Below are 72,089 nucleotides of genomic sequence, written 5' to 3' on the forward strand. Positions count from 1 at the left end.
CCCTTCTGTTCGTTTCCCCCTGCTGGTCTTATTAGGTTCGTTCCCTTTTTCTATCCCTCTCTCTCCCCCTCCCTCTCTCTCCTCTCTCTATCGTTCCATTCCTGCTCCCAGCTGTTCCTCATTCTCCTACTCACTCATTTAGTCTTTTCACACCTGTCCCCTATCTTGTCCTCTGATTAGAGTCCCTATTTCTCCCCTTGTTTTCCGTTTCTGTCCTGTCGGATCCTTGTATGATGTTCGCTGTGCTGTGTCATTGTCTCGCCCTGTCGTGTCTTGTCTCCTTCAGATGCTGCGTGTAGCAGGTGCCTTAGTCTGCTACGGTCGGTGCCTTCCCGAGGCAACCTGCAGTCAATGGTTGAGTCTCCAGTCTGTCCTCGTCACTACGAGTGGAATTAAGTTTTTTCATGTTTTGTTTTCGTCTTGAGTTTTACTGGAATAAAGACTCTGTTTTCGCTAAGTCGCTTTTGGGTCCTCATTCACCTGCATAACAGTTTCAGTCATTTGGAGGTGTACCTGTGGATGTATGTCAAGGCTTACCTTCAAACTCAGTGCCTCTTTGCTTGACATCATGGGAAAATAAAAAAGAAATCAGCCAAGACCTCAGAAAAAAATTGAAGACCCCCACAAGTCTGGTTCATCCTTGGTACCATGTTCATCTGTACAAACAATAGTATGCAAGTATAAACACCATAGGACCACGCAGCTGTCATACCGCTCAGGAAGGAGACGCATTCTGTCTCCTAGACGTGAAAGTACTTTGGTGCAAAAAGTGCGAATCAATCCCAGAACAACAGCAAAGGACCTGCTGGAGGAAACAGGTACAAAAGTATCTATATCCACAGTAAAATGAGTCCTATATCAATATAACCTGAAGAAGCCACTGCTCCAAAACCACCATAAAAAAGCCAGACTACGGTTTGCAACTGCACATGTGTCACGACTTCCGCCGAAGTTGGTGCCTCTCCTTGTTCGGGCAGCGTTCGGCGCTCGTAGTAACCTGCTTTCTAGTTTCCACCAATCCCTGTTTCTGTTTTCTTTTTGTTATGACTTGTGTACACACCTGGTTCCCATTAAGTTATTATTATTTTCCTATTCAACCCTCTGGTTCCCATTATGTTTTGTGCTTGATTGTTCCTGGTTTGTGTTAGTCTTTTGTGTTAGGGTTTGTGATCCCTGCGTGGATTAATTTTTCCTGATTATTTTCCCGAATAAAGTTTGTTATTTTACTCAGTTCAGTGTCCTGCACCTGACTCCGTTCTCACCTCTGCACAACTAACACCTGACAACATGGGGACAAAGATAGTACTTTTTGGAGAAATGTCATCTGGTCTGATGGAACAAAAATAGAACTGTTTGGCCATAATGACCATCAATATATTTGGAGGAAAAAGGGGGATGCTTGCAAGCTGACTAACACCATCCCAACCATGAAGTATTGGGGTGGCAGCATCATGCTGTGTGGGTGTTTTGCTGCATGATGGACTGGTGCACTTCACAAAATAGATGGCTTCATGAGAAGGAAAATTATGTGTATATATAAAAGCAACATCTCAAGACATCAGTCAAGAAGTTAAAGCTTCCTGCTGTCCATTTGGGTATTCCAAATGGACAATGACCCCAAGCCTACTTCCAAAGTTGTGGCAAAATGGCTTAAGGACATCATAGTCAAGGTATTGGAGTGGCCATCACAAAACCCTGACCTCAATCCTATCGAAAATGTGTGGGTAGAACTGAAAAAGCATGTGCGAGCAAGGAGGCCTACAAACCTGACTCAGTTACACAAGCTCTGTCAGGAGGAATGGGCCAAAATTCACCCAACTTATTGTGGGAAGCTTGTGGAAGGCCACCCGAAATGCCGAAATGTTTGACCCCAGTTAAACAATGTAAAGGCAATGCTTCCAAATACTAATTGAGTATGTAAATTTCTGACCCACTGAGAATGTGATTAAAGAAATAAAAGCTGAAATAAAACATTGTCTCTACTATTATTCTGACATTTCACATTCGTAAAATAAAGTGGTAATCCTAACTGACCTAGAACAGGGAATTTTTACGAGGATTAAATGTAAGGAATTATGAAAAACTGAGTTTAACTGTATTTGGCTAAGGTGTATATATACCTCCGACTTCAACTGTATATGTACAGCAATAGTTAAATAGAATAGGCCTTGAATAGAATACAATATATACATATGAAGTGAATTAAACAGTATGTAAAAGTTATTAAAGTGACCAGTGTTCCATGACTATGTACACAGGGCAGCAGTCTCAAAGGTGCATGTTAGAGTAACCGGGTGGTAGCCGGCTAGTGACAGTGACTAAAGTTCAGGGCAGGGTACTGGTTAACGGTGAATATTTAACAGTCTGATGGCCTTGAGATAGAGGCTCTTTTTCAGTCTCTCGGTCCCGGTGTTGATACACCTGTACTGACCTCGCCGTCTGGATAGTACGAGGGTGAAAAGGCCGTGGCTTGGGTGGCTGAGGTCCTTGATGATTTTCTTGGCCTTCCTGTGACATCGGGTGCTGTAGATGTCCTGGAGGGCAGGCAGTGTGCCATCAGTAATGCATTGGGCAGACTGCACTCCGGTCTGGAGAGCCCTGCAGTTGTGTTCGGTGCAGTTTCCGTACCAGGCGGTGATATAGCCCGACAGGATGCTCCGAATGGTGCATCAGTAGAATTTAGTGAGGGTCTTAGGGGCCAAGACAAATTTCTTCAGTCTCCTGAGATTCAAGAGTGGCTGTTGCATCTTCTTCACCACAATGTTTGTTTGGGTAGACCATTTCAGCTTGTCAGTGATGTGTATGCCGAGGAACTTGAAGCTTTTCACTTTTTACACTGCAGCCCTGTTGATGTGGAAGGGGGCTTGCTCTCTCTGCTTTCTCCTGAAGTACAAAATCAGCTCCTTCATTTTGTAGTTGTTGTGGGAGAGGTTATTTTCCCTGCACCACTCCACCAGGGCCCTCACCTCCTCCCTGTAGGCTGTCTCATCGTTGTAGGCCTACCACTGTTGTGTTGTCTGAAGACTTGATTATTGAGTTGGATATGTGCATACAGGGACTACAGGAGGGGGCTGAGCACGCACCCTTGTGAGGCCTCTGTGTTGAGGATCAGCATAGTGGAGGTGTTGTTGCCTACCTTCACCACCTAGGGGCGGCTGGTCCGGAAGGACCACCCAGTTGCACAGTTCGGGGTTCAGACCCAGTGTCCCGAGCTTAATGATGAGGGTACTATGGTGTTGAAGGCTGAGCTGTAGTCAATGAAGAGCATTCTTACATAGGTATTCCTCTTGTCCAGATGGGATAGGGCAGTGTACAGTGCGATGGCGATTGCGTAATCCGTGGAGGTGATATGATCTTTAACTCAATGCACTTCATGATGAGAGAAGTGACTGCTACAGGTGATAGTCATTTATTTTAATTTAATGGTGGACAACAGACTGGGATAAGGAGAGATTGAATATGGCTGTAAACGCTCTATTCAGCTGGTCTGCGTATGCTCTGAAGACACGGCCGTCTGGACCAGCAACCTTGCGAGGGTTAACACGTCTTAAATGTCTTACCACAACCCTACAGATTATCTCTCAACCCCAACAGAGGAAGAGAGATCTAGGGGTCTAAAGATGTGGGGGTTTTATGACCCCTCATGCCCCTGGTAAATCTTAGGCCATAGACAAATTCCTTTTGTCCTGTTACTATGGAGAACCAGCCTCAGAACATTAAACATGAAATAAAGGGACTTTGGAACAATTGTTTCCGTCAGCCACAATGGTGGTCATGATGGAATATGAAAATGTATGTAATTTTTATTTTGTTATTAAAGGTTAATAGATGACGTTATTACGAAAACATTGTAGGTCAACAGTTTACCTAGTATATGTTTGATGTTTATACATTGTACGTTGTATGGAAAATGTCCAAATCAAAGACGATGTTTTGGTAAAGATGAAATGTGAAGTTAGTTGGATATAAGTCAAATCTAGACCTTGCCTCTTAACTAGGTACGCCCAGAGAATTGCCCTAAAGGCGGTTACGCCCACTTCTGACACGATGGTATAAAACCTGTGAGTGAAGAATTTACAGATAAGACTACGTGACCCAAGCTGCAGCCGAGGTCTAAAACGAACTCAAAACAAGTTTGAAGACAAAGAAATATTTTTCTACCCAAACTACGAATGAGTAGCTGTGTCTAAGCGGGTGAATTCAAGTCGAAACACCTAGCCTCCATCTCCCATCGAATCTTGGTAACTACACTGTTTCATTCCTATGCTGTGAGCTCTGAGCTACAGAGCTGTCTGTCCTCAGAAGACCCCTTCCAGAACAAGGGCGAGGGAACAGACTCCTAAGCCAAATGGACACTGACATCGTGAGGACGACCAGAGAGGTGTGCCAGAGAAGTGCGTCATTGAGCAGCCTGAACGGTCCACGTGTAGAATCCACAGAGACCTTCCCCACGTAATTACATCATTATATTCTGACCCATAAGAGTGGCAGTTTGGGGCAAGGCTAGGGTTAGAATAATCATAGCTGACAAATTCACCCAAATGTATATTTCTCTCGTGTACTTTCTCTTTTTCTCTCTTTTTTAATCCCCATTTTGGGTAACACGCGCCATAGTGTGTTGGCCCATTATACTAAGTTCTAATCAATAGCCTAGAATGTGTTTTGTCTATCTTTTATCATCATTTTAGCTTTCTAGTAAATAAATACTCAACTAAGATTGGTGTGGTACGAACTCATTGGTGAGACCCGGGTCCGTGCAGATTCCCGGATTATACGACGTTCAGAACGAGATTGTAGAGGTAACTGATTAATTAGCGGCTGTTGTAAAATCGATATTATGATATCCTTTGAGTTAATTTGGGAAATAGAAACTCAATAAAAACGTATTTTCCCATGGTGCCCCAGGTTAATGAGTTAATAATTGCTTGATTCATTTAATCACTTATAAACTTTTAATCATTCGATGAGCAACAGTCGTCACATTAACTAATACAGCGTTATGACAGTAGCGATTACAGCTATGAGTCTATCTGGGTAAATCTCTAAGAGCTTTATATACCTGGATTGCAATGTCAACTGCAATGCATTTCAATTAACAGGTGTGCCTTCTATAAAATGAATTTGTGGAATATCTTTCCTTCTTAATGTGTTTGAGCCAATCAGTTGTGTTGTGACAAGGTAGGGGTGGTATAGAGAAGATAACCCTATTTGGTAAAAGACCAAGACAATATTATGGCAAGAACAGCTCAAATAAGCAAAGGGAAATGACAGTCCATCATTACTTTTGGGGTGGCAGGGTAGCCTAGTGGTTAGAGCGTTGGACTAGTAACCGCAAGGTTGCAAGTTCAAACCCCCAAGCTGACAAGGTACAAATCTGTCGTTCTGCCCCTGAACAGGCAGTGTTCCTAAGCTGTCATTGAAAATAAGAATATGTTCTTAACTGACTTGCCTAGTTAAATAAAGGTGGGGAAAAAAACATGATGGTCAGTCAATGCAGAAAATTTCAAGTGCAGTCGCAAAAACCTTCAAGCGCTATGATGAAATTGGCTCTCATGAGGACCGCCACAGGAATGGAAGGCCCAGAGTTACCTCTGCTGCAGAGGATACGTTCATTAAAGTTACCAGCCCCAGAAATTGAAGCCCAAATAAATGTTAGACATTTGACCGGTGGAAATTTGTCATTTGGTCTGGAGTCCAATTTGGAGATGTTTGGTTCCAACCTGTGTCTTTGTGAGATGTGGTGTGGGTGAACAGATGATCTCCATATTTTCCATCAATGGATGCCGATTTAACTTGTATGACTGCTAGGATTGTGAATAAATCCCTTATGAGCATGTGCATAACTATAGATAAATCCAACAGGAGAATTTGAGGGATGAAAGTTGGACACATTGATCTCAAAATCTCTGTGCAAGAAACACTTGAACAAACTTCAAAAGAATGTTTGGCTATTTTCTGGCAATTTTGCCTTCATTATGTGTCAGATGTTAAGACTTTGATTTATTTAGATTTTAAGGCATACTTAACCAGCATGGCTACCACAGCACTCTGCAGCGATACGCCATCCTATCTGGTTTGGGCGTATCATATGTTTTTCAACAGGACAATGACCAAACACACCTCCAGGCTATGTAAGGGCTATATTACCAAGGAGAGTGATGCTGCATCAGATGACCTGGCCTCCACAATCCTCCGACCTCAACCAAATTGAGATGGTTGGGATGAGTAAGACCGCAGAGTGAAAGTAAAGCAGCCAACAAGTGCTCAGCATATGTGGGAACTCTTTCAAGACTGTTGGAAAAGCAATCCAAGTGAAGCTGGCGGAGAGAATGCCAAGTGTGTGCAAAGTTGTCATCAGGGCAAAGGGTGACTATTTGAAGAATCCAAATATAAAATATGTTTAGAATTGTTTAACACTTTTTTTTTGTTACTACATGATTTCATATGTGTTATTTCATAGATTTGATGTCTTCACTATTATTATGCAATGTTGAACATTATAAAAAATAAAGAAGAACCCTTGAATGAGTTAGGTGTTCTAAAATGTTTAACCGGTAGTGTACTTCCACTTTAACATTATGGAGTATTTTGTGTAGGTCAGTGACACAAAATTCAGGCTGTATAACACAAACAAATGTGGAAAACATCAAGGGGTATGAATACGCTGAAGGCGCTGTACAAGTTTCCCTGGGACTTTAAAACCTGTATTTGACATGTGCATAAATCAACCAGTTCTGAGTTATCTCATCAGGCCATAGTATAAAAGTATTGAAGCGTTCTAGTTTTTAGGTAGCATAGTTTAGCTTTGGCAAGCAGCACCTTAGAGAGCAGTTGCAGTATTTTTGTTACAGCATTTTATCCAGGCTTGAAGGGACATCATGCGAGTAGGTTGATTTCATCCCTCCTATGACACAGGAAACTGTTTTGACGGTTACCAGTGCAGCAGGGCTCAAACTGAAACATCCTCCCTGGTTTATTTCTGAGTCCTCTGGCTGGGAGGCAGCAGAATGTATACAACTGTGTGTGTATGTCACAGGAGGCTGCTGAGGGGACGACTCTTAATAATGGCTGGAATGGAGTGAATGGAATGGTATCAACCACATGGAAACCATGTGTTTGATGGGTTTAATACTATTCCTTTGATCCCGTTTCAACCATTGCTATCAACCCCTCCTCCGCAATTAAGGTGCCACCGTCCACCTATTGTGTATGTGTATGTAGCTATGTGTGTTTGAGTGTGTGTGTGGGCGCACGTGCATGCGTTTGTTTGTGTGTGAGTGTGTGTGTGTATATGCCTATTTACAGTACGCAAGTGTACATAATGTATGTGTGTGTGTTTATATTGTGTGTGTGAGATAGGCCGTCCTCTTGGGCCCAGAGCTGGGAGAGCCTGCCTTTCCTAATACGTCCATGAAGAGTAGCCAGGGCCGGGGAGTGGGGAGCAGGGAGGGAGTGGCGTGCATGCAGCAGCGCTAAGATCAGGGCTATTCTGGTGCCGCCGTCCTGCCCAGCGCTGAAAGGAAAGGATTAATGAGGCAGGGCCGCTCATCACTCGTAATTAGAAACAACACTAAAAACTATTTCTGGGCCTATTCCTATGGAGGGAACTTGACCCGCGCTGTGTTAATCAAACCCCCCTATTCCCCCTAGCCATGCAGCAGTGGATTCCTGCAGGGTTGGAGTAAAAATAGGCCCATAAGTCCTGCAGCTATGTGACACAGGGTTCATTGGACGAGTGCAAATAATTCACAACTCTGTTTCGGTGCAGCGGCGACGTGACTATTCGCATTTCAGTAGGCTGGGATAACTGGGAATAGTGCCACTCTTTATGGACTGTGTGGTAGTGTTACACTGTGGTGAAACTGTTGTTGTTATTGTTGTTGCTGTGTTATAATGTATATAACAATAAAATATTTACCCAAAATGTGTGTGCTTACAGTCAATGCAACCAGGAAATGGATTCAAAAGGAAGAGAACTCATAAACATTTTTACAAACGCAAAAACACACGCAACCCCAGATAAAACTTTTAGCCTCGGTTTATTTTAAACCTTTACAAGTAGGGAAGGGATTACAAAATTACAGTGCTTAAACCACAACTGTTTAAGAATAGAGAGGAGGAGAGATTCATAGTCATAGATCCGTCATAGGGGGTAATATTAAGCAGGTCATGCAAAAAGGTGTTGTCCGGGAGAAGGCCTCCATTATAATAGCACCCTTTGTGAAAAAATAAAATCCAGCTGTCCATCCATAGGTCAGTGCAAAAATAGTAATGGTTATAAATTTATGCATAGAAAAGTTGTGAATATAGAGTATATGCTTTAACTGCGGAACTATAGTAACACACTCACTGTTAAAGTACATACACTTGTATAGTGACCCCCCTGTTCTCCCCAGAGTCTCCGAGCCCAAAGCAGAAACTCAAACAGGTCTAGCCATAAACAGTCCAAAATCAAATATGACAGTTTTAAATGGTTCTACAGAGGTGTCTTTCCAAATAAAAGCCATATACCGGAATCCCTTTCAGGGAGCTGTCACTCAAAACCGCCTTGGCGAGAGACACAAAAGTTGCCTCCCAAATGGCACCCTACTCTCTATTTAATGCACTACTTTCGACAAGTTTAATCATAAGAAGTGCACTATGGAGGGCATGGGTAGGCAAATATATTCAGCCGCGGGCTGATTTTCGTCAGAGGGGGGCTGGAACATAATTTGAATAATTTGTAAACTGCAAATTGACCACAGCTAAACCCAAAAAGAGATTGCATTTGAAAATAACAATAATTTAATATATTGATTACATTGCGATATGATTTTTCTATTTGTGGGAATACATGTCCTAAAGAAACTAAAATCCCCAAAATCGCTGATATTGGGTGCCATTTGGAACGAGGCATAAAAGCTCGACATCCACAGTGAGAGAGAATCATTGGAAAGACAGTAGAGAGTTATGAGCGTCTCTCATGAAATGACCGGGGACACTCAACACACATGCTTTGTTTTCCAACCATAGAAGAAGAATGTACAACAGTAACATTTATCAATCAAATAACACAGTAATTACAAATGAAAAGAAAATATGTGCCGATAGGGAACAGGTTTAGGAACCAGTGGAAGAGAAATGGGGGTTTATATTTTTTTACTTAATTGGTTCAGATGTGTACTTCTTTTGCAGATGGTTATCATTTCATATACTGTAAATGTACAAGCTACAAACATATGGTAAACGTGTGAAGACCAGTCACATCCACGTACAGTGTTTGTATAGCACCAATATACACCAATGTACTGTAAATGATAATAGCAACTGAAGACAGGAAGAATAGGTGAGAATTCAAAAAATATAATTTATTACCCCAATACATAGATATTTTGTGGATAGATAAATGCTTTGTACTCTCTTTAGTTGTGCAATCTCCTAAAGAACACCTCAATTTGCTTAATTAGTCTCCCTAAACTCTCAAATGTTTTCTTGAGTGGACTATACGATGAATAATCATGAGGTTTTGGGTGCAGCAGTAGCAACAGTATGTATATAACCTATATGCAAAGTAACTTCAGTTCAAACCCCAAGGACACTGCCACACAAATATTATGATTGCGCGTGCTAAGCATATTTAAGTATACTTTTCCTCATTTATTCAGACACTAGTATATGACTCCATGTTTTGTCTTTGTTTCTGGGTCGTATTCATCAAGCACTAAATCAGGGGTGTCCCAAAAAAATTGCCCCGGGCGGTCTTCAACGAGATCCGGAGTGCCGCACTGAAAATGTGTTTTATTTCCACGGCGTAAAAATTTGCATCTAAATTTGCATCTATCCAAAATTTGAATCTATCCATATTTTTTCCAATTTTCAATACTACCTGACTATCTAGCTTTAATTTAGGTGAATATTAGCGAGCTGGATACAGTCAAGAACCTATATACATGTAGGTCCATTCTAATTTCCACAGTTTTGATTTGGTTTTAGTCATTTTAAAGTATATTGAGTTATCCCGCCCAATTTTGGACCCCCTTGCGGGCCGGACCCACTTATCCAATGAAAACTCAAATTTCCATTTTCTGTTGTGAAAATCTTTAAGCATTGCATGCCCTATTGAATTACGACCCTATTTTGTGTTTCGTTGTATAGTCTACCATTGTTTGAGTTGTCGTGCTAACCCTAATGCTAACGCTAGTTAGGGCCAAAACTGAGCATCAACATAATTAGCAGCTAAGTGGCTGCACATCACCTTATTTGAAACAGCATGCATTATGCAAGGTAACATTTCAGTGACTCGTCTTTGATGAGATTCAAAAGCTCAGTGCGGAGTCACACACACACAGCCACCATAACAGACTTGTTTTGCTTCAGCACAGCCTGTGTGGAAGAGGCCTAGACTATAAGTTGGTCAGGATCTCAATTCTCCTTTCAAATATCAGATTCAGCACCAGATCATAGTCATTTTAAAATACACATTATCTAAATAGCCCAAAGTGCCTTAAAAACCAAAGCAGCACAGAGTCCATTAGTGAAATTTGGTTTTAAAACAAATTCTGTGACAGGCTCTTTGGAGTGAAACTGTGTGCAAACTGCCTTAATATCCTTTTGAATGTATCACAGAGTTGACTGCTGCTGCTGAAGGTTTGGCCGTGTAGTCGACCCCAGCCTGCTCGGCTGCTTCTGTCTGCATGCGATGATGGCCTGTACTGTACAGTGCCGCAAAAATATCCAGTGGAGAAATGATAGGTGTTTGTTAAGGCATAGATAGAGGCACAAGTACTGAAGTGGCAGAACAAGAGCTCCCCGTTAGCTTAGCTTAGAGGCAGGACTGGGAGGTTTCAAAATATTAGAAAGGGGTTACAGTACCTTCCTTCTACGACAGGTCTGACTCTTAACAATGACCCTTGATACAATGTCTTGTTTGTTGCCAGAGGCCCAATTCAAGTTCATCTCAGAACTGTGTTACTTTGTAATGTAGTAAATCATACTCTATAAGGGCAACTATACCAAAATATATCTGGAGAGGTTAGACACTACATTAAAAGAGGGACAGGTTAGAAAGCGAGGGTAAATTATTTAAAAAGAAACACAGAATAGTCCTCAAATCTACTTTACAACTGAAGTAATACTTAAAACAGAATTACCACCATTTTGTTTGAGGAGCAATATATCTGCTTTCAGTAAACTTGGGGTACAAAGCACTTTATGGCAGTAAATGTATTACTAAAAACAAATGGTATGGTTGATGGTGATGGGCAATGGAAAAACACAGTTGGAAAACAAAAAACACAGACAACGTGAATGTTTTCATGTATAGTATTTTTGAAGAGTAAACAGAAAACAACAAAAAAATACAACTATTTTGTCAATCTAATTTGTGTCAAACATAACAGCTCAATTGTATGTGCCAAAAAATACGGAATTGAGAACAACAATAAAAAATTTAAAATGGTACTTAATGTCAAATCAGCGGCGGGCTGGAAATGTTTAATCGTCATTGAATACCCATATATACACATAATATCAAGCTCTCAGGCGCAGACCACTCAGAAATTATTGCACAGTAAGCCACGTTGGGCTTGTCATGGTCACTCCCATAAACTCCTGTATAAAAATAGAACAAGAACATCAACACACCAAACAAGTCTTCATCTTTTGCCTTCAACATTAACCATGAGCCACAGCACAGTGTGAGCCTGAAGAGTTCAGTTTCTATAACTACTAAATTGCTCAGTCCCCACAGAACATGGTGTTTTTTTCTTTCAAAATAGTTCATCTATTTTCTTTTCCTTCCATGTTTTTGCTCCTCCGTTGTCATGCACAGACAGCTTTCCACTGACCGTTTTCTCTCCCCAACACTGCTGTTCCTCCGGGAAGTCGGCCAGTTCAGAACAGCTGGGATTTTTGACGTGTCTCATCTCAAGAACGTTGGCACTCCTGTGACAGTCCCAAAAGAGCATGATTAGGAGATTCTGAAATAAAGATTTCTCTCTCAGAATCAGAGTAGCCTGTTGGATGTCCTCCTAAAGCAGGAATGGCAGGTGTCCTCCTTAAACCATGGTCTCCACCCCAATGAGCTTTGGCGTGAGGATGCGCGGCGTGACACCGTTGTTCAAGTCCTCCTCGAACTCAAGCAGCTGGCCCATGAAGTTAAGGTTGGGTGAAATGATGGGCCGCCGAGTCTTGACGAACTTGTAGGCGTCTGTCATGGTCATCCAGGTGTGCTTCATCAGGTAGGCGATGACAATGGTGGCCGAGCGAGACACACCCGCCTGGCAGTGGATCAAGAGGCCCGTCCCTGCTTGCCGTGCTTCCTCTGAAGAAAGGAAAGAGAGGAGCATTTTAGGAGAGTTTTAGGAGCGTTTTAGTGCTAAGGCATATGAAACATTGTACAAAATAGACTTCAACAGAAACAGATAATCATTTTAGTCTCTTTAGAATAGAACTCATCATAGCAACATAAAACATGCAGTAGTACAAAATAGACTTCGACAACATCACATTAATGTTTTAGTTATGTAACTAATGTGTCATATTTTACCCTGCAGTCCGCTCACTCAAAACCTACACTGTGCATACGTTATACTGACTGTAGAGCTAACAAATCCATAATTTCAAAAGTCCAACAACCTACACAGCCTCTGATCGATAAAAACAAGCCATTTGAATATGTATAAACCAAGCTAAATCACTGACTAACTCCAATCATAATGTGGCCTGAAAATAAATAATACAACTGAATCGATTCAATGAGATCCCACCACTGCCACCAACTGCAACCCTTGCCATGTTCTGCCCTATTCACTGAGTCTACAATGCGTTATGCTCTTTCCATGACATAGACTGACCAGGTGAATCCAGGTGAAAGCTATGATCCCTTATTGATGTCACTTGTTAAATCCACTTCAATCAGTGTAGATGAAGGGGAGGAGACGGGTTAAAGAAGGATTTTTAAGCCTTGAGAAAACTGAGACATGGATTGTGAGCGTGAATGGGCAAGACAAAATATTGAAGTGCCTTTGAACGGGGTATGGTAGTAGGTGCCAGGTTTGAGTGTGTCAAGAACTGCAACCTTGCTGGGTTTTTCACGCTCAACAGTTTCCCGTGTGAATCAACAATTGTCCACCACCCAAAGGACATCCATCCAACTTGACACAACTGTGGGAAGCATTGGAGTGAACATGGGCCAGCCTTCCTCTGGAACGCTTTCGACACCTTGAAGAGTCCATGCCTCAAAGAATTGAGGCTGTTCTGAGGGCAAAAGGGGGTACAACTAAATATTAGGAACGTGTTCCTAAATGAGTTGTACACTCAGTGTACACTTCTACTGTGCACCCACCCAAATAAGAAATACTACAGTTTACTATAGAATACTACAGTAAACTATAGCATACTTTAGAATACTATACATTTGTATCCCTCAATTATGTGTAGTACTTAGTATAGCATTTTGTAGTATAGTATAGAATACTACAGTATTATCCACACAAAAAAACACTGTAGTAAATACAACAGAAATGTCTGCAAAAACGTAATATATGTTTTACTATAGTAAATGCTACAGTATTGAATTTGCATATACCTTGCCCATTCCCCTCCCCCATATCCCAATTTGTGCTACCTGTAAGTGAAAAACCTACATGTCAAATATAGACCATATACTGTGTTCCCTACAGGTCATAGAAAAGAGCAGGAGCACTAAACTCTCTGTTCAGAACCCAGTCCTTCCTGCCTGCCTCCCTGCCTGCCTGCCTGCCTCCCTGCCTGCCTGCCTGCCTGCCTGCCTGCCTGCCTGCCTGCCTGCCTGCCTGCCTGCCTGCCTGCCTGCCTGCCTGCCTGCCTCCCTGCCTGCCTGCCTGTCTGTCTGTCTGTCTGTCTGTCTGTCTGTCTGTCTGTCTGTCTGTCTGTCTGTCTGTCTGTCTGTCTGTCTGTCTGTCTGTCTGTCTGTCTTTAGTAAATACAGTAATGTCCCCAAAAACACTACAGTAAATCCTAAAGTATAAAGACATTACAGTATACTTCAGTCCGCAAAAACACAACAATAATGACTATAGTATATACTAAAAAAATACCACAGTATTTATACTATAGCAAACTATAAATACTACAGTATACTACAGTAAAGTCAGCAAAAACAGTACAGTGAATACTATAGTATTCCTACCATTGTACACAATATAGTACTTTTTCATGTAGGCCTAAACTTGGAAAAATTTCGTACCGATGAATTCAAATGCCTCCTCAAAGTACTGGCGCAGGTTCTGCTTGTTGCTGTCAGTTGCGGGCAACCGCTTGTAGCTGAAGAGACCCGTATCGTAATGGTAGAGCGGCAGGTGGGTGGTAACGTTAAGGACGAAGCTGATGTTGTAGCGCTTCAGCGTGTGGGCGTCCTGCGCGTTGTGCTCATTGCCCAAGTAGAGGAAGGGCAGAATTGGAGTCAGGTCGGCATTCTCGATGTCCGGCGTGGAGGGCAGGGACATGGAGTGAGGGAGCACCCCCGTGTGGCCGGAGGCCCCACTGACGCCCATGCTGGCGTCCAGGCTCTCGTGGAGGTGGAGGGAGTGGTCACACAGGCTCTGGTGGTTCTGTCTAAAGGAGCAGAGGCCCCCTGGGTAAACAACAGACAACAACAGGATGAGTTAGCGAAACATAAATACACTTAAATGTGACAATAAACTTAACGCCTGCAGGTATAATCCTTTATGTCAATGGCAGGTTACTACTGTCTGACAGGAACACGTCTGCTACGTGTCTATTGGAGGGAAATATTACTGTATTAAACTGTCAAAAACAATCCATGTCCATATTGTTAGCAGTTGATGTTATTATTCAATAACACAGACTCCAAAGCAAATCAGGAGGAGAAAAATAGGTTTATTTGAGAAGGACAAATCATAGATGTTATGCTGGGAGGTAGATGTTCAGTCTCCTCAGCTTTTCTCCGCAGAACAAAGGAACAGGACGCCATTTATAACCCCCCACCCTAGCCTGGGGTTGACCAATCAGAAGTCCTTGCAGTACAACTGGGCCAATGGCCGAATAACAATTATCCTGCTCCCGACTCAATGCACAGAACGTAGCACACGTAGCTCTGAGTTCAGGAGTGACATTCCACAGATTCTAAACAGCTGTTGAACTGAAAACCAACTCCTATTTACATTGACAATTCCCTATTGACCATTAGTATATTTCATTTTTAGTACTCTCATCCTCTCATCCTATGTGTTGTGTATTTATCTTAAAAATATTCTTAGAGTCCAATTGATGTATCTACCTATTATTCGGTTGTTCTTCCTTCTTTCTGGCCCATCTCTCCTCGTTCTACTTTGAAAAGTGGAGTTTTTCATATCAATCTGATAGGGTGGCAAAATAGGTGACCAAATTATCATAACGTACACTTCTATAGCCTGAAGTCGAACACTGGGACACTCCAATCCCCCAACTAACCAACTAACCCAACCATTCAAACCATATAATGTGTTTGAATTGGATATCACAACAGTTTGAAGAGAAGGCTTTGCACTTCATTTGTTTCTGTCTCTCAATCACCTACGGCCCTGGAGGTAATGTCCTATTTCCTTGATCATTTAGAGAGTGAGAGAAACATAAAGCATGGCCCCAAGGCAATCCACACAGCATTCCCTTTTTTACCTCTGAAAAATAGCTGTCATCACTCTCCTCAGAGCCAAAGATGATGGCCAAATAAGGATAATAAATGTTGAACATTTCTCTTTCTGGACATCTGCACTCCTTCAAATAACACTGTGTAACGTTGACACAACGTTGACACAACGTTACCACACATAGGGCATGACGCCATCGGCATGGGGGGGGGGGTTGCATGGGGGCCTGACATAGAGTATCAGTGTCAGTTAACAAAATCTAACATCATGCTAAGTGAGATCATGGTATGGCCTCACCGGCTTCGCCATAGAAATGGGGCAGGTAAGGATCTCCTATCAACTTTCAACTAGGGAGGATGTTGTCTATCATAAGAGGGTCATAAAATGAGTCTAACTGATAGGGCCACACTAAACAAACATATTAAACTGCTATGTTTCTAAAGTAACGCTTTTTCATCACTCTCTCACACAAGTATTCCAAGATGGCGTAGCAGTCAGACGTCTTTGTCCTCGTCTTGTTGTGTCCTGTGTATATATCTTTATATATTCTTTTCTTCACATATTTTTTTTATTAACCTCAACTTCAACATACTCTCCTGCAATCCGTCTCACCCAATGTGGTACGAATCTGCTATTTTCTTTACTTTTGAACCGGAACCCCCAACAGAAGCTAGCCAGCTAACTAGTTACTAGCTAGTAGTCAGCTAGACACTGCTAGCGGTCATCAGCTAACCTATAGCCCGGACAACTCTTGCCAGTATGCACAGCGCGACTCAGACCACAGCAAATCTGATTTATTTTTCTCCATATCTACGGATTCCTACAGCAAGCTCTGAACCTTTTCACCTGGATCATCGCTCCTAGCTAGCTGCTATCCGAGTGGCCACTCCTGGCTAACGTCTCTGTCCCGAAGCAAGAACCAATTAGCCTGGAGCTAGCCTTTGCTAGGCCCATCTCCCGGCTAGCCAAAGAGGTCCTTCAGCCACTCCTTGGGCTACAATACCTATTTTGCCAATTGGCCTGGACCCCGGTTACTGCCGACACGGAGCCACGCCCATCCATCACGACTGGACTACCGATGTAATCTGCCCGAGGTGTTTTTTCCATTGGCTCCTACGTCACGACGTCCTCTGAATGCCCATCTGCTAGCCTGCTAGCCACGGCCCACTAGCTGTCTAGAGCATATCGGACTGTTAGCTCAAAAGGCCCATAGGACAAATTCTTTGGCCACTATACCTATTTTGCCAATTGGCATGGTCCCTTTTACCACACGGAGCTCTGCTGATCCATCACGACTGGTCTGCCAACGTAACAGCACGAGGGGGCTACAACAGACTTCTTCCATTGCGACATCCCTCTAAGGCCCTACTGCTAGCTAGCTGCTATCCCCGGCCCGCTAGCTGTCTGAACCGCCGTGTCTTCAGCCCGCTGAGCTACTCACTGGACCCCTATGATCACTTGGCTACACATGCGTTTCCCTAATGTCAATATGCTTTGTCCATCGCTGTTTTGGTTAGTGATTATTGCCTTGTTTCACCGTAGAGCCTCTAGCCCTGCTCAATATGCCTTAGTTAACCCTTTAGTTTAGAGGTCGACCGATTATGATTTTTCAACACCGATACCGATGCAGATTATTGGAGGACCAAAAAAGCCGATACCGATTAATCAGACGATAAAAAAATGTATTTGTAAGTAATAATGACAATTACAACAATACTGAAGGAACACTTATTTTAACTTAATATAAAACATCAATAAATTCAATTTAGCCTCAAATAAATAATGAAACATGTTCAATTTGGTTTAAATAATGCAAAAACAAAGTGTTGGAGAAGAAAGTAAAAGTGCAATATGTGCTATGTAAGAAAGCTAACGTTTAAGTTCCTTGCTCAGAACATGAGAACATATGAAAGCTGGTGGTTCCTTTTAACATGAGTCTTCAATATTCCCAGGTAAGAAGTTTTAGGTTGTAGTCCCTCTATACCATTTGTATTTCATTAACCTTTGACTATTGGATGTTCTTATAGGCACTTTAGTATTGCCAGTGTAACAGTATAGCTTCCGTCCCTCTCCTCGCTCCTCCCTGGGCTCGAACCAGGAACACAACGACAACAGCCACCCTCGAAGCAGCTCAGAGCAAGTGACGTTTGAAACGCTATTAGCGCGCACCCCGCTAACTAGCTAGCCATTTCACATTGGCTACACCAGCCTAATCTCGGGAATTGATAGGCTTGAAGTCATAAACAGCGCAATGCTTGACGCACAACGATGAGCTGCTGGCAAAACGCACGAAAGTGCTGTTTGAATTCATGTTTGCAAGCCTGACACCACTCAGTCAGATACTTAGAAACTTGTATGCTTGTATGATTATATGCAACGCAGGACACGCTAGATAATATCTAGTAATATCATCAACCATGTGTAGTTAACTAGTGATTATGATTGATTGATTGTTTTTTATAAGATAAGATTAATGCTAGCTAGCAGCTTACCTTGGCTTACTGTATTCGCGTAACAGGCAGTCTCCTTGTGGAGTGCAACGAGAGAGAAATGAAATGCTATAGATGGAAGGAATGCAGTTTGGAAACCTACCAAAAAACAATTAGTCAACAACAAATTTAATCCCTTTTAGACAATTTCCTGGGTAAAACGTTCCACTGTAATAGTGAAGGTGTAAACCTGGCAGTAGAAAATCTTAACAGTATATTTGACCTCTCAGCTTCCCTATCAAATCTAAAAATCTCAAATAGAAAACCGAAGAAAATTAACAATAATGACAAATGGTTTGATGAAGAATGCAAAAATCTAAGAAAGAAATTGAGAAACCTGTCCAACCAAAAACATAGACCCGGAAAACCTGAGTCTACGCCTTCACTATGGTGAATCACTAAAACAATACAGAAATACACTACGGAAAAAGAAAGAACAGCATGTCAGAAATCAGCTCAATGCAATTGAAGAATCCATAGACTTTAACCACTTCTGGGAAAATTGGAAAACACTAAACAAACAACACGAAGAATTATCTATCCAAAATGGAGATGTATGGGTAAACCACTTCTCCAATCTTTTTGGTTCTATAACAAAGAACAAAGAGCAAAAACATATACATGATCAAATACAGATCTTAGAATCAACTATTAAAGACTACCAGAACCCACTGGATTCTCCAATTACATTGAATGAGTTACAAGACAAAATAAAAACCCTTCAACCCAAAAAGGCCTGTGGTGTCGATGGTATCCTCAATGAAATGATCAAATATACAGACAACAAATTCCAATTGGCTATACTAAAACTCTTTAACATCATACTTAGCTCTGGCATCTTCCCCAATATTTGGAACCAAGGACTGATCACCCCAATCCACAAACGTGGAGACAAATTTGACCCCAATAACTACCGTGGAATATGTGTCAACAGTAACCTTGGGAAAATCTTCTGCATTATTATTAACAGCAGACTCGTACATTTCCTCAATGAAAACAATGTACTGAGCAAATGTCAAATTGGCTTTTTACCAAATTACCGTACAACAGACCATGTATTCACCCTGCACACCCTAATTGACAACCAAACAAACCAAAACAAAGGCAAAGTCTTCTCATGCTTTGTTGATTTCAAAAAAGCCTTCGACTCAATCTGGCATGAGGGTCTGCTATACAAACTGATGGAAAGTGGTGTTGGGGGTAAAACATACGACATTATAAAATCCATGTACACAAACAACAAGTGTGCGGTTAAAATTGGCAAAAAACACACACATTTCTGCACACAGGGTCGTGGGGTTAGACAGGGATGCAGCTTAAGCCCCACCCTCTTCAACATATATATCAACGAATTGGCGCGGACACTAGAAAAGTCTGCAGCACCCGGCCTCCCCCTGCTAGAATCCGAAGTCAAATGTCTGCTGTTTGCTGATGATCTGGTGCTTCTGTCACCAACCAAGGAGTGCCTACAGCAGCACCTAGATCTTATGCACAGATTCTGTCAAACCTGGGCCCTGACAGTAAATCTCAGTAAGACCAAAATAATGGTGTTCCAAAAAAGGTCCAGTCACCAGGACCACGAATACAAATTCCATCTAGACACTGTTGCCCTAGAGCACACAAAAAACTATACATACCTTGGCCTAAACATCAGCGCCACAGGTAACTTCCACAAAGCTGTGAACGATCTGAGAGACAAGGCAAGAAGGGCATTCTATGCCATCAAAAGAAACATAAATTTCAACATACCAATTAGGATTTGGCAAAAAATACTTGAATCAGTCATAGAGCCCATTGCCCTTTATGGTTGTGAGGTCTGGGGTCCGCTCACCAACCAAGACTTCACAAAATGGGACAAACACCAAATTGAGACTCTGCACGCAGAATTCTGCAAAAATATCCTCCGTGTACAACGTAAAACACCAAATAATGCATGCAGAGCAGAATTAGGCCGATACCCACTAATTATCAAAATCCAGAAAAGAGCCGTTAAATTCTACAACCACCTAAAAGGAAGCGATTCACAAACCTTCCATAACAAAGCCATCACCTACAGAGAGATGAACCTGAAGAAGAGTCCCCTAAGCAAGCTGGTCCTGGGGCTCTGTTCACAAACACACCCTACAGAGCCCCAGGACAACAGCACAATTAGACCCAACCAAATCATGAGAAAACAAAAAGATAATTACTTAACACATTGGAAAGAATTAACAAAAAAACAGAGCAAACTAGAATGCTATTTGGCCCTACACAGAGAGTACACAGCGGCAGAATACCTGACCACTGTGACTGACCCAAAATTAAGGAAAGCTTTGACTATGTACAGACTCAGTGAGCATAGCCTTGCTATTGAGAAAGGCCGCCGTAGGCAGACATGGCTCTCAAGAGAAGACAGGCTATGTGCTCACTGCCCACAAAATGAGGTGGAAACTGAGCTGCACTTCCTAACCTCCTGCCCAATGTATGACCATATTAGAGAGACATATTTCCCCCAGATTACACAGATCCACAAAGAATTTGAAAACAAATCCAATTTTGAAAAACTCCCATATCTTTTGGGTGAAATTCCACAGTGTGCCATCACAGCAGCAAGATTTGTGACCTGTTGCCACGAGAAAAGGGCAACCAGTGAAGAACAAACACCATTGTAAATACAACCCATATTTATGCTTATTCATTTTATCTTGTGTCCTTTAACTATTTGTAATTGTATATATATATATATAATATGACATTTGTAATGTCTTTACTGTTTTTAACTTTTGTATGTGTAATGTTTACTGTTAATTTTTGTTGTTTTTCACTTTATATATTCACTTTGTATGTTGTCTACCTCACTTGCTTTGGCAATGTTAACACATGTTTCCCATGCCAATAAAGCCCTTGAATTGAATTGAATTGAGAGAGGCAGGTCGTTATTGCGTTGGACTAGTTAACTGTAAAATTAGATCCCGAGCTGACATGGTGAAAATCTGTCTTTCTGCCCCTGAACGAGGCAGTTAACCCACAGTTCCGAGGCCATAATTAAAATAATAATAAATAAGAATGTGTTCTTAACTGAGATGCCTAGTTAAAAAAAAGATTAACTTGAAATCGACCTTAATTAATCGGCCATTCCGATTAATCGGTTGACCTCTACTTTAGTTCCACCACCCACACATGCGGTGACCTCACCTGGTTTAAATTGTTTCTAGAGACAATATCTCTCTCATCGTCACTCAATGCATAGGTTTGCCTCTACTGTATTCACATCCTACCATACCTGTCTGTACACTATGGCTTGAATCTATTCTACCATTCCCAGAAACCTGCTCTTTTTACTCTCTGTTCCGAACGTACTAGACGACCAGTTCTTATAGCCTTTAGCCATACCCTTATCCTACTCCTCCTCTGTTCCTCTGGTGATGTAGAGGTTAATCCAGGCCCTGCAGTGCCTAGCTCCACTCCCATTCCAAAAGGCGCTCTCATTTGTTGACTTCTGTAACCGTAAAAGCCTTGGTTTCATGCATGTCAACATTAGAAGACTCCTCTCTAAGTTTTGTTTTATTCACTGCTTTAGCACAGTCTGCCAACCCGAATGTCCTAGCCGTGTCTGAATCCTGGCTTAGGAAGACCACCAAAAACCCTGAAATCTCCATTCCTAATTATAACATTTTCCGACAAGATAGAACTGCCAAAGGGGGTGGAGGTGCAATCCACTGCAAAGATAGCCTGCAGAGTTCTGTCTTACTATCCAGGTCTGTACCCAAACAATTTGAGCGTCTATTTCTAGAAATGTACCTTTCCAGAAACAAGTCTCTCACCGTTGGCGCTTGCTAGAGACCACCCTCTGCTCACAGCTGTGCCCTCGACACCATATATGAATTGATTACCCCCCCCCATCTATCTTCTGAGCTCTTGCTTCTAGGTGACCTAAACTGGGACATGCTTAACACCCCGGCCATCGTACAACCTAAGCTTGATGATCTCACACAAATTATCAATGAACCTACCACATACAACCCCAAATCTGTAAACATGGGCACCCTCATAGATGTCATCCTAACTAACTCGCCCTCCAAATACACCTCTGCTGTTTTCAATCAAGATCTCAGCGATCACTGCCTCATTGCCTGCATCCGGAATGGGTCTGCAATCAAACGACCACCCCTCATCACTGTCAAACGCTCCCTGAAACACTTCTGTGAGCAGGCCTTTCTAACTGACCTGGCCGGGGTATCCTGGAATGACATTGACCTCCTCCCGTCAGTAGAGGATGCCTGGTTATTCTTTAAAAGTGCCTTCCTCACCATCTTAAATAAGCATGTTCCATTCAAAAAATGTAGAACTAGGAATAGATATAGTCCTTGGTTCACTCCAGACCTGTCTGCCCTTGACCAGCACAAAAACATCCTGTGGAGTTCTGCATTAGCATCAAATAGCCCCCATGATATGCAACTTATCGGGGAAGTTAGGAACAAATATACACAGGCAGTTAGGAAAGCTAAGGCTAGCTTTTTCAAACAGAAATTTGCATCCTGTAGTACGACCTCAAAAAAGTTCTGGGACACTGTAAAGTCCATGGAGAATAAAAGCACCTCCTCCCAGCTGCCCACTGCTCTGAGGATAGGAAACACTGTTACCACTGATAAATCCACTATAATTGAGAATTTCAATAAGCATTTCTCTATGGCGGGCCATGCTTTCCACCTGGCTACCCCTACCTCGGTCACCTGCCTGGCACCCTCCACAGCAACCCACCCAAGCCCCCACCATTTCTCCTTCACCAAAATCCAGATAGCTGATGTTCTGAAAGAGCTGCAAAATCTTGACCCCTACAAATCAGCCGGGCTAGACAATCTGGAACCTCTCTTTCTAAAATGATCTGCAGAAATTATTGCAACCCCTATTACTAGGCTGTTCAACCTCTCTTTCGTATCGTCTGAGATTCTCAAAGATTGGAAAGCTGCCGTGTTCATGCCGCTCTTCAAAGGGGGTGACACTCTAGACCCAAACTGCTACAGACCTATATCTATCCTACCCCGTCTTACTAAGGTCTTCGAAAATGTAATGCGGTGGGTGTAGCTGGTGCATGGAAGTCAGGCGCAGGAGAGCAGAGATGAGTGAATAAAGAAGCACTTTACTGAGGCAATTGTAAGGACAGAATGCAACCGCATCACAGAAACAAATGCCCAAAGAACAAGTGAGGCAGCACAAAGTACAACAACCAAGTACAAAGTACCGGTTGCCACAAATCACGAGTACACATAAAACCTGGCGCAACACAACCAGAAGTGTGCCCACCTAGACAATAAACAATACCCCACACAGACATGGAGGGAACAGAGGATGTGTGGAAAACAAGACAAAACAAATGGAAAAGGAAAGGTGGAGCGGCAATGGCTAGAAGACCGGTATAACGCGACCGCCGAACGCCGCCCGAGCAAGGAGAAGGACCAACTTCAGCGGAAGTCGTGACAGACAGCCAAGTTAACAAACAGATTACTGACCATATTGAATCCCACTGTACCTTCTCCGCTATGCAATCTGGTTTCAGAGCTGGTCATGGGTGCACTTCAGCCACGCTCAAGGTCCTAAACGATATCATAACCGCTATCGATAAGAGACATTACTGTGCAGCCGTATTCATCGACCTGGCCAAAGCTTTCGACTCTGTCAACACGTGGACAACTAGACCGTAAACTCTCCTTCCAGACTCACATTAAGCATCTCCAATCCAAAATTAAATCTAGAATCGGCTTCCTATATTGCAATAAAGCATCCTTCACTCAAGCTGCCAAACATACCCTCGTAAAACTTACCATCCTACCGATCCTTGTCATCTATAAAATAGCCTCCAACACTCTACTCAACAAATTGGATGCAGTCTATCACAGTGCCATCCAGTTTGTCATCAAAGCCCCATACACTACACACCACTGCGACCTGTACGCTCTCGTTGGCTGGCCCTCGCTTCATACTCGTCGCCGAACCCACTGGCTACAGGTTATCTACAAGTCTCTGCTAGGTAAAGTCCCGCCTTATCTCAGCTCACTGGTCACCGTAGCAGTACCCACTTGTAGCACGCGCTCCAACAGGTATATCTCACTGGTCACCCCCAAAGCCAATTCCACCTTTGGCCGCCTTTCCTTCCAGTTCTCTGCTGCCAATGACTGGAACGAACTGCAAAAATCACTGAAGCTGGAGACTCATATCTCCCTCAATAGCTTTAAGCACCAGCTGTCAGAGCAGCTCACAGATCACTGCACATGTACATAGCCCATCTGTAAACAGCCCATCTATCTACCTCATTCCCATTCTGTTCTGCCACTATGGCCTATTTATTGCCTTACCTCCCTTATCCTACCTCAATTGCACACACTGTATATAGACCTTTTCTATTGTATTATTGACTGCATGTTTGTTTATTCCTTGTGTAACTCTGTGTTGTTGTTTGTGTCGCACTGCTTTGCTTGATCTTGGCCAGGTCACAGTTGTAAATGAGAACGTGTCCTCAACTAGCCTACCTGGTTAAATAAAGGTGAAATAAAAAAATGAAATAGAAAAACACTCACTCTGAGTGTAAATAATGGAATGAGAGTCTCTTCACACGAGTCTTAAAGGCTTTGAACATTACTACAGTTGAATAAATCATAGTGACCACCACACCTTAGTTATGCCATTACTAGGGCTGTGTGTGTGTGTGTGTGTGTGTGTGTGTGTGTGTGTGTGTGTGTGTGTGTGTGTGTGTGTGTGTGTGTGTGTGTGTGTGTGTGTGTGTGTGTGTGTGTGTGTGTGTGTGTGTGTGTGTGTGTGTGTGTGTGTGTGTGTGTGTGTGTGTGTGTGTGTGTGTGTGTGTGTGTGTGTGTGTGTGTGTGGCAAGATTCTCTAATGATGCATTAAATAGCTTTCTCTTTCTGGATTTTTCAACAAACTAACAGATTCAACTGTTCAACCAAAATCATCTTTGAAAAAAATTGTACTTGTAATGCAATTGGTAAATAGCATCCTTTGAGAGAGGAGAGTGAGAATAGTAGAAAAGGCTAAATCATTTTCTGCCACATTGTGGAGAGAGATGAGATCTGTGAAGCATCTTGTGACAATCTCATGGAGGAAAGCATCTTCATGTGTCTCTCTCACTTTTAGAAGCCTCCAGCACAGTTCCTCACTCAAAAATTACAACTTCTCTGAAGCTCTGAGGGCTTCTCAGAGGTTCCACTATTCAGTGCTATCCATCAAAAAAGCTTACAGAAAATTGGAACGGAAATGGCGCCACACCAAACTGGAAGTCTTCCGACTAGCTTGGAAAGACAGTACCGTGCAGCACAGAAGAGCCCTTACTGCTGCTCGATCATCCTATTTATCTAACTTAATTGAGGAAAATAAGAACAATTCCTTTTTGATACTGTCGCAAAGCTAACTAAAAAGCAGCATTCCCCAAGAGAGGATGGCTTTCACTTTAGCAGTGATAAATTCATGAACTTCTTTGAGGAAAAGATCATGATTATTAGAAAGCAAATTACGGACTTCTCTTTAAATCTGCATATTCCTCCAAAGCTCAGTTGTCCTGAGTCTGCACAACTCTGCCAGGACCTAGGATCAAGAGAGACGCTCAAGTGTTTTAGTACTATATCTCTTGACACAATGATGAAAATAATCATGGCCTCTAAACCTTCAAGCTGCATACTGGACCCTATTCCAACTAAACTACTGAAAGAGCTGCTTCCTGTGCTAGGCCCTCCTATGTTGAACATAATAAGCGGCTCTCTATCCACCGGATGTGTACCAAACTCACTAAAAGTGGCAGTAATAAAGCATCTCTTGAAAAAGCCAAACCTTGAACCAGAAAATATAAAAAAACTATTGGCCTATATCAAATCTTCCATTCCTCTCAAATGTTTTAGAAAAGGCTGTTGCGCAGCAACTCACTGCCTTCCTGAATGTATACGAAATGCTTCAGTCTGGTTTTAGGCCACATCATAGCACTGAGACTGAACTTGTGAAGGTGGTAAATGACCTTTTAATGGCATCAGACCGAGGCTCTGCATCTGTCCTCGTGCTCCTAGACCTTAGTGCTGCTTTTGATACCATCGATCACCACATTCTTTTGGAGAGATTGGAAACCCAAATTGGTCTACATGGACAAGTTCTGGCCTGGTTTAGATCTTATCTGTCGGAAAGATATCAGTTTGTCTCTGTGAATGGTTTGTCCTCTGACAAATCAACTGTAAATTTCGGTGTTCCTCAAGGTTCTGTTTTAGGACCACTATTGTTTTCACTATATATTTTACCTCTTGGGGATGTCATTTGAAAACATAATGTTAACTTTCACTGCTATGTGGATGACACACAGCTGTATATTTCAATGAAACATGGTGAAGCCCTAAAATTGCCCTCGCTAGAAGCATGTGTTTCAGACATAAGGAAGTGGTTGGCTGCAAACGTTCTACTTTTAAACTCGGACAAAACAGAGATGCTTGTTCTAGGTCCCAAGAAACAAAGAGATCTTCTGTTGAATCTGATAATTAATCTTAATGGTTGTACAGTCGTCTCAAATAAAACTTTGAAGGACCTCGGCGTTACTCTGGACCCTGATCTCTCTTTTGAAGAACATATCAAGACCATTTCAAGGACAGCTTTTTTCCATCTGCGTAACATTGCAAAAATCATAAGAATAAGAATAAGAACAATTCCTTTTTGATACTGTCGCAAAGCTAACTAAAAAGCAGCATTCCCCAAGAGAGGATGGCTTTCACTTTAGCAGTGATAAATTCATGAACTTCTTTGAGGAAAAGATCATGATTATTAGAAAGCAAATTACGGACTTCTCTTTAAATCTGCATATTCCTCCAAAGCTCAGTTGTCCTGAGTCTGCACAACTCTGCCAGGACCTAGGATCAAGAGAGACGCTCAAGTGTTTTAGTACTATATCTCTTGACACAATGATGAAAATAATCATGGCCTCTAAACCTTCAAGCTGCATACTGGACCCTATTCCAACTAAACTACTGAAAGAGCTGCTTCCTGTGCTAGGCCCTCCTATGTTGAACATAATAAGCGGCTCTCTATCCACCGGATGTGTACCAAACTCACTAAAAGTGGCAGTAATAAAGCATCTCTTGAAAAAGCCAAACCTTGAACCAGAAAATATAAAAAACTATTGGCCTATATCAAATCTTCCATTCCTCTCAAATGTTTTAGAAAAGGCTGTTGCGCAGCAACTCACTGCCTTCCTGAATGTATACGAAATGCTTCAGTCTGGTTTTAGGCCACATCATAGCACTGAGACTGCACTTGTGAAGGTGGTAAATGACCTTTTAATGGCATCAGACCGAGGCTCTGCATCTGTCCTCGTGCTCCTAGACCTTAGTGCTGCTTTTGATACCATCGATCACCACATTCTTTTGGAGAGATTGGAAACCCAAATTGGTCTACATGGACAAGTTCTGGCCTGGTTTAGATCTTATCTGTCGGAAAGATATCAGTTTGTCTCTGTGAATGGTTTGTCCTCTGACAAATCAACTGTAAATTTCGGTGTTCCTCAAGGTTCTGTTTTAGGACCACTATTGTTTTCACTATATATTTTACCTCTTGGGGATGTCATTTGAAAACATAATGTTAACTTTCACTGCTATGTGGATGACACACAGCTGTATATTTCAATGAAACATGGTGAAGCCCTAAAATTGCCCTCGCTAGAAGCATGTGTTTCAGACATAAGGAAGTGGTTGGCTGCAAACGTTCTACTTTTAAACTCGGACAAAACAGAGATGCTTGTTCTAGGTCCCAAGAAACAAAGAGATCTTCTGTTGAATCTGATAATTAATCTTAATGGTTGTACAGTCGTCTCAAATAAAACTTTGAAGGACCTCGGCGTTACTCTGGACCCTGATCTCTCTTTTGAAGAACATATCAAGACCATTTCAAGGACAGCTTTTTTCCATCTGCGTAACATTGCAAAAATCATAAACTTTCTGTCCAAAAATGATGCAGAAAAATTAATCTATGCTTTTGTCACTTCTAGGTTAGACTACTGCAATGCTCTACTTTCCGGCTACCCTGATAAAACACTAAATAAACTTCAGTTAGTGCTAAATACGGCTGCTAGAATCCTGACTAGAACAAAAAAAATTGATCATATTACTCCAGTGCTAGCCTCCCTACACTGGCTTCCTGTCAAAGCAAAGGCTGATTTCAAGGTTTTACTGCTAACCTACAAAGCATCACATGGGCTTGCTCCTACCTATCTCTCTGATTTGGTCCTGCCGTACATACCTACATGTACGCTACGGTCACAAGGCGCAGGCGTCCTAATTGTCCCTAGAATTTCTGAGCAAACAGCTGGAGGCAGGGCTTCTCCTATAGAGCTCCATTTTTATGGAACGGTCTGCCTACCCATGTCAGAGATGCAAACTCGATCTCAACCTTTAAGTCTTTACTGAAGACTCATCTCTTCAGTGGGTCATATGATTGAGTGTAGTCTGGCCCAGGAGTGGGAAGGTGAACGGAAAGACTCTGGAGCAATGAACCGCCCTTGCTGTCTCTGCCTGTCCGGTTCCCCTCTTTCCACTGGGATTCTCTGCCTCTAACCCTATTACAGGGGCTGAGTCACTGGCTTACTGGGGCTCTCTCATACCTTCCCTGGGAGGGGTGCGTCACCTGAGTGGGTTGAGTCCCCCCCCCCCCCTTGGGTTGTGCCGTGGCGGAGATCTTTGTGGGCTATACTCAGCCTTGTCTCAGGATGGTAAGTTGGTGGTTGAAGATATCCCTCTAGTGGTGTAGGGGCTGTGCTTTGGCAAAGTGGGTGGGGTTATATCCTTCCTGTTTGGCCTTGTCCGGGGGTGTCCTCGGATGGGGCCACAGTGTCTCCTGACCCCTCCTGTCTCAGCCTCCAGTATTTATGTTGCAGTAGTTTATGTGTCGGGGGAATAGGGTCAGTTTGTTATATCTGGAGTACTTCTCCTGTCCTATTCGGTGTCCTGTGTGAATTTAAGTGTGCTCTCTCTAATTCTCTCTTTCTTTCTCTCTCTCGCAGGACCTGAGCCCTAGGACCATGCCTCAGGACTACCTGACATGATGACTCCTTGCTGTCTCCAGTCCACCTGGCCGTGCTGCTGCTCCAGTTTCAACTGTTCTGTCTTATTATTATTGGACCATGCTGGTCATTTATGAACATTTGAACATCTTGGCAATGTTCTGTTATACTCTCCACCCGGCACAGCCAGAAGAGGACTGGCCACCCCACATAGCCTGGTTCCTCTCTAGGTTTCTTCCTAGGTTTTGGCCTTTCTAGGGAGTTTTTCCTAGCCACCGTGCTTCTACACCTGCATTGCTTGCTGTTTGGGGTTTTAGGCTGGGTTTCTGTACAGCACTTCGAGATATCAGCTGATGTACGAAGGGCTATATAAATAAATTTGATTTGATTTGATCAACTGTAAGGTCCACAGTCTTACATCAATAATGATGTTTGCTTATGACATATTTGACAGCTATATAACTCATTACTACAATTAGGTCTGGGTCACAGGTAAAAAAGCAAGTCAGGACCAGAAATGTTGCTGTTTTCTGCATCAAAATATGCCATCCCAAGTTCTAACAACCATATTGATATACGCCATTTGATGATTTACTCTTCTGGAAAAAGCCCAATAATTAAACCGGAGACTGAGGTTGCGTCCCAAAAAACTGAGGTTGCGTCCCAAAGATGGCGCCGACAGCTTCTAGTCCGTTGAAATATTTTTTTAATGTATTATTTCTTACACTGGTGGCCCAGAAAATCTTAAGTGTTATTGCATACAGCTGGGAAGAACGATTGAATATCAGAGGGAAGTGAACTTACCAGCACTATGACCAGGAATACAACTTTCCTGAAGCGGATCCTTTGTCCGAACCACCCAGGGCATCTGAACTGATTCCAGAGGCTAACCCAAAATAACATCACCATAGATGAGGTAGACGGTGTGGCCTTCTGGTCAGACTTTCGGAGGCGCACACACTACTCACCACTTCCGAATATATTACTCGCTAATGTCCAGTCTATGGATAACAAGGTAAATGAAATTAGGGTAAGAGTTGCTTTCCAGAGAGACATCAGGGATTGTAACATACTCTGTTTCACGGAAACATGGCTCTCTTGGAATTTGCTGTCGGAGTTGGTACAGCCCCCAGGAATCTTTGTGCGTCGCGCCGACAGAAATAAACATCTCTCCGGGAAGAAGAAGGGTAGGGGTGTATGTTTCATAATTAACGACTCATAGTGTAATTGTAACAAAACATACAGGAACTCAAGTCCTTTTGTTCACGTGACCTAGAATTCCTCACAATCTAATGCCAACCGTATAGTCTCCCAAGAGAATTCCCGTCGGTCACAGCTATGTATATCCCCCCTCAAGCCCATACCACGACGGCCCTCAAGGAACTTCACTTGACTTTACACAAACTGGAAACCATAGGGCCCTCCCCCGCCCTCCCTTCGGCAAATCTGACCACGACGCCATTTTGCTCCTCCCATCCTATAGGCAGAAACTCAAACAGGATGTACCCGTGACGCGGAGTATTCAACGCTGGTCTGACCAATCGGAACTGGGATATGTTCAGAGCCTCAAAGAATAATATTGATTTATACGCTGATTCGGTGAGTGAGTTTATAAGGAAGTGCATAGGAGATGTTGTATCCACTATGACTATTAAAACTTACCCTAACCAGAAACCGTGGATAGATGGCGGCAGTCACACAAAACTGAAAGCACGAACCACTGCATTCAACCATGGAAGGTTTACTGGGAATATGACCGAATACAAACAGTGTAGTAATTCCCTCAGCAAGGCAATCAAACAAGGCAAATTGTCAGTATAGAGACAAAGTGGAAACACTATTCAACGGCTCAGACACAAGACGTATGTGGCAGGGTCAACAGACAATCATGGACTACAAAAAGAAAACCAGCCACATCACAGACATCGACGTCTTGCTTCCAGACAAACTAAACACCTTCGCCCAGTTTGAGGATAATACAGTGTCACCTACCAAGGACAATGTGTGCTCTCCTTCTCCGTGGTCAACGTAAGTAAGATATTTAAACGTGTTAACCCTCGCAAGGCTGCCAGCCCAGAGAGCATCCCCAGCAGCGTCCTCAGAGCATGCTGGCTGGTGTGTTTACAGAAATATTCGATCTCTCCCTATCCCAGTCTGCAGTCCCCCACATGCTTCAAGATGGCCACCTTTCTTCCTGTACCCAAGAAGGCAAAGGTAACTGAAATAAATTACTAGCGCCCCGTAGTACTCACATCTGGGATCATGAAGTGCTTTGAGAAACTAGTCAAGGATCATATCACCTCCACCTTACCTGCCACCCTAGACCCACTTCAATTTATGTACTGCCCCAATAGGTCCACAGGTGATGCAATCGCCAACACACTGCACACTACCCTATCTCACCTGGACACGAGGAATACCTATGTACATTGACTACAGCTCAGCATTCAACACCATAGTACCCTCCAAGCTCATCATTAAGCTTGAGGTCCTGGCTCTCAACCCCGCCCATGCAATTGGTTTCTGGACTTCCTGACGGGCCACCCCCAGGTGGTGAAGGTAGGAAACAACATCTCCACTTCGCTGATCCTCAACACTGGGTTCCCACAAGGGTACATGCTCAGTCCCCTTCTGTAATCCCTGTTCACCAATGACTGCGTGGCCATGTGCACCTCCAACTCAATCATCAAGTTTGCAGACGTCACAACAGTAGTCCTTGATTACCAACAACGACGAGACAGCCTATAAGGATGAGGTGAGGGCACTCGGACTGTGGTGTCAGTTAAACAACCTCTCACTCAACGTTAACAAAACAAAGGAGATGATCGTGGACATCAGGAAACAGCAGAGGGAGCTCTATCCACAACGATGGGATAGCAGTGGAGAAGGTGGAAAGTTTTAAGTTCCTCAGCGTACACATTATGGACAAACTGAAATAGCCCACCCACACAGGGAGTCTGGTGAAGAAGGCACAACAGTGCCTCAGGAGGCTGAAGAAATTTGGCATGTCACCTAAAATCCTCACAAACTTTTAAAGATGCACAATTGAGAGCATCCTGTCGGGCTGCATCACCGCCTGGTACGGCAACTGCACTGCCCATAACCGCAGGGCTCTCCAGAGGGTGGTGCAGTCTGCATCACCGGAGGCAAACTACAGCATCCGATGTCACAGGAAGGCCAAAAAGATCATCAAGGAAAACAACCACCCAAACCACTGCCAGTTCACCCCGCTACCTTCCCGAAGGCGAAGTCTGTACAGGTATATCAAAGCTGGGACCAAGAAACTGAAAAATAGCTTCTATCTCAAGGCCATCAGACTTTTAAATAGCCATCACTAAGACAGTGAGGCTGCTGCCTATATGCAGACTTGAAGTCATTGGCCACTTTAATAAATGGATCACTAGTCACTTAATAATGCCACTTTAATAATGTTTACATATCTTACATTGCTCATCTCATATGTATATACTGTATTCGATACCATCTCTTTCATCTTGCCTATGCCGCTCTATCATTGCTCATCAATATATTTATATGTATATATTCTTATTCCATTCCTTACTTAGATGTGTGTGTGTTAGGTAGTTGGTGTGGAATTGTTAGATTACTTGTCAGATATTTCTGCACTGTCGGAACTAGAAGCACAAACATTTTCTAGGTTAGCTAGCCAGCTATTGTCGTTCTTTTAACGCAACGTAACGTAAACAACACTACTAGCTAGCCAGCTAGCCCCCGAATAGCAGCACTGCAGAAACTATTACACTCAACGGAACGACTTGATTAGTGTAGTGTCAACAACGCACCCACTGCCAGCTAGCCTACTTCAGCAGTACTGTATCATTTTAATCATTTTAGTCAATAAGATTCTTGCTACGTAAGCTTAACTTTCTGAACATTCGAGACGTGTAGTCCACTTGTCATTCCAATCTCCTTTGCATTAGCGTAGCCTCTTCTGTAGCCTGTCAACTATCTGTCTGTCTATCCCTGTTCTCTCCTCTCTGCACAGACCATACAAACGCTCCACACCGCGTGGCCGCGGCCACCCTAATCTGGTGGTCCCAGCGCGCACGACCCACGTGGAGTTCCAGGTCTCCGGCAGCCTCTGGAACTGCCGATCTGCGGTCAACAAGGCAGAGTTCATCTCAGCCTATGCCTCCCTCCAGTCCCTCGACTTCTTGGCACTGACGGAAACATGGATCACCACAGACAACACTGCTACTCCTACTGCTCTCTCTTCGTCCGCCCACGTGTTCTCGCACACCCCGAGAGCTTCTGGTCAGCGGGGTGGTGGCACCGGGATCCTCATCTCTCCCAAGTGGTCATTCTCTCTTTCTCCCCTTACCCATCTGTCTATCGCCTCCTTTGAATTCCATGCTGTCACAGTTACCAGCCCTTTCAAGCTTAACATCCTTATAATTTATCGCCCTCCAGGTTCCCTCGGAGAGTTCATCAATGAGCTTGATGCCTTGATAAGCTCCTTTCCTGAGGACGGCTCACCTCTCACAGTTCTGGGCGACTTTAACCTCCCCACGTCTACCTTTGACTCATTCCTCTCTGCCTCCTTCTTTCCACTCCTCTCCTCTTTTGACCTCACCCTCTCACCTTCCCCCTACTCACAAGGCAGGCAATACGCTCGACCTCATCTTTACTAGATGCTGTTCTTCCACTAACCTCATTGCAACTCCCCTCCAAGTCTCCGACCACTACCTTGTATCCTTTTCCCTCTCGCTCTCATCCAACACCTCCCACACTGCCCCTACTCGGATGGTATCGCGCCGTCCCAACCTTCGCTCTCTCTCCCCGCTACTCTCTCCTCTTCCATCCTATCATCTCTTCCCTCCGCTCAAACCTTCTCCAACCTATCTCCTGATTCTGCCTCCTCAACCCTCCTCTCCTCCCTCTCTGCATCCTTTGACTCTCTATGTCCCCTATCCTCCAGGCCGGCTCGGTCCTCCCCTCCCGCTCCGTGGCTCGATGACTCATTGCGAGCTCACAGAACAAGGCTCCGGGCAGCCGAGCGGAAATGGAGGAAAACTCGCCTCCCTGCGGACCTGGCATCCTTTCACTCCCTCCTCTCTACATTTTCCTCCTCTGTCTCTGCTGCTAAAGCCACTTTCTACCACGCTAAATTCCAAGCATCTGCCTCTAACCCTAGGAAGCTCTTTGCCACCTTCTCCTCCCTCCTGAATCCTCCTCCAACTCCCCCCCCCCCCCTCCTCCCTCTCTGCAGACGACTTCGTCAACCATTTTGAAAAGAAGGTCGACGACATCCGATCCTCGTTTGCTAAGTCAAACGACACCGCTGGTTCTGCTCACACTGCCCTACCCTGTGCTCTGACCTCTTTCTCCCCTCTCTCTCCAGATGAAATCTCGCGTCTTGTGACGGCCGGCCGCCCAACAACCTGCCCGCTTGACCCTATCCCCCTCCCCTCTTCTCCAGACCATTTCCGGAGACCTTCTCCCTTACCTCACCTCGCTCATCAACTCATCCCTGACCGCTGGCTACGTCCCTTCCGTCTTCAAGAGAGCGAGAGTTGCACCCCTTCTGAAAAAACCTACACTCGATCCCTCCGATATCAACAATTACAGACCAGTATCCCTTCTTTCTTTTCTATCCAAAACTCTTGAACGTGCCGTCCTTGGCCAGCTCTCCCGCTATCTCTCTCTGAATGACCTTCTTGATCCAAATCAGTCAGGTTTCAAGTCTTGTCATTCAACTGAGACTGCTCTCCTCTGTATCACGGAGGCGCTCCGCACTGCTAAAGCTAACTCTCTCTCCTCTGCTCTCATCCTTCTAGATCTATCGGCTGCCTTCGATACTGTGAACCATCAGATCCTCCTCTCCACCCTCTCCGAGTTGGGCATCTCCGGCGCGGCCCACGCTTGGATTGTGTCCTACCTGACAGGTCGCTCCTACCAGGTGGCGTGGCGAGAATCTGTCTCCTCACCATGCGCTCTCACCACTGGTGTCCCCCAGGGCTCTGTTCTAGGCCCTCTCCTATTCTCGCTATACACCAAGTCACTTGGCTCTGTCATAACCTCACATGGTCTCTCCTATCATTGCTATGCAGACGACACACAACTAATCTTCTCCTTTCCCCCTTCTGATGACCAGGTGGCGAATCGCATCTCTGCATGTCTGGCAGACATATCAGTGTGGATGACGGATCACCACCTCAAGCTGAACCTCGGCAAGACGGAGCTGCTCTTCCTCCCGGGGAAGGACTGCCCGTCCCATGATCTCGCCATCACGGTTGACAACTCCATTGTGTCCTCCTCCCAGAGCGCTAAGAACCTTGGTGTGATCCTGGACAACACCCTGTCGTTCTCAACCAACATCAAGGCGGTGGCCCGTTCCTGTAGGTTCATGCTCTACAACATCCGCAGAGTACGACCCTGCCTCACACAGGAAGCGGCGCAGGTCCTAATCCAGGCACTTGTCATCTCCCGTCTGGATTACTGCAACTCGCTGTTGGCTGGGCTCTCTGCCTGTGCCATTAAACCCCTTCAACTCATCCAGAACGCCGCAGCCCGTCTGGTGTTCAACCTTCCCAAGTTCTCTCACGTCACCCCGCTCCTCCGTTCTCTCCACTGGCTTCCAGTTGAAGCTCGCATCCGCTACAAGACCATGGTGCTTGCCTACGGAGCTGTGAGGGGAACGGCACCTCAGTACCTCCAGGCTCTGATCAGGCCCTACACCAAAAACAAGGGCACTGCGTTCATCCACCTCTGGCCTGCTCGCCTCTCTACCACTGAGGAAGTACAGTTCCCGCTCAGCCCAGTCAAAACTGTCCGCTGCTCTGGCCCCCCAATGGTGGAACAAACTCCCTCACGACGCCAGGACAGCGGAGTCAATCACCACCTTCCGGAGACACCTGAAACCCCACCTCTTTAAGGAATACCTAGGATAGGATAAGTATCCCCCCCCCTTTAAGATTTAGATGCACTATTGTAAAGTGACTGTTCCACTGGATGTCATAAGGTGAATGCACCAATTTGTAAGTCACTCTGGGATAAGAGCGTCTGCTAAATGACTTAAATGTAATGTAAATGTACTCACAAGGCAGGCAATACGCTCGACCTCATCTTTACTAGATGCTGTTCTTCCACTAACCTCATTGCAACTCCCCTCCAAGTCTCCGACCACTACCTTGTATCCTTTTCCCTCTCGCTCTCATCCAACACTGTATCCTTTTCCCTCTCGCTCTCATCCAACACTTCCCACACTGCCCCTACTCGAATGGTATCGCGCCGTCCCAACCTTCGCTCTCTCTCCCCCGCTACTCTCTCCTCTTCCATCCTATCATCTCTTCCCTCTGCTCAAACCTTCTCCAACCTATCTCCTGATTCTGCCTACTCAACCCTCCTCTCCTCCCTTTCTGCATCCTTTGACTTTCTATGCCCCCTATCCTCCAGGCCGGCTCGGTCCTCCCATCCCGCTCCGTGGCTTGACGACTCATTGCGAGAACAGAGCGCCGGGCAGCCGAGCGGAAATGGAGGAAAACTCGCCTCCCTGCGGACCTGGCATCCTTTCACTCCCTTCTCTCTACATTTTCCTCTTCTGTCTCTGCTGCTAAAGCCACTTTCTACCACTCTAAATTCCAAGCATCTGCCTCTAACCCTAGGAAGCTCTTTGCCACCTTCTCCTCCCTCCTGAATCCTCCTCCCCCTCCCCCCCCCCCCTCCTCCCTCTCTGCAGATGACTTCGTCAACCGTTTTGAAAAGAAGGTAGACGACATCCGATCCTCGTTTGCTAAGTCAAACGACACCGCTGGTTCTGCTCACACTGCCCTACCCTGTGCTCTGACCTCTTTCTCCCCTCTCTCTCCAGATGAAATCTCGCATCTTGTGACGACCGGCCGCCCAACAACCTGCCCGCTTGACCCTATCCCCTCCTCTCTTCTCCAGACCATTTCCGGAGACCTTCTCCCTTACCTCACCTCGCTCATCAACTCATCCCTGACCGCTGGCTACGTCCCTTCCGTCTTCAAGACAGCGAGAGTTGCACCCCTTCTGAAAAAACCTACACTCGATCCCTCCGATGTCAACAATTACAGACCAGTATCCCTTCTTTCTTTTCTCTCTAAAACTCTTGAACGTGCCGTCCTTGGCCAACTCTCCCGCTATCTCTCTCTGAATGACCTTCTTGATCCAAATCAGTCAGGTTTCAAGACTAGTCATTCAACTGAGACTGCTCTCCTCTGTATCACGGAGGCGCTCCGCACTGCTAAAGCTAACTCTCTCTCCTCTGCTCTCATCCTTCTAGATCTATCGGCTGCCTTCGATACTGTGAACCATCAGATCCTCCTCTCCACCCTCTCCGAGTTGGGCATCTCCGGCGCGGCCCACGCTTGGATTGCGTCCTACCTGACAGGTCGCTCCTACCAGGTGACGTGGCGAGAATCTGTCTCCTCACCACGCGCTCTCACCACTGGTGTCCCCCAGGGCTCTGTTCTAGGCCCTCTCCTATTCTCGCTATACACCAAGTCACTTGGCTCTGTCATAACCTCACATGGTCTCTCCTATCATTGCTATGCAGACGACACACAACTAATCTTCTCCTTTCCCCCTTCTGATGACCAGGTGGCGAATCGCATCTCTGCATGTCTGGCAGACATATCAGTGTGGATGACGGATCACCACCTCAAGCTGAACCTCGGCAAGACGGAGCTGCTCTTCCTCCCGGGGAAGGACTGCCCGTTCCATGATCTCGCCATCACGGTTGACAACTCCATTGTGTCCTCCTCCCAGAGCGCTAAGAACCTTGGCGTGATCCTGGACAACACCCTGTCGTTCTCAACCAACATCAAGGCGGTGGCCCGTTCCTGTAGGTTCATGCTCTACAACATCCGCAGAGTACGACCCTGCCTCACACAGGAAGCGGTGCAGGTCCTAATCCAGGCACTTGTCATCTCCCGTCTGGATTACTGCAACTCGCTGTTGGCTGGGCTCCCTGCCTGTGCCATTAAACCCCTACAACTCATCCAGAACGCCGCAGCCCGTCTGGTGTTCAACCTTCCCAAGTTCTCTCACGTCACCCCGCTCCTCCGCTCTCTCCACTGGCTTCCAGTTGAAGCTCGCATCCGCTACAAGACCATGGTGCTTGCCTACGGAGCTGTGAGGGGAACGGCACCTCAGTACCTCCAGGCTCTGATCAGGCCCTACACCCAAACAAGGGCACTGCGTTCATCCACCTCTGGCCTGCTCGCCTCCCTACCACTGAGGAAGTACAGTTCCCGCTCAGCCCAGTCAAAACTGTCCGCTGCTCTGGCCCCCCAATGGTGGAACAAACTCCCTCACGACGCCAGGACAGCGGAGTCAATCACCACCTTCCGGAGACACCTGAAACCCCACCTCTTTAAGGAATACCTAGGATAGGATAAGTATTCCCTCTCACCCTCCCTTTAAGATTTAGATGCACTATTGTAAAGTGACTGTTCCACTGGATGTCATAAGGTGAATGCACCAATTTGTAAGTCGCTCTGGATAAGAGCGTCTGCTAAATGACTTAAATGTAAATGTAAATGTAAACATTTCGCTACACTCGCAATACATCTGCTAACTAGAGGTCAACCGATTATGATTTTTCAACGCCGTTACCGATACCGATTATTGGAGGGCCAAAAAAAGCCGATACCAATTAATCAGACGATTTTTAAAAATATATTTTTTTATTCTATTTGTAATAATGACAATTACAACAAAACTGAATAAACCCTTTTATTTTAACTTAATATAATACATCAATAAAAACAAATTAGCCTCAATTTAGTTTTAGGTTGTAGTTATAGGAATTATAGGACTATTTCTCTCTATATCATTTGTATTCCATATACCTTTGAGTATTGGATGTTCTTATAGGCACTTTAGTATTGCCAGTGTAACAGTATACTGAGCATAGCTTCCATCCCTCTCCTCGCCCCTACCTGGGCTCGAACCAGGAACACATCGACAATAGCCACCCTCGAAGCATCGTTACCCATCGCTCCACAGAAGCCGCAGCCCTTGCAGAGCAAGGGGAACAACTACTTCACGGTCTCAGAGCGAGTGACGTCACCGATTGAAGCGCTATTAGCGCGCACCCCGCTAACTGACTAGCCATTTCACATCGGTTACCACAGCCTAATCTCGGGAGTTGATAGGCTTGAAGTCATAAACAGCTCAATGCTTGAAGTACAGCGAAGAGCTGCTGGCAATTGTTGAATCATCCCCAGTTTGGCGAAGTTGGCTGTCTTTGTTAGGAAGAAATAGTCACACATTTCGCAACGAGCCAGGTGGCCCAAACTGCTGCATATACCCTGACTCTGTTGCATAGAATAAAAGAGAAGTGACACAATGTCCCTAGTTAATAGAAATTCATGTTAGCAGGCAATATTAACTAAATATGCAGGTTTAAAACATATACTTGTGTATTGATTTTAAGAAAGGCGTTGATGTATATGGTTAGGTACACATTGGTGCAATGACAGTGCTTTTTTCACGAATGCGCTTGTTAAATCACCCGTTTGGCGAAGTAGGCTATGATTCAATGATAAATTAACAGGTACTGCATCGATTATATGCAACGCAGGACAAGCTAGATAAACTAGTAATATGTTAAGATTGATTGTGTTTATAAGATACATTTAATGCTAGCTAGCACCTTACCTTGGCTCCTTGCTGCACTTGCATAACAGGTAGTCAGCCTGGAGTGCAATGTAATCGGCCATGATCGGTGTCAAAAAATGCTGGTTGTTATGAAAACTTTAAATCGGCCCTAATTAATCGGCCATTTTGATAAATTGTTGACCTCTACTGCTAACCATGTGTATGTGAACAATAAAATTTGATTTGAAATCCCTATGTACTTTTGATTCTTGAACAGAGTTCTATGGGCCCTGTCAAAATTAGTGCACGTAAGTAGCTAGGGAATAGAATGTTATTTGGGATGCATCCAAAACTGTTTTTCACATTCATTAATGCATGAGTAAATCGTAACTAACATTTGGTATCCCTCCTTATGGGTAAATTAAATACCATTCGTAAATTTCACAAACAATTCTCAGGAAATCAAAAAAGTACTGATCGCCAAAAAATATCAATCACATATGTTTCGTGGTCTATGTACATTACATGGCCGAAAGTATGTGGAAACCCGCTTGTCGAACATCTCATTCGATGTGGTTGAGGTCAGGGCTCTGTGCAGGCCAGTCAAGTTCTTCCACACCGATTTCGACAAACCATTTCTATATAGACCTCGCTTCGTGCACAGGGGCATTGCCATGCTGAAACAGGAAAGGGACTTCCCCACAAAGTTGGAAGCATGTGTAGTGTTAAGATTTCCTTTTACTGGACCGAAGGCGTCTAACCTGAACCATGAAAAACAGCCCCAGACCATTATTCCTCCTTCAGCAAACTTTACAGTTGGCATTATCCATTGGGGCAGGTAGCGTTCTCCTGGCATCCGCCAAACCCAGATTCTTCTGTCAGACTGCCAGATATTCATCACTCCAGAGAACACGTTTCCACTGCTCCAGAGTCCAATGGCAGTGAGCTTTACACCATTCCAGCTGGGCATTGCGAATGATTGTGAATGATGATCTTAGGCTTATGTGCAGTTGCTCGGTCATGGAAACCCATTTCATGAAGCTCCAGACGAACAGTTCTTGTGCTGACGTTGCTTCCAGAGGACCGAGGACAGATGATATATACGCGCTACTCACTTAAGCACTCGGCAGACCCAATCTGTGAGCTTGTGTGGCCTGCGGCTGAGCCGTTGTTGCTCCTAGACGTTTCCACTTTACAATAACAACACTTACAGTTGACCCGGACAGCTCTAGCAGGTCAGACATTTTAAGAACTGACTTGTTGGAAATGTAGCATTATATGACGGTGCCACATTGAAAGTCACTGAGCTCTACAGAATGGGCCATTCTACTGCCAATGTTTGTCTATGGAGATTGCATGGCGGTGTGCTCAATTTTATACATCTGTCAGCAATGGGTGTAGAGTAAATAGCCAAATCAACAAATTTGAACTGGTATCCAAATACTTTTGGCCATGTAGTGTATTTCTGGCTTTTGATTGCAGGGTAATAACTGATTAAAAAAATACCCACAACTTCTTGATCCAATGAAACTTGACTAAAGTTTTTTTTAATGTATTTACAATTTTGAAGAAGAATGAAAGAAGAAGATGAAGAAAATAACATGCTCCTTTTATTTTTCAAAACTTCTTTAAAATGACTAGTACACCCTATTCCAGTACATAGGGAATCAAATGCCATTTGGCACGCATCCTATGTCTAGAGGCCTCTCTTCTACAGGATCCAATTAATCACTAAGACCCTCCATGATCAACATTAGAATTAATCATGTCTTGTTATAAATTACACTGACGCTGGGAAACACACACACACACACACACACACACACACACACACACACACACACACACACACACACACACACACACACACACACACACACACACACACACACACACACACACACACACACACACACACACACACACACACGACGGTTGACACCAGCCGAGACAGAGTCATAAATATTTGTTATTTTAAACTAGGCAAGTCAGTTATGAACAAATTCTTATTTTCAATTACGGCCTAGGAACAGTGGGTTAACTGTCTGTTCAGGAGCAGAAGGACAGATTTGTACCTTGTCAGCTCGGGGATTTAAACTTGCAACCTTCCGGTTACTAGTCCAACGCTCTAACCACTAGGCTTCCCTGCCGCCACAGGAGATACAGAGTCGATGGAGCTCAGGGCTGAAGCTGAGTCATTGGATTCCTGCAGCAGCAGATGTTTGCATTTCAGGGGAATTAAATCAGAAAAAAAGACCAAGACATTCTGCCCTACTGTAGCCCGCTCCCTGTTCCCCACCGCCGCAGACAGAGACGGGCGCAGAGGGAGAGCGAAGGAGGAAGGAAGGGGGAAGGAATGGAGGAAGCCATCAGGTCGAGAGGAGAGGAGGGTAGAGAGGACAGTAGAGCCGTAGGAGGATGGGATGGCATCAAGGTGCTACAGTATGATCTCCCTGCAAGACAGCGTCTGCGAAGCAGACGGCAGAAACATGTCCTAGCCCCCAACCCAGAACACAGCCTGCTGCTGCTCCAGCTCTGCACACACACAAACACTCACACACAGACACACACGAACCGAAGATATAAAACATGGCACTAACCCAGAGGCTGCTGCCTCAACAGGGCTCAGTATTTACGAACAGCTGCCTCCTAGTCTCTGCACAACAGCCAAAGCATATTACATACCCTGGCAGGACTAGAGCTGCCTGCCAAATTAAGATCTCTGTGTGTGTGTGTGTGTGTGTGTGTGTGTGTGTGTGTGTGTGTGTGTGTGTGTGTGTGTGTGTGTGTGTGTGTGTGTGTGTGTGTGTGTGTGTGTGTGTGTGTGTGTGTGTGTGTGTGTGTGTGTGTGTGTGTGTGTGTGTGTGTGTGTGTGTGTGTGTGTGTGTGTGTGTGTGTGTGTGTAGATGAAGCAGAAGTGTCAGTTTAGGCCTTCATTCTGTAATTTATATGGGTAGTACAAAGTAAAAGTACAAAGTAAATTGCAGTGTGAGTTACAGTATAATAGTCTTACACACAATGGAGGCAAGACAAATTCCTTAGATCTACTTTACACCTAACATGAGCCTATTCATCAGGGACATACAATCAATAGCAAATATCACCATTGCACCGACTTCATTGCCTATTGTCATCTAAACGTCTATCTCCATCACAACAGAAGCATAAAGACTCTGGAAAAGGACTTGGATGGACCAGCTTAGAGCTACGTAAACCAATCTCTCTCATCCTCTCAGAAACAAACCAGAGCTCTTAAAACAATTGTCTCTAATTAAAACAGTCCTGTAGGCTTTTTATATGAAAGACCTCATCCTCATCTTTCAACAATTCCAGTTAACATCCCTGATGTTTCTACATTGACTCACTGAAGCTTCGACACAACCTCCGGAGAACCTCAAGATTATGATCTGGAAGGCAAAACTGATGCTAGATACACACTACCTTATCTGAGACATTTTGTGAATATGAGCCCAGAACTTTGTCCTACCTTTGAGAACGATGGGGTCCTTGCCCTCCCTCCTCAGCGAATCCAGGACCACATGGAGGGGCTGCAAGGAAGTCACCCTCTGGGGATCCATGGTATTTTCGTCATACACCACGATCTCTTTGGAGAAGATGCTTTTGAAGGAGTCCTTGCCGGAAGACTCGCGGCATGACAGGAGGTCCAACACTGTGATCTTGCCCTGCTGCAGCCGCCGCCGGCTGATCTTGTCTGAACAGTTGATGTGTACCGCTCCCTGGATGTGGCTCTTGTTGTACTCCATGAAGGGTCGGCAATCGATGATGACCGGGACCGGCCCGACCAGGTGTCCCATGGGGCATCTGGCCATTCGCTTGGCCAGCTCATTGGGGTTGATGACCCGGATGGTGGACCCTAGAGCCTTGGGTGAGCCTGAGGTGAGACTGGGGTCACTAAAGGCCTCATGGTGGACCATGCCCATGGGGTTGGAGGAAGAGGTGGGTCCAGCATAACTGAGGTTGGGGCTGCTGGCGCTCACCTGGCTCACGTGGCTCTGGTGGCTCTGCTGGTGGCGCTGGTTGTACTGGCTGTCCTTCTCGTAGGTGGTGACAGAGCAGCAGCTGGCACTGCTGCATCCACACGACAGGGAGCGCGTGGAGCCGTTGGATGAGGGCATATACGTGAGGTTGGTCGCCCGGATCTTCACCACCGTGGTGCTGATGACCGTTGCCTTGCTGCTGTGGCTGGTGACGGTGGTGTCCAGGTAACTGGTGTCCAGGCACAATCGGAGTTCCTGAGGTCGGATCGGCCTTGGCAGCGCCACCACAATTCTGTCATCGAGGGGAGATGGAGGCATGGGGAGGCTGAGGGTCAGGACGTCTAGGGAGAACTACAAGAAGCCAGTCTACATGGGGAAAGATTGACAGAAGAAACAAAATATCAGGGCTTGCATGCATAAAGCATTTCAGAGTCGGACTGCTGATTTAGGATGTTTTGCCTTTTAGATAATAAAAAATAAGATTACATTGACACTGAGCTTGAAGCTAGACCAGTACTCCGAGATGCTTTATGAATATGGGCCTAGATTAGGTTTGTGAGTGCACCAACGGAATCCACTATAGACTAGAGGTCTTTATGGGTCCACCCTAACCTGAATAACCGAGCACGACCTGGGACCCAAGCGGGCCCGGATCCAAAATTCAAACTTTTCCCTCAGGTTCAGGTCAGGTCCTGTTTGATTGTCATCGGTCTCTGGTCTATGTAACTGCAACTGATAGACCCAAGTGGACCTGAATGGACCTGACCACTGGTCTGCATAGCCTATTGCATATTTATTTTACAGTAATAAGGTGAATCTGTTCACTTATAGAAGGCCTAGCCAACATATGAAGACCTATTCGTTAACGAGAAGAGCAACGGGGCTGATAATCTTTTTTATTTTTTATTAAGGTCCAATTGGGTCTGATATAGTTGTAGTCTGGCCCATTTGGGTTCGGATGTGATTGTTCAAGTCCGGGTCCCCTTTTCTTAAAATGATTGTGTTGTATTACTTTATTGTATCACTGTATTACTTATACAACTAATATAAGGACAGGACATGAGAAGGGAGTAGAAATTAACATGGGCATTGTTTAATGCGTTTCACAGGAATAACATTCCAAGCATTTCATCGTAGGTAAGCAAGGGAGTTACAGGTGCCCTAAAGGGACAAGACTAGAACATCAATACACAACATATTCCTCCCCCTTTACCTTTGATGATTCAATGTTTTGCCTATTGTTTTCTTTTTAAAATAAGTTATCTTAATGTAAATAAATGAACTTCTCAGAATAACCTTTTTTAAACTAGGGAAAGTGGGTAGACTGACACAGTTCCCCGACTTAACCCTGGGGTGTATTCTGCCCCAATGTCAGAGGTTAGTCTGAACTAAATAGTCAACCTGTCACGAGTTCGTCTTTCTCTTGCAGGGTAATGACGACGTACAGGTGAGTCTACAGTCACATTGTCTCTGAGTCGGAGTGGTGATGGTGTATGCACAGACTGGGGTGCAACAGTACCCTGAATAGGCTCTCTGGCTGGTTCAGGTGAGTCTGGAGCACTTTCCACATTTGTAGGTTGCTGCAGTGGATGTTCAAGTGATGGCTCGTAGTCATGGTAGGCCTCCAGTAGCTGATCTTGGATTGTCGCTTGACAGGAGTCATCTCTGAGGTTGGTTCCTGGCAACAGTTGATCCACGTGTCTCCTCCAGATGATGTTTTCTGGTGTGTGAACTGTGTAGGACACTGGTCCTGTTTGTGCAACCACTGAGGCTGGTATCCACTTTGGAACTTTACAGTAGTTCCGAGCAAGAACGTTCTCTCCAGCTATGAAGCTTCTGTCATTTGCTTTGCTCTGTCTCTCCACCCTGTGCTCTCTGTTGTGTCTGTACAACCTGTTTAGTCTTTGGAGGTCTCAGGAGGTTGAGTCGCATGCAAAACTGTCTTTTCATCATGGCTGACGCGGGTGCCACTTTGGTTGTAGCGTGGGGAGTGTTTCTGTAGGTTAACAGGAAGGTGTTTTTATGTGCCTATTGAGGGAGCCGTTCCCTTGTGATGATTTTAAAGCTTGCTTCATCATTTGGACAAACCTTTCGGCGAGGCCGTTTGTTGCAGGATGGTACGGCGCTGACTTGATGTGCTGAATTCCATTTGCTTCCATGAATGACCGGAATTCTTCAGCCACCTGTTGGGGGCCATTATCACTAATGAGTTGCTTTGGCAAGCCGAAGCGACTGAAGATTGACAGTAGCTCTTTAATGGTTCTCTCTGCTGAGGTGCTGTTCATCACTATGACCTCAGGCCATTTGCTGTGTGCGTCAACTACGACTAAGAACATACAATCCTCCAGTGGGCCTGCATAGTCTATGTGGACTCGCTGCCAAGGCTCCCCTGGGAAGTCCCTTGGGTGTAGTGGCGCTAGCTGAGACATGTTCCTCATCTTTTGACGTGCAGATCATGACTTGACCTTGTCTTTGATAGCTGTGTCCAGACCTTGCCACCAAAAGTAGCTGCGTGTAATCTCCTTCATTCACACCATGCCACGGTGCCCTGAATGTAGTTCTTCAAGCACCTGCCTTCTCAGTGGTGGCGGTAAGATGACCGGAAAACCCCATAGCAAGCATCAGAACTGAACTGTGAGCTGGTTTCTCCTCACTAGGTAAGGTTATAGGCTGCCCGACATCTCTCCTTCTTTTCCACGAGTGACTATGTCCGCGACCTCAGACATCACTGGGTCAGTGTGGCTGAACTTTTTCACTTGGACAGATGTAACTGGGGCGTTCGTCACTTCCTTGAAGTAGAAGATTTCAGCCTGGGAGTGCTCAGTGTGTGCGACAGGTAAGGGAAGCCTTGAGAGACCGTCTGCATTGCAGTGCTGCTCAGACCTTCTGTACTTGATATCGTACTGGTGAGCAGATAACAATGCCCATCGCTGCATGCGGTTGGCTGCATGCGGCTGGCTGCAAGCGGCGGAATACCGGTGTGGGGACCAAAGATGAAGTTGAGGGGTCTATGGTTTGTCAGCAGTGTGAATCGTCGGCCATACAGAAACTGATTAAATTTCTTAACTCCAAACACAATGGCGAGTGTTTCACGCTCTATCTGTGTATAATTGCTCTCGGCTTTTCTTAAGGGCCGTGATGCGAAAGCAATTGGCCTTTCTTCACGTGATGGCATAATGTGTGAGACAACTGCACCAAAGCCATAAGGCGATGCATCACATGCCAACTGTAATGGCAGGTTGGGGTTGAGGTGGGTTAGGGCCTCTGACTGAGCTAAGGCTGTTTTCACTTTCTTGAAGGCCTCCTCACATCTGTCTGTCCACTTCCACTGTTTGGTTTTGTTCAGAAGTTAATGCAGTTGCTTTAACATGTTAGCTAGGTTGCTTCCGCAACGGCCTTCACCTTTGATGGCACCTTGTGGAGACCTGAACTGTCGATGACGTGGCTCAGGTACTCAACAGAGGGCCGGAAAAACTTGCATTTGTCCTTCCGGACCCTCAGACCGTTCTCCTCCAATCTCGGTAGTGTAGCCTTCCTGTTTCTCAGTGCGAGGTAACATTGGACCCCAGTGAGCCCACTCAGTATCTGGTCCATAGCTCTCTTGAAACAAGGCCGGAACTGAGGTGATTCCAAAAGGAAGCCTCCGGTACCTGTACAGTCCTTTGTGAGTCACTATGGTCAACAGTTCTTGTGACTCTTGGTCCACATGCACATGTAGATAGGCCTGACATACAGTATATCTATCTTACTGAATTTTTGTCATCCAGGTAAACCAGAAAAGAGGTTATCAATGAGGGGTAGTGGATATTTTTCAGCAGTCAAGACTGGGTTAATTGTGACATTGAAATCACCACAGAGTCTGAGGGATCCATCTTTTTTTATGACTGGAACAACGGGTGTAGCCCATTCACTGGATCCAATACTCCACTCTCCACTAGTCTGTTTAGCTCAATTTCAACTTTTGGTTTTATGGTGTATGGGACAGGTCTAGCTTTGAAGCATTTAGTTTGCTGTCTGGTTTCACGGTCAGTTTAACTGTTATGTCCTTCATACTGCCAAGTTCTCCTTTGAACACATCCGCGTGTTTCCTCAATATCCCTTGTAGGTTTGTGTCCTCTTTTGCAACCATGTGAATTTCCTGCCAGTTTAGTTTGATCTTTTCCAGCCATGTGAGTCCTAGCAATGCTGGATGGTTGCCTCTCACAATGTAGAGTGGTAGCTTTACCTTCTGTTTGTTGAGCTCCACTGTAACAATCACGCTTCCTCTCACTGAAGCAATCTCACCGGTGTATGTTTTCAGTGTCATCTTTGTGGGCTGTAGTGTGAGGTAATGTAGTTTCTCCTTGTATACCGCCTCAGACAGCAAAGATATGGCTGCTCCAGTGTCCACTTGCATCCGTACTGCGGTTCCATCCAGTAGCGGTGTCACCCAGTATTCGTATCCATTGTCTGAAATGGACAAAACATGCAAAGATTCTTCCCCTTCAGACAGGGTATCACTTTGTTCATCCGCTATGTGCTCCATTTTATGCACTTTCTTTTTGTACTCCCTGAAGTCGCTTTTCCTTTGTTCAGTACTTTTGTTTGATTTTCTCTTTTTGTTTTTACATGCACGTTCGATGTGACCCTTTTTTCCACAACTTCTGCAGTCTAAGTCTTTGCACCAATACTCCACCAACACTCGTGCCTTGTTTTTTAACTCAATAGACACCTTTGGCACTTGGGTCGATGCACTTAACTGTTGTGCATCTTTATTTGCCATTTCCAATGACGTACTCACTTCTATTGCTCTCTGCAATGTTAACCTCTTGAAGCTAGGGGGCACTATTTTTATGTTTGGAAAAATAACATTCCCAAAGTAAACAGCCTATTTCTCAAGACCAGATGCTAGAATATGCATATTGACAGATATGATTCATCACCAGGTTTTTCAGGCGTTACCAGGCTGTGCAATAGATTGAATGTTTTTCCTCCCATAACAGTCAAAAATGTTGGCACGACTTCTGTTTTAATTCCATTTGCCAACACAAAGTACTCAAACGTTCTGTGTAAGAACTCCATTGTTCCACAGATTCATCAAATGTTCCTATATTTCCAACCAATGCAGACATTTTCGGTTTATTTTTCTTTCTCACACTTTTCTGATGTTCCCTTACTCCCAGGCCCTTTTTTTATTTTAACTCACTCTGACTTCACTTTCCCGCAGCTAACTCTTCCTTTTTTAATCTTTGTTTAAAAGAAATGTAGCGCAGCTAACTCTTCCTATCCCTCGGGGGGTCTCGTTGCTGTGACACCAAAAGCACGTTTTGTTTGCGTCTTTCTACGGCGAATTATTTTTTATGAATTTAACTCAGACTTTCTGCCGAAGATAATGAGCACAAACGTGAGAACGTTTCTTTTTCGTCGCCAGTTGTGTTGTATAGCACACTGTATGACTTATACAACTAATATAAGGACAGGACATGAGACGGGAGTAGAAATTAACGTGGGCATTGTTTAATGCGTTTCACAGGAAGAACATTCCAAGCATTTCAACGTAGGTTCTACTGGGTCCGTTCGGGCCCAGTTAAACCAGAGAAGACTTCTGCTATAGGCTACTATGACGTGGGTAGAATCAATAATAACCACAGCGTCTATCGAATAGCATGGAGGTTTGTTGATGACCAATGCCACTGACTGGGGACAGTGAATGAGAAACTAAACAGCTACACAGTCACCAAATATCTGCTAAGTAAACGTCTGCAAGACAACTACCACAGTCATGGGAATATGCAGGTTAAACAGAGAGCCTACTGACCATTTAGTGAGGGTGGATATAAACCATAGACTATATGATATATGTGGAGTGTCCAATGAATATGTAGCCTATGAGCAAATAATATAATCCTCGCAAATATGTGCAGGTCACACGGGATTGAAATTCACAGAGCAAATATCTGGACTACGCAACTAGGCTACTGTCAATTTCACATTGCAGTGCAATAAGGCTATGCATTTCAGGTGACAAAAAATAATGGAATACTGCTTCAACCTGTAGTAGAGCTACGCCGCAGTTTGGTCTCTCCCTCCAAATCACATCTGGGACAGTCATGGGATGCGCGAGGCTGCTTAAATTTCATCAAACGTTGTAATAATAACGATGTAATAAGCCATGTCCTCACATCAAAGTACGCCCATGGTCGCGTCGTCTGGCCAGTGCATTTAGTGTCCAGCTGTTTCAACTGGCTGGTAAATGTAAAAAAATATATAAAAAAATCACAGGGTGTACATTCATTGAAGAGACCGGCATGAGGACGTGCTGAGAATAAAAGTATGGAGGGCTTCCGCGGTACAGACACGGTTTGATTAAATTAAACATGTCAATTCCAATTCAAAGATGCCTCTGTTGGACAGCACATATTTATCTCGTATAGTAAAACATTGTATCATTTGTAGTGATAGTCTAGTCTGGATAATTTTGGCAACATTGTAGCCAGTAACAGATATTTGTTAAAAGTGATATTGAAAAAACCAGCAGTTTATCATCTGTCAGTTAGCATGAAGAAAATTAGTTCTTGCAACGATCTAAAGGATATAGGATATCAAATAGCCTATAGTTTCATGTGAAATTTCCGATATCTGAAATCGTTCATATTTAACGTTAGCACTGTTATGACTTGAAATTGCTGAGTATGGTCTGTTCATGTTGATAACGCCAGCGTAATTTATACACAACTTGTAAGCTATATACACTGTGAAAGGTCGCCTAATAAAGGAATTTTAGAAGTTTACTTACATTTTTGTAAGACAATGTTTTGGGTGCTCCGGTTGAGTGTTGACGAATGTTATTTGTGCTCAATGTTGATTCCATTCAGCCTTTCCCAGTGTCGCGGATCCGCAACATTTCTACTTTTAGCCTGGTCCCCAGTAATAATATTATACAAGGGGTTCAGCCAACCTAGAGAATTGGCACTTTAGGATTGGCACGTGTATGAGCCAATACACGAATTCATTAATATTCAATTAGTCGTTTTGTACAGCAGCGAGAACCAACCCAGTAGTGGGTGTTCCGCAGCGGGTCTTAAAAATCGGCTAGGTAGGGGCAAATCTCAATTGTTAACCTCGTGTACTCTCTGTTGTCTCCTCGCCTCCTTCTCAAAACACATTGGATGAGAAATTCAGAGGGGAGGGACATTTGGCTTTCTCATCCAATGGATTTTGAGAAGGCGAGGAGAGCAGAGACAGGACGCGAGGAGTGAGTAATTGAGTTTCTCCTTAAATAGTCAAATGAACAATTCTCAGAGTCCCATGTATGAGAGTAGGGTGATGTCACTGGCAACCAATCAAAAGTGCTTTACGAGGAAGAGTGAAGCAAGTGTAGACGGATGATAACATTCTCAGATTAGAAATTCGTTCATCCTGTTTCGTCTTTAATGCGTTCTTCTCCGCCTATTTATGCAGAAAATACAGTCATAACCACTGTAGTAGTTGCATGCAATTTAATAGTTTAATAATGATTGTTTTTTCAGGGGCTAACTGGTTTATAGTGATTCATATTATGCAGCTAGGCTATGATATTACAATGGTAATGCATAATCTACAATAGCCTGTTATATAAAGTTATGGCCACAGGTGCCTTCAATTAGCCTTTCTGTGATTAATGTTCATTGGAAATTTTCTTGACAATTTGCTCATTTAGGGGTGTATCATGGATAATTATAGTCATGTGATGTCCTGCTCCAGAATAGCTATGCCTAGGTTCTCCCTAGTAGATACTGTATAACAAGGCTCATGTCTCTGCATATAAGACCCTGAACCAATACCTTACTCAAGATATTTTGATGTAGGGCTATGGCTTAGGCATGTATATTATATGGACATTTAAAGGTTCATATGAAAGGGCTCATGTCTCTAAGACCCTGAACCAATACCCTACTCACGATGCTGTGATGTGTAGCTTGCACATCTAGGTTATATGGACATATACTTGTTCATTATAGCCTGTATACATTCTTCTTGGATATGCACTGAGTGTACAAAACATTATTAACATTAGGCTCTTTCCATGACCTAGATTGACCAGGTGAAAGCTAAGATCCCTTATTGATTTCACTTGATAAATCCACTTCAATCAGTGTAGATTAAGAGGAGACAAGTGCATTTCTTTTTATGCCTTGAGATAATTGAGGCGTTGCTTCATAACTTTTCGGGGTTTTGAAGAAAATGGCAGAATATATTCAGCCGAAGTCCGACGAAAGCGGATACAGATTCATTGCTTTAACTAATTATGACAAATGTTAAGACAATTTTGAAAAATGTAATAAAGTAATGCCTTTTCAAATAAGTTACGTTACATGTTAATGTTGGCTGACAATTTGTTAGCTACGTTTTCCTTACAAACCGCATAGCATTATAGCAGTATGTATGTTAGCTAGTTACCTAACGTTATTTGGCTACCAATACATCCAACTTGCCAGACAGTATATATACTATCTGCTATCTATCAAACTACCCAGTGTTTATTGACTTGATTATTTACATCAAATCAAAGTTGATTTGTCACGTGCGCCGAATATAACAGGTGTAGAACTTACAGTGAAATGCTTACTTACAGGCTTTAACCAACAGTGCAATTCAAACAAAAACAAAAAAAGGTATTTTGTGAACAATAGGTAAGTAAAGAAATAAAAACAACAGTAAAAAAAAAAAACAGTAGCGAGGCTATATTTAGTAGCGAGGCTATATACAGGCACTGGTTGGTCGGGCTAATTGAGGTAGTATGTACATGAATGTATAGTTAAAATGACTATGCATATATGATGAACAGAGAGTAGCAGCAGCATAAAAGAGGGGTTGGGTAGGGGCACACAATGCAAATAGTCTGGGTAGCCATTTGATTACCTATTCAGGAGTCTTATGGCATAAGGGGAAAAACTGTTGAGAAGCCTTTCTGTCCTAGACTTGGAACTCCGGTAACGCTTTCCATGCGGTAGTAGAGAGAACAGTCTATGACTGGGGTGGCTGGAGTCTTTGACAATTGTTAGGGCCTTCCTCTGACAACGCCTGGTGTAGAGGTCCTGGATGGCAGGCAGCTTCGCCCCAGTGATGTACTGGGCCATACACACTACCCTCTGTAGTGCCTTGCGGTCGGAGGCCGAGCAGTTGCCGTACCAGGCAGTGATGCAACCAGTCAGGATACACTCGGTGTTGCGGCTGTAGAACCTTTTGAGGATCTGAGGACCCATGCCAAATCTTTTTAGTTTCCCGAGGGGGAATAGGCTTTGTCGTGCCCTATTCACGACGGTCTTGGTGTGTTTGGACCATTCTAGTTTGTTGGTGATGTGGACACCAAGGAACTTGAAGCTCTCAACCTCCTCTACTACAGCCCTGTCGATGAGAATGGGGGCATGCTCGGTCCTCCTTTTCCTGTAGTCCACAATCATCTCCTTAGTCTTGGTTACGTTGAGTGATAGGTTGTTATTCTGACACCACCCGGCCAGGTCTCTGACCTCCTCCCTATAGGCTGTCTCGTCGTTGTCAGTGATCAGGCCAGGATCCAGTTGCAGAGGAAGGTGTTTAGTCCCGGGATCTTAAGCTTAGTGATGAGCTTTGAGGGTACTATGGTTTTGAACGCTGAGCCTTTTGTCAATGAATAGCATTCTCACGTAGGTGTTCCTTTTGTCCTGGTGGGAAAGGGCAGTGTGGAGTGCAATAGAGATTGCATAATTTGTGGATCTGTTGGGGCGGTATGTAAATTGGAGTGTGTCTAGGGTTTCTGGGATAATGGTGTTGTTGTGAGCCATTACCAGCCTTTCTGTAACGTTTGTCGTCGGAAGGAGACCAAGGTGCAGCGTTGTAGTAAGTGTTCATGATACTTTAATTACTCAGAACACTAAACAAAAACAACAAAAGAATAACGAACGTCATGTTCTGCAGGCTTCACAGAGCTAACAAAAAACAAGATCCCACAAACAACAAAAGGAGAATGACAAATTATACGTGATCCCCAATCAGAGACAACGATAAACAGCTGCCTCTGATTGGGAACCACACTCGGCAGAAACCAAAGAAATAGAAAACATAGAATTAAATCAACTAGAATGCCCACCCTAGTCACACCCTGGCCTAACCAAAATAGAGAATAAATGGCGAGGGCGTGACACTTTCAAAGTACTTTATGGCTAAGGACGTGAGTGCGATGGGTCAGAAATCATTTAGACCTTAGTGTTCTTGGGCACAGGGACAATGGTGGTCTGCTTGAAACATGTTGGTATTACAGACTCAGTCAGTGACTGGTTGAAAATGTCAGTGAAGACTCTTGCCAGTTGGTCAGCGCACGCTCATAGTACACATCCTGGTAATCCATCTAGCCCTGCGGCCTTGTGAATGTTGACCTGTTTAAACGTCTTACTCACATCGGCTACGGAGAGCGTGATCACACAGTTGTCCGGAACAGCTGATGCTCTCATGCATGCCTAAGTGTTGCTTGCTTCGAAGCAAGCATAGAAGTGATTTAGCTCATCTGGTAGGCTAGTGTCACTGGGCAGCTTCCCTTTGTAGTCTGTAATAGTTTGCAAGCCCTGCCACATAAGAAGAGCGAGTCGGAGCCGGTGTAGTACGAATCAATCTTAGCCCTGTATTGATGCTTTGCCTGTTTGATGGTTCATTGGAGGGCATAGCAGGATTTCTTATAAGCTTCTGGGTTAGAGTCCCGCACCTTGAAAGCAGCAGCTCTACCCTTTAGCTCAGTGTGAATGTTGCCTGTAATCCATGGCTTCTGGTTGGGGTATGTACGTACAGCCGCTGTGGGGACTACGTCCTCGATGCACTTATTGATAAAGCCAGTGACTGATGTGGTGTACTCTTCAATGCCATCGGAAGAATTCTTGTTCCACTCTGTGATAGCAAAACAGTCCTGCAGTTTAGCATCTGCTTCATCTGACCACTTTTTTATCGACCGAGTCACTGGTGCTTCCTGCTTTAATTTTTGCTTGTAAGCGGGAATCAGGAGGATAGAATTGTGGTTGGATATACCAAATGGAGGGCGACGGAGAGCTTTGTACGCGTCTCTGTGTGTGAAGTACAGGTGATCTAGATTTTTTTTCCAACTCTGGTTGCACAACACATCATGTTGATAGAAATGAGGTAGAACTGATTTAAGTTTCCCTGCATTAAAGTCTCCGGCCACTAGGTGCGTCAGCTCTGAGTGAGCGTTTTCCTTTTTGCTTATTTCCTTATACAGCTGACTGAGTGCGGTCTTAGTGCCAGCATCCATCTGTGGTGGTTAACCTCTTGAACCTATAGGGGCGCTGTGTCATTATTGGATAAAAAGACGTGCCCGTTTTAAGTGCAATATTTTGTCACGAAAAGATGCTCGACTATGCATGGAATTGACAGCCTTGGAAAGACACAACTCTGACGTCTCCAAAACTGCAAAGATATTATCTGTGCGTGCCCCAGAACTAATGCAACAGGCGAAACCAAGATGATGTTTCATACAGGAAATGCCCCGGATTCTGAAGGCGGTGTGTTCCAATGTCTCCTTATATGGCTGTGAATGCGCCAGGAATGAGCCTGCACTTTCTGTATATTCCCCGAGGGGTCTGCAGCATTGTGACGTGTTTGTAGGCATATCATTGGAAGATTGACCATAAGAGACTACATTTACCTGGTGTCCCGCCCGGTGTCCTGTGTGCGTAATCAGTAAGTCCATGCGCGTTCCATTTCTTCAGAATTGAAAGTAAACTGCCACGATGGATTTTATCGTCGATAGATATGTGAAAAACACCTTGAGGATTGATTCTAAACATCGTTTGCCATGTTTCTGTCGATATTATGGAGTTAATTTGGAAAAAAGTTTGCGTTTTGATGACTTTTTAAAATATTTTTTTCCTTACCCAAACGCGATGAACAAACGGAGCGATTAGTCGACACAAATAATATTTTTTGTAAAAATGGAACATTTGCTATCTAACAGAGTCTCCTCATTGAAAACATCTGAAGTTCTTCAAAGGTAAATGATTTTATTTGAATGCTTTTATGGTTTTTGTGGAAAATGTTGCATGCTGAATGCTAATGCTAAATGGTACGTTAGCCATCAATAATGTTACACAAATGCTTGTTTTGCAATGGTTGAGAAGCATATTTTGAAAATCTGAGATGACAGTGTTGTTATCAAAAGGTTAAGCTTGAGAGCAGATTCATTTCATTTAATTTGCGATTTTCATGAATAGTTAATGTTGTGTTATACTAATGAGCTTGCTGATAGATTTACACAATCCTGGATACAGGGTTTTTTCGTAGCTAAACGTGACGCAGAAAACGGAGCGATTTGTCCTAAACAAATAATCTTTCAGGAAAAACTGAACATTTGCTATCTGAGAGTCTCCTCATTGAAAACATCTGAAGTTCTTCAAATGTAAATTATTTTATTTGAATGCTTTTATGGTTTTTGTGGAAAATGTTGCATGTTGAATGCTAATGCTAAATGCTACGCTAAATGCTACATTAGCCATCAATATTGTTACACAAATGCTTGTTTTGCAATGGTTGAGAAACATATTTTGAAAATCTGAGATGACAGTGTTGTTAACAAAAGGCTAAGCTTGAAAGCAAACAGATAAATTTAATTTAATTTGCGATTTTCATGAATAGTTAACGTTGCGTTATGGTAATGAGCTTGAGGTTGTAGTCACGATACCGGATCCGGGATGGCTCGACGCAAGAAGTTAATAAACAGCCACGGAAAGTATAGCTGAAAACTCTCTAGGCAAATAGGGTGTCCTGCATTTTATCACAGGATACTCTACTTCAGGTGAGCAAAATTCCTTAGTTCCTTAGATTTCGTGCACCAGCTGTTGTTTACAAATATGCACAGACCCCTCCCCCCCAGCGTATATCCCACTAGCTGAATATCTATGTCATCATTCAGCCACGATTCCGTGAAACATAAGATATTACAGTTTCTGATGTCCTGTTGGTAGGATATTCGTGATCATACCTCGTCTAATTTATTGTCCAGTGATTGCACGTTGGCGAGTAATATTGATGGTAATGGCAGCTTTCCCACTTGCCTTCTGCGGATCCTTACGAGGCACCCAGCTCTGTGTCCTCTGTACCTGTGTCACTTCCTCTTGCAAATAACTGGGATGTTGGCCTTGTCGGGTGTTCGGAGAATGTCCTTTACGTTCTGCTTGTTGAAGAAAAAATCTTAATCTTATCCGAGTTGAGTGATCACTGTCCTGATATCCAGAAGCTTTTTTTTGCCGTAAGATATGGTTGCAGAAACATTATGTACAAAAAAGTTACAAAAAACACATAATAGTCTAATTGATTGGGCGCCCGTAAAACTGCTGCCATTTCTTCCGGCGCCACGATTCAATGGCTATCTACTAATTTCTCATTTTAGAGCACTCTCACACAGAATAACTGATGAATTGATGAGTGCTCAACACCCATTCAATATGGCCCAGTGTCAGTAAATGTTGGCAAAAAAAGCATAACTAAATTGTTCCCAGCATCACAGGTACAGTAACCAACGCTCTGGATAACATGAAAACAGCCTATCCAGCTCTGCTAGGGCGAGTAAAATGGTCAGAGTGAGGTGTTCTCTCATTTGTGTCTGGAAGTAGCTAGCAAGCTAGCCAGTTAGCTTGGGTGCTTGACTGCCGTTGTGAGGGCAGAACGCTCGGAACAACCCTACTCTTTGGCCAGAGCGTCCAGTGTGTGCTCTGAATTTACAAACGGACAATCTGACGCTCTGAATTTAGAGGGCACACTCCAGATTGAATTTACGAATCTTTAGCTAGTCATTTGTAAAACTAACAATCTAGCAACAGCATCAACTTCAGGTAGACAGTCGAAGCCCTGGTATGCTCAACTTAAACGATACCATTCATTTCCAGTATACTAAAACACAGCTATGGATTATGTATGTGTGCCATTCATAGGGTGAATGGGCAAGACAAAATATATACACTCAACCGTTTCCTGTGTGTATCAAGAATGGTCCACCACCCAAAGGAATACCAGCCAACTTGACACAACTTTGGGACGCATTGGAGTCAACATAGGCCAGCATCCATGTGGAACACTTTCAACACCTTGTAGAGACCATGCCCAATGAATTGAGACTGTTCTGAGGGCACTATATATTGTAATTATTTCGCCACTATGGCCTATTTATTGCCTTACCTCCCTTACCCTACCTCATTTGCACACACTGTATATAGACTTTTTCTATTGTATTATTGACTGTATGTTTGTTTATTCCATGTGTAACTCTGTGTTGTTGTTTGTGTCACTCTGCTTTGCTTTATCTTGGCCAGGTCGCAGTTGTAAATGAGAACGTGTTCTCAACTAGCCTACCTGGTTAAATTAAGGTGAAATAAACATTTTTTTTATTAAAAAGGGGGGGTTGGGAGGCGGTGCAACTCAATACTAGGAAGTTCTTAATATTTTGTACACTCAGTGTATGTCCTTTCAAGAATCAATTAACCCCTATGATAAAAGTATAGTCCACCAGGACAACACGTCCACCATGGTTTGATACAAGTCTATTACTGTAGAATAACTTTTATTTAAAAAAAAATGTAACTGCCACTTAGTGTCATTCAAATGTACTTTTATTCTGTTTTATTTTGACTTGAGGAACTTATACCCTACTTCCGGGTTGGAGCGAGCGGTCGCATCCGCACTTCGCTCCGCAGGTAGTATAACTTTTTCATTACATTTCATTACATTTCATTATAGTACAACGGTTTGATTTGTCTAATCTTAGCAATTTCTTCTTAGCTAGCTACATAGCCGTCTTTGTATCAAAGATAATTGCGTAATTATCGTATTTCGTCGTCCTAACGTAGTCTACACTGGACTACATCTGCCCAGCAGCTAGCCAGCTAGCAAACGTCCACCGAATAGCAGCACTGTAGAAACTATTACACTCAACTGAACGACTTGATTAGTGTAGTGTAGCTAGCTACATAGCTGTCTTTGCTGTCTTCGTATCCAAGATAATTGTGTAGTCTAGAGTGTGTAGTCTTAGAGTGATTATCTTAATTTACCGAGGTTAGCTAGCCAGCTATTTGTCGTCCTTAACGTAGGAGACACTGCTAGCTAGCCAACAGCTAGCCAACATCTACCGAATAGAACTCAACAACCCGGTCGCATTCCGCTTCGCTCCACAGGTAGTATCACATTTTCATTTCATTTCATTACAGTACAACGGTTTGATTTGTTTGATCGTAGCTAGCTACATAGCTAGCTACATAGCCGTCTTTGTATCAAAGATAATTGTGTAGTCTAGAGCGATTTTCTAGGTTAGCTAGCCAGCTATTGTCGTTCTTTTAACGCAACGTAACGTAATCAACACTGCTAGCTAGCCAGCTAGCCCCCGAATAGCAGCACTGTCGAAACTATTACACTCAACGGAACGACTTGATTAGTGTAGTGTCAACAACGCACCCACTGCCAGCTAGCCTACTTCAGCAGTACTGTATCATTTTAATCATTTTAGTCAATAAGATTCTTGCTACGTAAGCTTAACTTTCTGAACATTCGAGACGTGTAGTCCACTTGTCATTCCAATCTCCTTTGCATTAGCGTAGCCTCTTCTGTAGCCTGTCAACTATGTGTCTGTCTATCCCTGTTCTCTCCTCTCTGCACAGACCATACAAACGCTCCACACCGCGTGGCCGCGGCCACCCTAATCTGGTGGTCCCAGCGCGCACGACCCACGTGGAGTTCCAGGTCTCCGGCAGCCTCTGGAACTGCCGATCTGCGGTCAACAAGGCAGAGTTCATCTCAGCCTATGCCTCCCTCCAGTCCCTCGACTTCTTGGCACTGACGGAAACATGGATCACCACAGACAACACTGCTACTCCTACTGCTCTCTCTTCGTCCGCCCACGTGTTCTCGCACACCCCGAGAGCTTCTGGTCAGCGGGGTGGTGGCACCGGGATCCTCATCTCTCCCAAGTGGTCATTCTCTCTTTCTCCCCTTACCCATCTGTCTATCGCCTCCTTTGAATTCCATGCTGTCACAGTTACCAGCCCTTTCAAGCTTAACATCCTTATCATTTATCGCCCTCCAGGTTCCCTCGGAGAGTTCATCAATGAGCTTGATGCCTTGATAAGCTCCTTTCCTGAGGACGGCTCACCTCTCACAGTTCTGGGCGACTTTAACCTCCCCACGTCTACCTTTGACTCATTCCTCTCTGCCTCCTTCTTTCCACTCCTCTCCTCTTTTGACCTCACCCTCTCACCTTCCCCCCCTACTCACAAGGCAGGCAATACGCTCGACCTCATCTTTACTAGATGCTGTTCTTCCACTAACCTCATTGCAACTCCCCTCCATGTCTCCGACCACTACCTTGTATCCTTTTCCCTCTCGCTCTCATCCAACACTGTATCCTTTTCCCTCTCGCTCTCATCCAACACTTCCCACACTGCCCCTACTCGAATGGTATCGCGCCGTCCCAACCTTCGCTCTCTCTCCCCCGCTACTCTCTCCTCTTCCATCCTATCATCTCTTCCCTCTGCTCAAACCTTCTCCAACCTATCTCCTGATTCTGCCTCCTCAACCCTCCTCTCCTCCCTTTCTGCATCCTTTGACTTTCTATGCCCCCTATCCTCCAGGCCGGCTCGATCCTCCCCTCCCGCTCCGTGGCTCGACGACTCATTGCGAGCTCACAGAACAGAGCGCCGGGCAGCCGAGCGGAAATGGAGGAAAACTCGCCTCCCTGCGGACCTGGCATCCTTTCACTCCCTCCTCTCTATATTTTCCTCTTCTGTCTCTGCTGCTAAAGCCACTTTCTACCACTCTAAATTCCAAGCATCTGCCTCTAACCCTAGGAAGCTCTTTGCCACCTTCTCCTCCCTCCTGAATCCTCCTCCCTCCCCCCTCCTCCCTCTCTGCAGATGACTTCGTCAACCATTTTGAAAAGAAGGTCGACGACATCCGATCCTCGTTTGCTAAGTCAAACGACACCGCTGGTTCTGCTCACACTGCCCTACCCTGTGCTCTGACCTCTTTCTCCCCTCTCTCTCCAGATGAAATCTCGCGTCTTGTGACGGCCGGCCGCCCAACAACCTGCCCGCTTGACCCTATCCCCTCCTCTCTTCTCCAGACCATTTCCGGAGACCTTCTCCCTTACCTCACCTCGCTCATCAACTCATCCCTGACCACTGGCTACGTCCCTTCCGTCTTCAAGAGAGCGAGAGTTGCACCCCTTCAGAAAAAACCTACACTCGATCCCTCCGATGTCAACAACTACAGACCAGTATCCCTTCTTTCTTTTCTCTCCAAAACTCTTGAACGTGCCGTCCTTGGCCAGCTCTCCCGCTATCTCTCTCAGAATGACCTTCTTGATCCAAATCAGTCAGGTTTCAAGACTAGTCATTCAACTGAGACTGCTCTTCTCTGTATCACGGAGGCGCTCCGCACTGCTAAAGCTAACTCTCTCTCCTCTGCTCTCATCCTTCTAGACCAATCGGCTGCGTTCGATACTGTGAACCATCAGATCCTCCTCTCCACCCTCTCCGAGTTGGGCATCTCCGGCGCGGCCCACGCTTGGATTGTGTCCTACCTGACAGGTCGCTCCTACCAGATGGCGTGGCGAGAATCTGTCTCCTCACCACGCGCTCTCACCACTGGTGCCCCCCAGGGCTCTGTTCTAGGCCCTCTCCTATTCTCGCTATACACCAAGTCACTTGGCTCTGTCATAACCTCACATGGTCTCTCCTATCATTGCTATGCAGTCGACACACAATTAATCTTCTCCTTTCCCCCTTCTGATGACCAGGTGGCGGACATATCAGTGTGGATGACGGATCACCACCTCAAGCTGAACCTCGGCAAGATGGAGCAGCTCTTCCTCCCGGGGAAGGACTGCCCGTTCCATGATCTCGCCATCACGGTTGACAACTCCATTGTGTCCTCCTCCCAGAGCGCTAAGAACCTTGGCGTGATCCTGGACAACACCCTGTCGTTCTCAACTAACATCAAAGCGGTGGCCCGTTCCTGTAGGTTCATGCTCTACAACATCCGCAGAGTACGACCCTGCCTCACACAGGAAGCGGCGCAGGTCCTAATCCAGGCACTTGTCATCTCCCGTCTGGATTACTGCAACTCGCTGTTGGCTGGGCTCCCTGCCTGTGCCATTAAACCCCTACACCTCATCCAGAACGCCGCAGCCCGTCTGGTGTTCAACCTTCCCAAGTTCTCTCACGTCACCCCGCTCCTCCTCTCACTCCACTGGCTTCCAGTTGAAACTTGCATCCGCTACAAGACCACGGTGCTTGCCTACGGAGCTGTGAGGGGAACGACACCTCAGTACCTCCAGGCTCTGATCAGGCCCTACACCCAAACAAGGGCACTGCGTTCATCCACCTCTGGCCTGCTCGCCTCCCTACCACTGAGGAAGTACAGTTCCCGCTCAGCCCAGTCAAAACTGTTCGCTGCTCTGGCCCCCCAATGGTGGAACAAACTCCCTCACGACGCCAGGACAGCGGAGTCAATCACCACCTTCCGGAGACACCTGAAACCCCACCTCTTTAAGGAATACCTAGGATAGGATAAAGTAATCCTTCTCACCCCCCCCTTAAAAGATTTAGATGCACTATTGTAAAGTGGCTGTTCCACTGGATGTCACAAGGTGAATGCACCAATTTGTAAGTCGCTCTGGATAAGAGCGTCTGCTAAATGACTTAAATGTAAATGTAAATGTTATTCAAGAATGATCCAATGCAATCTATTACAAAAAATAAAGCAAACGGGATGGAATATGGACAGAAATACACAAAATTATTCCTGAATCTCCAATATAAGAAAGCTAACAAAAATAATTTGCAGAATCCCGTTACTGAAGACGGAGTCATCTATGGTTCCCCAAATTGTATTTTAAAAGAGGAAGCTAATTATTTTAGGCAGATGTTCTCTTTTCCGTCTCATCCTCTCCCACTGAATGAAGATTACAGTAAGGAATTCTTTCCAAATAATGTAAAAAATTGAAAATTAACAAATGTACAGAAAGATCAGTGCGAAGGCCAAATTAAAGGAATAACGTTTTGAGGCTATTAAATCCTTTCAGCCTGGAAAAACCCCAGGGCTTGATGGCATACCGGTAGAGTATCAAGTATTTTTTGATATACTAAAAGCTCCATTTGTCACACCCTGACCTTAGAGAGCCTTTCATTCTCTAATTTGGTTAGGTCGAGGTGTGAATAGGGTGGGTACTCTAGTTTTTGTATTTCTATGTTGGCCTGGTATGGTTCCCAATCAGAGGCAGCTGTCAATCGTTGTCTATGATTGGGGATCATATAATATAATATTATAATATATGCCATTTAGCAGATGCTTTTATCCAAAGCGACTTACAGTCATGTGTGCATACATTCTACGTACATTCTACGTATGGGTGTCCCCGGGGATCGAACCCACTACCCTGGTGTTACAAGCGCCATGCTCTACCAACTGAGCTACAGTTATATTTAGGCAGCCTTTTTTCCCACTGGGTTTTTGTGGGATCATATTTCTGTGTAGTTGCCTGTGAGCACTGCTTGAGCTTCACATTTTGTTTGCTGTTTATTGTTTTTGTGAGTTTCCTTTATTAAACATGTGGATCCCAAATCACGCTGCTGAGTATATTTCCGGTTCGTACGACGATCGTGACACCATTGTTAGATTGTTTTATCTACTCCTATAGAAATGGTAGTCTGCCAGGTACACAGCAGGAAGGTCTGATTTGTCTATTACTAAAACAAGACCCAGATGGCAAATATAAAGACCCAGTCCATCTAAAACACTGGAGGCCCCTTACACTTCAATGTGTGATGCAACAATACTAGCAAAATGCATAGCACTCAGAATTAAAAGGGTTTCACCAGGTATTGTTCATCCTGATCAGACAGGTTTTTTTTTACATGGATGATACATTGGAGATAATATACAACAACTACTAGAAATAATAGAACATCATGAAACATACAGTGGGGAGAACAAGTATTTGATACACTGCCGATTTTCTTCCCTCAGTAAGAGCATTGAAGATACTAAGCAGTGGCTCCGTAAGAAGCATCTCAAGGTCCTGGAGTGGCCTAGCCAGTCTCCAGACCTGAACCCAATAGAAAATCTTTGGAGGGAGCTGAAAGTCCGTATTGCCCAGTAACAGCCCCGAAACCTGAAGGATCTGGAGAAGGTCTGTATGGAGGAGTGGGCAAAATCCCTGCTGCAGTTTGTGCAAACCTGGTCAAGAACTACAGGAAACGTATGATCTCTGTAATTGCAAACAAAGGTTTCTGTACCAAATATTAAGGTCTGCTTTTCTGATGTATCAGATACTTGTGTCATGCAATAAAATGCAAATTAATTACTTAAAAACCATTCAATGTGATTTTCTGGATTTTTGTTTTAGATTCCTTCTCTCACAGTTTAAGTGTACCTATGATAAAAAATTACAGACCTCTACATGCTTTGTAAGTAGGGAAACCTGCAAAATCGGCAGTGTATCAAATACTTGTTCTCCCCACTGTATAAGAAGCCAGGAATGGTATTTATAGCGGATTTTGAAAAGGCATTTGATAAAGTAAGACTGGATTTTACTTATAAATGCCTGGATTTTTTTCAATTTCGGTAATTCTCTTATAAAATGGGTAAAAATAATGTATAGCAACCACATGTGTAAAATAGTAAATAATGGCTACTTCCAGAGAGTTTTGAATTGTCAAGAGGAGATAAACAAGGGTGTCCGCTGTCATCATATCTATTTGTTATGGCCATCGAAATGCTAGCTATTAAAATCAGATTCAAGAACAACATTAGAGGATTATAAATCCAAGGCTTAAAAACAAACGTGTCCATGTATGTCGATTACTCAAGTTTTTTGTTAAGTCCGCAAGCTGATCCCTGCAATGTCTCATTAAAGATCTCGATAACTTTACTGTACTCTCTGGACTAAAATATAATTATGATAAGTGTACAATATTACATATTACAATGTTTACATTACCCTCCAGCTTACCTATAAAATGGACTGATGGTGAAGTAGACATACTCGGTATTCATATCACAAAATATAGAAATAAGCTCTCCGCAATGAATTTCAATAGAAAACTTGTAAAAGTAGACAAGATCCTGCAACCATGGAGAGATAAATTCCTGTCTATTTGTGGAGAAATTGCCCTGATTAATTCCTTAGTCATATCTCAGTTTACTCATTTACTTATGGCACTGCCTACTCCTGATTTGTTTTTCAAATCATATGAGCAAAAAAATATTTTACTTTGTCTGGGACGCTAAACCAGACAAAATAAAACGTGCCTATCTATATAATGAATATGAATTGGGTGGGTTGAGATGAAATATAAAAGCACTAAACCTCTCTGTAAAAGCTTCACTCATTCAAAAGTTTTATTTGAATCCTAAATGGTTCTCGACTAGATTAATAAGAAAAGCTCATCCATTGTTTAAAAATGGCCTTTTTGCCTTTTTTCAAAGAATCTGTCTTTTTCAAACAAGCATTGCAGAGCTGGCTACAATTTAAATTTCATCCCCCTGAAAAGATAGAACAAATATTACAAAAAATATTATTACTGACCTCAAATGTGCAGGTTGATAAAATACCTGTATTTATATGAAAGATGTTTGAAAAGGGTATTTTGTTCTTAAATTATATTGTTATGTCCTTCATGGAGTTATCAGAATTGTACGGGAAGGTCTGCTCAATCTAATAGTACAACCAATTGATTACAGCATTGCCCCAAAAATGGAGGAGGAGGGTGGCAGCGGGAGGGGGTAGGGAACTGGTCTGTCTGCCCAATATAAAGGATCAAAACTGGAGGAATAAAAATAGCATAAATAGGAAAGTATTCCAGTTTCATTTGAGGACCAGGATGTTGACAACTGCCATACAGATTGCAAAATAGATTTTTGATGTACCGATTTCATGGTACAGGGTGTATGAGTTGATATATTAAACAACGCAAGATTCAAAACTTTGTGCTTTTCAGCTAAAATTATTATATAGAATTCTTGCCACCATCAAAATGTTGAATATTTGGGGCATAAAATCATCGAAGCTCTGCAGATTTTGTTGTGAGGATACAGAATCAATAGACCATTTATTTTGGTATTGCCCTCAGGTAGCCTGTTTCTGGTCTCAGGTTCAGGAATGGCTGAAAATGCATAGCATTGACCTAAAATTGACCCTAGAAATAGTCATGTTAGGAGATGTGGAGAGACTGGATCAGTCAATTACTAATATACTAATACTCTTAGTAAAAGTATTTATCTTCAACACACAATCTGTAGATTTTATTCGATTAGATGTTGAAAGATATGTGTTGTGTAGAAACACGAAGTGGGTGGCCAGCAGAGATAGATCGGATGGGCTGAAGGTTGGTATGTGGAATTGGAGACAAGTGGGAGTGGAGTTGCTGTGTGTGAGAGAGTATGATGGTCAAAAGATAAAAGAAAAAAAGTCAAAATACAACTTTTTAAAGATAGTTTTGATTAACTACACAAAGTTGGCTGCCCATCCCATCCAGTCAACTCTGACAAGGGATAGCAGGTCAATGACGCAAAGACTTTGAAAACCTGTCCAAGAAAATAGGGTTATAAGTGCTGCTTGTTTACACACACAAACAAAAGTTACCCCTGAAGCCTGTAAAAAAAAATTGAGGTAATATTGTTGTTGGGTAATTAAGTGGCAGCGGGCCCGTTGAGAAAAGTGCCAACTTGGCTAAGAGCACATGCTCCCATATGACAGGACACATGTCGTAGGGAGAGGGTCTCACCAAGACTCTCTATTTATACCCGTTGGCAGCCTTGAACAATGCAGGACATTTATTATTGCTTCTATTCTTAGCAGCTGCACAGAGGGGGTATTTATAAATGTGTGGCTGGAGCTGATCAAAGCCCCATCCAATTTGAATTATCTGAGACCTGGCCATGAATAATTGTTCACCCCGCAAGACCCTAGTATAATCGTATCAATTTCCACACTTAAGTGTATGGTATCATGGTTTGATAGAGAGTGTGATTGGTGTCGTTGATGTTTTGTTATGTTATGTTACGTTACGTTATGTTTATCCCATAAACTATGTCACCTGACATTATGCTAAAACTACTACTGGTGGTGTTATTGTTTTTGCTGAATGTGCTAAAAATGGATGCAGGTGTAGATACAGGAAATACAACACGTTCAGATTTACATAACATTCGAATTAATACTCATAGTCAATGTTGAAATAGCATCGGCAGTTGGTGATATCACAGCCGGGTTGTGTTGTTATGAATATGTGTCACTGTTAAAGGTGAATTTCACCCAGGGGAAATCTGGGATTGTTTTCATCATGTCTGAGGCATTTCTAGGACAGTGAGATGTGTTTCACACATAATTGCCCAGGAGTAAGGCAGGTCTGGGCTTTGCATGCTGAATTGATACACCGTATCACGGCCTCTGGTGTATTTATGGGGGAGGCTGACAATAAATGTAGTCCTGCTTTTTGGCATTTCGCAAAGGCTCTATGTGATGCTGATCGCACTATAAGTTTTGTGCATGTAGATATGGTTGTCCTTATTCAATATAGCCTTTGGACATCTTTCAGCGATGTTCTTATCAGCAGATTCATTGCTAATTATACAAGCTAACACAATTTTTATTTGAAAGACTACAACTCGTATGGGCGGTGCTTCGTGCTCTGGCCCCGTCCTGCCCCAAAGGCAGACTTTTTTAAAAGGGAGGCGGACACAATCCATTTGGCAAAACGGAAATAACTGACCAGAGCACAATGGCTTCAAGTAAGTCATTTTTCCTGCAAGCCACCTAGATATCTTTAGTTTATCTACTGAAACCCATATTGCGTATTACTGACGAACATACTTTTGTGGTACAGTGGGGGGATATCATGTTTTTTCCCAGTTTGCTAACTTTAGGTAGCTAGCTAGCTAAATTAGATAAACAATACATAGTCATATCCATGACAAAAAAATTAAGAGGTTTTACCATGAGAGACCTATTGTATCTCAATTGTAAAACCTCTTCTCTTTTTAGTCGTAGAGATATGGCTACTTAACAGCAAGTGATAACGTTACAACCAGCTACCTAAAGCTAGGTTTATCAGCAAACGTTAGCACATGACTGGAGTTGGCTAGCTAGTTAGCCTGGCACCTGCTAACTTATTACTATGCACCAGGCCTCCCTTATGTAACTTTTTAGCAAACATGTAACATCAGCAACTGTAAATAGTTTTACTAGCTAGCTATGTAACATAATTGACAATGACCATGGATGCATTTCAAAATCACAAAATTATAGGCATGATGCAAAATAGGATTACAAACAGATGTGAATAACAATTATAGGCTATGCAGCAAGCTAGCTACTTAAGATTACTAGCTAACAGTGAGGAGAAAAAAATAATACAACAATTTAAATGTTGTAAATCTCTAAAAATGCTAAGCTGGTTTTAATATAAAAAATATTTTCCTAAGCATGCCCGTTAGACATGGCTGTAGCTAGATACTCTGCCTATCTACTTACCTAGGTACATTTCTACTGTCTGGTCACTGTGCAAAGGTTGAAGGCTATGCCATATTTCTTTCTATTAGGCTAGATATAGTTCTAAATGTAATCTATGTGCCTATGCACATGTTTGCATGTTCAACTAGTCTACCCTAATAGTGTTATGCTGGCACAGTTCAACTGTTGTTTAAACTGTGCAATGGAGTATCATTTATTATCTTTTTTTGTCTTACAGGCAATACAGTGTGGTGCCTGGGCTTCTTTCTAGAGTGGATTCTTAGAGAGAGAAGTAATTCCTTTGCCTGCGCATGTCATTGTAGAACTGACTCCTGTGAACTGTATCCCTCTCGATGGATTGGACATTATTCTGGATTTCAAGCAGAAGATGACTCAAGAGAAGCTGAATGGCAGTTTGATCATGACAACACACCTCCCACAGCTATACATTTGTTCTCGGAACTTACTGTATGTTTCTTTGGAATGGCAATTTTATCATGACCACCTCACCCATCATCTGCTGATCATCAGTTCTCTTAGCTACAAATTGATACACCAGACAATGTGATTTAACCAAATATGTTTGGCATCCATTACTGGGAGTTACAGGATAGGTACTGTTTGGTGTAGCACGCCATTTTTCATGGTGTCTTCGTCCTCGGTTTGTGGAAACAGGAGTCTCAGAAAATGTCCATGTCCAGTTGCAGGGGTTCAGTTTGAGTTTAGAAAATGCTAATTTATTGTAACAAATACTAGCTTATGCTAGCTAACATTAGCCCAAGATAGAAAAAACAGACAAACAAACATGCTTACTCTGCTGAAGGTAGCTACCAGTCTAGAAGTGACTACCATGGCATTGGCGAAATTGATTGATAGTGTGTATCCAAAAGATAGCTAGCAATATGATTTTGCTGATGGCTTTCAGAGTTCAATACAAGACTGTAATGTTTGCTAACATAGATAATTTAACTAGTCCAGCTAACGTTACGCTACCTCGAATTGAGAATCTTTCATTTTGTTGTGAAACGATGGTATCGCATCACTTCTCAGCTATCGTCTAAATGGATTCCCCATCTGTTCAGCCTGAAAATCCCTCTGATAATCTTTGGTCACCGTAAAGCATCATTTTTCATATCCGCAAACCACTGGAAAGGTGAAAGATAACACATTTTTGCGCTTGGTTGTAATTAGGACAGCCAGACAGAAGACCATGCAGGCATGATGACAAACGTTAGTTAAAAAACAAACGTATAAAAAACATGTGCCTGGAGAAATTCTGAGATTTCTGTGTGTTGTAAACAACGCCATGAACCAAGTTTGTGGGCACACCCCATCTACCTAACGGTGCTATCTGCATTCACTATGAATGCTGCCCTTACAAAAAAACATTGCCGTTTGGAAACTGAAAAGTGCAGTAACTGCAGTTATACTGCACTCTAACTGCATTTGCACTGCAGAATTACTGCAGTAAAAAAGTCATTTTGGACGCAGTATTTGCAGCATACTGCTGTTACACTGTACTATAATTGCAGTTATACTGCACTCTGACTGCAATCTTTTTTTGTAAAGGTGGACTGTGGTTCACTATGAGCAGACGAATACACAGGAATTCAAAACTTCCAGATTCTACCAGTAAAATGAAAATGTGCTCTTTCTAGCTTGTGGTTTGGATAATGTTGATGTTTATGACAAAAATGTAATATTGTCAATAAAATAATGACTATATGCTGTGATAGAGTCCGTGTGAAATTCCCCTTTCATGTTCATGAAAAGCACTTACAGTAATTGTCCCAGGTTGAATAACCATAACAATTAATCACCAACCCTGAATCAATATTCATCTTAGTCCCATTTTACAATAGTAACCAAAATAATATCACCAGACCATTCTTGATGATGATCTCCTATTGTTTTCTGTGGTAGGTGTGCACCATTCAGGACAGCAAAGGCTATGCAGCCTACTTGTCAGGTGCTAGTGAAAGCCACAACTATTTCCACTGGTAAAAAAATTAAGTGATTCTGTTATATTCTAAAGCCTCTTCCAAAATACACAACACGGTTGTACTCTGGGATTTCTGACAAATACACAACAAATGACTCAGCATAGCAGATTCATCAGCTTTCCCCAGTGAAACCCATGCTAACACTGACAGCATGGTGAATGTGCTTTTTGCAAACTGAGCCAGTTTGTCTGGTTACAAAACATGGAATAAAAGTACAGGTCAACATTGGTTGGAGGATTGTCACACTGATGTTAGTGAGGTATTTTGAAAGGCTAGTTTGTCCTATAGAATGGTTTAGCTTTATGCGCATAGATTCTATGTTTGTCAAACCTAGAAATAGCTTAGATAAACTGCATGAATGCTGTGGAACCTATACTCTAAAAACAAATAGTTCTATATAGTGCCAAATAAGGTTTATTATAAAGAACCATGCTCTTAAGGTTCTAAATGGAACCTGTATGGTGTTATAAAGAACCATATCCTAAGGTTATATAAATAACCACTAAAAAAGGTTATATACACCATCAAAAAAGGGTTCTGCTATGGATACAACCCTTTTTAGGACTACAAATATAGGATCTTAATTTGAGCCAGTTTGCTACAGCAGGAAAATAATCCTGCAGCAACAGAAAATGTAAATAATTATGTGAATGATAATTAATATGCATGTTTTGTAGGGGTTAATACATTTTTCATTAGGGCAAATGAAGTCTGACATTTTCAAATGGAAATTGCAACCATTAGAAGCCTAAAATTGCCTTGAATAGACAAGTTTGCATTTCCTGCACAAAATAGTGATCAAATTAAGATATTGCATCTGGGTATATATAGCCTTCTATTATGGTTATTTGTGGAACCTTTATGGAGAATGGTTATATAAATAACCTTGCTCAATCTCAACGTTTTTTTTATAACCTTACATGTTTTTTTTATTCTGGTTTAATAGCCATACGATAGTTTACAATTTCAATAGGTTGTATTATTGTGTTTATTAACAAGTTGAATCAGGTGTGCTAGCTCTGGAACAGCTAGGAGCCCCTGAGGAGAGAATTGATATAACAAAAAGCAAGTTCAGTGAGTGTATTTAGTAAATAAATGAACATGGACCAAAACAAGAAACACGGGTAGCGTACAGACGTGAACAGAAACACTTACGCCTGGGGAAGGAACCAAAGGGAGTGTCAGATATTGGGAAGGTAATCAGGAAGGTGATGAAGTCTGTCTGATTCTGATGAGGCACTGGTGCACGTAACAATGGTGACAGGTGTGTGTAATAATGAGTAGCCTGGTGACCTAAAGAGCTGGAGAGGGAGTATATGCGACAATTTAGAACTACTGACATAGTCAACCGTTCTCAATTGACAGAAGGCCATATGAGTCTTTCACAAAACACCATCACTGGCCATAGTCATACAGTATATGACATGAAATAGCACAACAGATCAATTGAAATGGCACTCACTTATGGTTGCACAAAAAGAGCTGTGCACAAACCACACCCCAACATATTCTGGAAAACAAACCTTTTTTGAACTTCAAAGAACCATTTAAAGGCTCAAAGGTTACTTTGGGTCAGTATGGTTCCAGATAGAACCACCACCCTTCCCAAAGAACCCTTGAGGAACCCTCATTTTTTGTGTGTAGCGTTTTGCATCTTGTCACTTTTCATGATGAACCACAGTCCTATGATTTATTAACCAGACATTGAAAGATCACAAAATTATTTATTGCCAGTGAACTTTATTGTAGAATTTTATTCAGTATGCAGCCTATGTTCTGTTTGTAAAAAAAAAAAACATGTCACACTAGTCACATTACCTAATGTAATGTTGAAAAATTACATTTAAACCAGGGTTGCATAAATCAGATACATTCATGGTATTTCATTTTCAGT

General features: G+C 43.6%; 1 protein-coding gene and 1 pseudogene across 1 annotated transcript; both read right to left on the bottom strand.

The window, feature by feature from the left end:
- Nucleotides 1-11,647: 11,647 nt before the first annotated feature.
- On the bottom strand, nucleotides 11,648-50,677 carry LOC123994861 (dual specificity protein phosphatase 10-like). The gene is made up of 4 exons (XM_046297917.1): nucleotides 50,472-50,677; nucleotides 43,186-44,062; nucleotides 14,207-14,593; nucleotides 11,648-12,301 (listed from the first exon to the last, which is right to left on the bottom strand). Exons 2-4 carry the CDS (start codon nucleotides 44,012-44,014, stop codon nucleotides 12,036-12,038), a joined length of 1,482 nt encoding a protein of 493 aa, XP_046153873.1. The 5' UTR covers nucleotides 44,015-44,062; nucleotides 50,472-50,677; the 3' UTR covers nucleotides 11,648-12,035.
- LOC123995518 lies at nucleotides 47,072-48,092 on the bottom strand (annotated as a pseudogene).
- Nucleotides 50,678-72,089: the final 21,412 nt, after the last annotated feature.

This window comes from Oncorhynchus gorbuscha, linkage group LG14, assembly GCF_021184085.1.
Source record: "Oncorhynchus gorbuscha isolate QuinsamMale2020 ecotype Even-year linkage group LG14, OgorEven_v1.0, whole genome shotgun sequence".
Taxonomy (NCBI): Eukaryota; Metazoa; Chordata; class Actinopteri; order Salmoniformes; family Salmonidae; genus Oncorhynchus; species Oncorhynchus gorbuscha.

Excerpts from the sequence above, each read along its gene's own strand:
- LOC123994861 (XM_046297917.1), bottom strand. The coding sequence starts at position 44,014 with ATGCCTCCATCTCCCCTCGATGACAGAATTGTGGTGGCGCTGCCAAGG. Across the intron at positions 14,594-43,185 it reads GGACCCCATCGTTCTCAAAG|GGGGCCTCTGCTCCTTTAGA; the intron begins GTAGGACAAAGT and ends TTGTTTACCCAG. Across the intron at positions 12,302-14,206 it reads GGAGGCATTTGAATTCATCG|AGGAAGCACGGCAAGCAGGG; the intron begins GTACGAAATTTT and ends TCCTTTCTTCAG.